General features: G+C 46.1%; 1 long non-coding RNA gene across 3 annotated transcripts; it reads right to left on the bottom strand.

Moving 5' to 3' along the window:
* Positions 1-16,626: 16,626 nt before the first annotated feature.
* Positions 16,627-51,317, bottom strand: LOC140617815 (uncharacterized). Of its 3 annotated transcripts, none has more exons than XR_012017956.1 (3): positions 51,137-51,317; positions 18,018-18,153; positions 16,627-16,959 (listed from the first exon to the last, which is right to left on the bottom strand). It is a non-coding gene; the product is annotated as an uncharacterized lncRNA (long non-coding RNA). The 3 variants fall into 3 exon arrangements; XR_012017958.1 differs by lacking the exon at positions 51,137-51,317 and adding an exon at positions 39,038-39,146; XR_012017957.1 differs by lacking the exon at positions 51,137-51,317 and adding an exon at positions 27,825-27,902.
* Positions 51,318-72,089: the final 20,772 nt, after the last annotated feature.

Below are 72,089 nucleotides of genomic sequence, written 5' to 3'. Positions count from 1 at the left end.
AACTGAGATGCAGTCCCAAGTGGAAGCCTTCAAAACAAGAAAGGTTATGGACCACAGAGGCAGACATAGGGAACTCAGCCACTTATTAAAACAATAATATTCATATCATAGGAGACTCAGATGATGAAGAGAGAGAAAAGGTGGGCCTTGCTCAGCCATTAGAAAAGACAAATGGCCACCATTTGATTCAACGTGGATGGAACAGGAAGGTATCATGCTGAGTGAAGTAAGTCAATCGGAGAAGGTAAACATTGTATGTTCTCATTCACTTGGGGAATATAAATAAGAGTGAAAGGGAATATAAGGGAAGGGAGAAGAAATGTGTGGAAAATATCAGAAATGGAGACAGAACATGAAGACTCCTAACTCTGAGAAATGAACTAGGGGTGATGGAAGGGGAGGAGGATGGGGGTGGGGGTGAATGGGTGACGTGTACTGAGGGGGGCACTTGACGGGATGAGCACTGGGTGTTATTCTGTATGTGGGCAAATTGAACACCAATAAAAAGTAAATTTATTATTAGAAAGAAAGAAAGAAAAAGTGGCATCTGGGTGGCTCAGTCAGTTAAGCTTCTGCCTTAGGCTCAGATCATGATCCAGGTCCCAAGGCAGGCTCCATGAAGCAGGGAACGTGCTTCTCCCTCTCCATCTGCCCCTCTCACTAATTGTTTTTCTCTCCTCTCTCTCTCAAATAAATAAATAACATCCTGAAAAAGAAACAAACAGAAGGAAGAGAAATCTCCCATGTATTAGAATTTCAAAGAAGTTGTCCAGACATTCCACCCTCAAGTTGATTAGCATAGCTTCCCACTCTTATGTGTGGAATACACATAGTAACTTCCTTCTACAAAATATAATATGAAAATCTTAATATAAAAATAAAAATAATAATAATAATAATAATAATAAAATCACTTTACTATGGAGAAAGCTGACAAACACTACCTCAGCAAGATGATCAGATCAATACCAAGACTGATAAATCATGTTGATAATATCTATCCTTTATATGATATAATAAAAATGGCAGTATATCTCTGTATATAATCCACAATAACAGTTCAATGATGAGATAAACAACAGACATGTCCCAACTGAGGTAAATTTTACAAAATACTCTACTTCTCAAAGTGTTCCAGTTCAACAACAACAAGGAAAGGCTGAAAGACTGTCACAATCCAGAGGAGCCTAAGAAAACACGAGTACAAATGCAATGTGATATGAAGGATAGTAACTTAGCAAAATCTAAGGAAATCTGAATAACGTATGGTCTTTGGTTAATGCGACTATTTTAATATTGATTCATTAGCTAATATTTGTACCGGATTAATATAACACCACAATCATATCCCTGCCCCACACCATTCACCACCACACCACCGGCCTCCAGCAAGGACCCAGTGCAGCTGCCCCCCTGTGGGACATGCTCAGCCTCCCCAGGGTTCTCTGGATACCCTGCTCCCATCAGAAGCCCGATTGTCCCATAGAGAACCCAGGGCTTGCAGGGAGGAGGGAAGGCAATGATCCCTGAAATGGTGGGTGCAGGTGAGTGGTGCAGAGGACACATTGGGCCCTGCCTCCGCCCACTGTCCCTCCTGAAGGTCGACACACCCTGCACAGGACACCAGCCCTTAACCCAAAGGGACCTGGGCTGACCTGGCCCCGTGCTCTGTGGGGGCTGAGGTGATTTGAGCCCCACCCAGGCCCAACACAAAGACTAATGGGATCCAGGCCCCCATGGTCCTGGCTAGCCCTGGATTCTGGCACAGGATGAGTGAGCCCTCTCACAGCTGGACGTGGCCTCTTGGGCCCTGTATGTGCCACACAGATCCAGGTCACTGACCTAGGGCAGGCTAGGGGATCCCGGGACAACCCATGGTGGGGAGAGGATGGATAGGCCGGTTGGCCCCACCTGACCCCACACCAGGAGGCAGGCTCCAGGTATTGGGTATTGGGGCCCCAGAGGGCCCAAGGCCAGGGTTCAGCTGCCCTGTGGGTCCCAGTACAGGAGCCCATGAGCTGCAGGTCCAGGTCATCTCTGCTGTCCTCAAAACAGTCACTCAGGCTGAAAACTCAGGACACACGCCCCCACCCAGAGTCCACACATGCTCCCACAATGTGGACCCTAGCACCCACCCCCCCCACACTGTGTGATTCTTGCCCTCCCCTAAAGGACAGAAAGGTCTCCCTCCCCAGGGGAAGGCTCACATTAGGCTCTGAGCCTGTTTGCTGTAAAAAATCAATAAAGTTTTGTGGTGCGAAAATGCATAGCCAGGCCATTTCTGTGTCTCCCAGAACTCTGCATGGGGCGTGGAGAGATACCCAGAGAGGAGGAGGGGGCACCATCCAGGCCCCAAACAGCCCCTGCAGGGGCGCCACCAGGTACACAGAGCTGACGTCCCCACGTGCCTTCCAGGGGCGGCCAGATGCCGGGGTCAGGACCCACAGACTTTCCTGGGACTCAGGCTCTGCCCACTGGGCCAGGAGGGGCTGGGACAGAGTGACAGCCAGGGAGCTTCAGGTCACCAGGGTCTGTGCACAGCGACCTGGGAGGTCTGTGCTCCCTCTGTCCTGATGAACGAGGATGGCCGAGTTCTGGGGCACTTATTCCCCTCCCCACATCCCCGTGCCTGTGTGCCTGGGGCACAGAGGGCCTGTGGGGCGGTCAGCGTGGCCCTGGAAGGGATGCCAGGACACCAGGCCCTAGTGTTGTGCCCAAGATTGTAAATCAGGGAAACCACCAAGGAGCCAACACCGATGGAAACTCCCGAGGGTTTCTTTACAAGCTGGAGCTTGGGTGAAATTGCACCCAACACAGCGGAGCAGGGACATGGATCCCGAGACTAAGAGGCATAGCAGCTTTATAGGGGCCAGTGGCACATGGGATTCGCAGAAAGTTGCACGATCATGCCGGTCCACAAGCTGGTGGCTGATTGAATTACACCTTACCCTATAGTATCCAATTGAGCTGGCCTATTACTTTGGTCAGAATCGTCGCACAGTTTTGGGGGACACAAAGCAGGGTTACATTGTTATAAGCCGATTTCCAATTAGGGTGTGCCCAGCGGCCTGACTAGGGTGGGGCAGCACCTTAAGCAATAAGCAGGTCATGTGGGGGTCATAGGGGAGGTGGCGGGTGTAGCACAAAATGGAATCAGTTCTGCCCTGCTTGTCCAGGAGTAGGGGATTTTTGTTAACTTTCCTGGGTCCCACACTTGCAGCTCATGCACCTCGGCTACCCTGACCAGGTGGACTCAGCCTGCACACCTTGTGGTGCTGGATCTCTCACACCAGCGTGTGGAGGGCACCCTCCTTGCCCTAGTGAGCAGGGGCTGGATGAGCATGGGGCTCGCCACAAGGCCAGGCAGCACAGGGGACCGAAAACCCCAGCCCTCACCCCAACTTGACTCCCACACACAGGCAGCAACAGGGCTCTCCGCCATGGGCAGCTCCTCAGGATCTCCCCCAGGCAGCGCTGAGGTCTGGCTCCCTGATAGAGAGGCATCAGGGAGAAGAGAAGCAGCCTGCGCTCAGCGGGACCCCCTGCTGGACATGGGAATGTGGCCGAGTCAGAACTTCAAGCTCAGCTGACCCTCCAGAGGAAAGTCACTGCAGGAGCGAGCCCCGAGTAAGCAAGGAGAACCCAGCTATCTGCCCAGCTACAGCACCAGAAATGATGTTGGCCAACCATTTCGGCATTTGGGTGACCCAGCCAGAGGATCAGATACCTGCACGTGATATCTGCATGTGATAGACACACACACAACCCAAAACCAACAAAAGTCGGAATCCCCCAATGTTGTCAAACAGCAGTCAGATGGTTACATACACAACGCTGTGGTCCCCAATAGGATACATGGAAGACGCTATAAACCATGACTGCAGAGGTAGTGGAGGCACGGAGATGTGCCTGCTGGGTTTCAAAAAGGAGCACAGAGAGGTTGGAAGCATCCTACGGAGGGGGTGCCCCTCCTAGGATAGGACACCAGGTCCCTGTGAAGGCTACGGATGGTGAAATCTGTCCTCCTCTCTTTCACCTTCTGGTTTTCCTCCTCTTTTGTTCTTCCTAATTCTAGTTTAGCCTCCACCCTGCATCCAAGACAATGACCAAAGAGGCTTCGTTATGACATCACGTCCTAAAGGAGGCCGAGCTCTGGCTACCGGGTTCAGAAATGGTCATTGCCTAGGTGTATGCTAATCCCCCGAAGTCGTGGCTTCACGGCTCTTCTCTCCCTGCAGAACGAGGGGAACCACAGGTCTTACAATGAAAGATGCCCACTTACACTGAGGCAGGACTATCCCTTGTGGAGGACGTCATCTGGGCTAAGTAGGATTAGTGGGGCGATCAAGAATAGTTCGCAGGTGAGACATAAGCAAACACTTACCTTTGAAGTCATGCTTTATTTGTTCATCCATTTATTATTTGTTAAATATTTTCATTTCATGTCCTCTCTATACCCAACATGGAGTTCAAACTCACAACCCTGAGATCAAGATCCCCCAACCAGGCCAGCCAGGCACCCCAGTGCCATGTTTCATAACTCTTTGCTTCCTTGCCTATCTCTGCATCGAACTGGAACATTAAGTCCTGGACGGGAAGCTTTAGTTACCTCCGAATCCTAGAATGTTCTCACTGTATCCCAATCCTAGATTGACATTTACCATTGAATAGCACTTTAAATAAATAGTCAGTAAAATAACTACTACAGTAAAGGAAATTATCAACTATTCACGTGTGTGGGCCCTGCTCCCTGGGCTCCCAGGGAAGCTATGGTTTCTTTCACATTGATCAGGTCCAAATGACTCCACCACACCTCAAAGCGTGGGCTCAGTTTCTGCCCTGACACATGCAAGACCCCTGCTTCAATTAACATGTATCAATCAATCAAAGAGAGCCTGACCGGCTCAGTGTGGTTCATAAGAACATGGGACTCTTGTTCTTGGGGTAGCAAGTTCAAGCCCCATGTTGGCTGTAGAGATTACAGAAAAATAAAATCTTAAAAAAATCAATCAGTTGATCTTGGAGAGACAGAGCCCCGGATCCCACAAGGGCAGAGAGCCAACCTACGAATCTACTCACAATATTATAAGCAGCAGTGCACAAAAATTGTACTTTCAGAAGTCTCCTAGAGTTGGGGACACACCAGCCTTAAGGTGTTCAAGTGGAGAAGTGGGGGGCAGTCCCTGGAGCGACAGGGTGGGCTCAGGATCCCAGGGGTCCCAAGGACAGTGGTGCCAACTGTTCCCAGGCACAGGAGCAGGAACCTGGCTGAGAGCAGTGGGGCTCGGGCCAGCTGTCTGCCCTGTGTGGCCATAAGCTGCAAACCCCTGTGCAGTTATGGGGCCCAGTTCCTGGGACAGAGCAGCAAAGGCCAGGAGTGTGTGGACACCCTCCCGGGCAGGAAGAGAAGAGGTCTCCACAAGGGCAGCCCCTAAAATTTGGAGTTTTAAACTTCAGTCACTTGTCTGTGGGGAGGCTGAGAAAATTGAGGCCGTTCCACTTTAAGTTCACAGTTAGCACAAGTACTGCCATTCCAGGACCCTGTGTATAAGAGCTAAAATTTACATTACTTCAGTTACAGGAAAAAAAGAAAAAAAACTTACAGCTTAAGGTCCCAGAAAGCCCCATATTAGAATGAGAACAAAGCTCAATGCCCTTGAAGGCCTCATATCAAAATGTAAACAGAGCTTGAGGAATTGCTCCAGCCCTTCTGGAGGACCCTGAGACCAGCCCTTAAAACTAAGCTAAAACCCACCTCGGGGTCCAAGTCCCTGCTCTGCTGTGTGGGATATACTTGGACCCAACCTTGAGTTTGTAAATCAACCTTCGTGTGTTTGCATCGGTGTCTGCTTGGACAATCTTGGGCACAACACCCCCAAGTGTTGGGCACTTGCAATCTTGGGCACAACACCCCCGAGTCCCCTCCCCACCTGGGCTGATACCCTGTCCCCTCCCACCCAGGCTGACCCTCAGTCACCTCCCGCCCACAGCGGCTCACCACAGCCCCTCACAGAGGTCCCACAGCCACGGTCGGCACTCTGGCCATCCCCGGCCTCCCAGGAGAAGAAAGGAGATTTCAGCAGGACACACTCCTATGGTGGTCCCAGGGCTCCCTGCCCAGGATGGCAGCTGGTGACTGGCCGGTGTCTGTGTCCCTGACGCCGGCTCCTCCTCCCCGGTTTTCCCGCAGGAAATGAAGGAGGAGGCCTCGACTCCTCCGGGGACATCACACAGATAGACCTGGACATCAACAAGATGTTTAGCAGGCAAATTAAGTTTTGGGACTGCTAGAGGGTGGGGAGAGGCTGTTGAGTCAGGGGGCTTCTAGGCCCCGGGGGAGGCCCAAGGGCTTCTGGGTAGGGAACACGGGGCTTAAGAGGCCGGGGAAGCAACAGCAACCAGCAACACACCACTGTATGGTTGGGTGCAGGGGATGACACCCATGCCCCAATCCCCGGGGCTTGGGGGTTGAGGGGGTCACTAGGTCGGTGCCTCTAGGGGTTTCCATGGGAGCTGAACCACACAGGGGCGAGGGACGGCCCCTTGAAAAGCAGGGGGCTGCGGTGGGGCCCGTGGAGGGCAGTAACCGGACCTGCGGGCCAGGCGGCATGGCCGTGGCTGGAGCAGGACACACATCGTTCCCATGAGGGTCGGACGGGTCAGGGTGACACCCACACTCGGTGTTTTATATATATCTAAATTCTATGCATTTAATTTGAGACAATTTGCAATTTGTAAGCATACATAGTATGATGACCCCCAGATAATGCCCCCGGTCCAGCCAGTGTCCTGCACTGACCACACGGTGCCCCAGGGGCAGGTGTCACAGCAAACCCCAGACTGGGATCACCTTTATCTCTAGACGTATCCATGTGCGTCTGAGAGAAAGTAGATGCCCTGTGTCGGCAGGCCCCCCATGTCATCCCCTCTTTCCCCACCCCCACAGCATCCCCCTTCATCATCATCCCCAATGGCATCCCACCTATATCATCCCCCTCACACTGACACAGCCCCACACAATCCCCACCCACACTATTCCCCCCACCATCCCCCCTGCACCATCCCCCACACTCCACCACCATCATGCCCTTGCCCCCACAACATCCACCCCCACAGCATCTGTCCCCAGCAAGGACCCTGGGCAGCTGCCCCCTGTGGGACATACTCAGCCTCACCGGGGTTCTCTGGATACCCTGCTCCCATCAGAAGACCGGGTTTCCCATAGAGTACCCAGGGGTTGCAGGAAGGAGGGAAGGCAGAGAGCCCCAGACAGGGTGGGTGCAGGTGAGTGGTGCAGAGGACCCACTGTGCCCTGCCTCCACCCACTGTCCCTCCTGGAGGGCAGCACACCCTGCATAGGACACGCCCCTAACCCAGAGGGACATGGGGTGGCCTGGCCCCAGGCTCTGTGGGGTTGGGGTGATTTGAGCCCCCCCAGGCCCAACACAAAGACTAATGGGATCCAGCCCCCCATGGCCCTGGCCAGCCCTGGATTCTGGCCCCAGGCTGAGAGAGCCCTCCCACAGCTGGATGTGGCCTCTTGGGCCCTGGGTGTGCCCCACAGATCCAGGTCGCTGACCTAGGGCAGCCCTAGGAATCCCGGGACACCCAATGTTGGGGAGAGAAGGGGTAGGCTGGTGGGCCCCACCCACACCCACACTAGGAGACAGGCTCCACCAGGTTCTGGGGCCCCAGGGCCCCGAGACCGGGGTCCAGCTACACTGCGGGGAACAGTGCAGGAGTCCATGAGCTCAGGTCCAGCTCAGCTCTGTTGCCCTCAGAACCGTCTCTCTTGCTGAAACCTCAAGACATGTCCCCACCCGGAGTCCAAACATGCTCCCAGGTGGGGGACTCCAGCACCCGTCCCCACTCCACATGTGATTCTTGCCCTCCCCTAAAGGACAGAAAGGTCTCCCTCCCCAGGGGAAAGCACGTGCCCTCGGCTCTGAGCCCCATTGCTGTAGATCGTCAATAAAGTGTTGTGGTGCGAAAATGCACAGCCAGCCCATTTATGTGTATCCCAGAACTCTGAGCAGAGGGCGTGGAGAGACCCCGAGAGAGGAGGAGGGGCTACATCCATGCCCCAAACAGCCCCTACAGTGGCGCTGCCAGTCACACCCAGCTGACATCCTCACATGCCTTCCAGGGGCTGCCAGACACCAGGGTCAGGCACCATAGACTTTACTGGGACTCAGCCTGTGCCCAGCAGGCCAGGAGGGGCTGGGACAGAGTGACAGCCAGGGAGCCTCAGGGTACCAGTGTCTGTGGAAGAGACCTGGGTGGTCTGTGCTCTCTCTGTCCAGGGGGCCAGGGCTGGCTGGGTTCCGGGGCACTTCCTCCCCTCCCCGTATCCCCGTGCCTGTGTGCCTGGGGCACAGAGGGCCTGCGGGGCGGTAGCGTGGCCCTGGAAGGGATGTCAGGACAACAGGCCCTTGTGTTGTGCCCAAGATTGCTAATCCGATAAACCACCAAGGAGCCCACACCGATGCAAACTCCCGAGGGTTTCTTTACAAGCTGGAGCTTGGGTCCAAGTGCACCGGACACAGAGGTGTAGGGATTTGGACCCCGAGACTAAGAGATGTAGCAGCTTTATAGGAGCCAGTGGCACATGGGAATGCTGAAAGATGTGTAGTCATGTTTGTCCACACGCAGGTGGCTGGTTGAATTACACTTTACCCTATAGTATCGACTTGAACTGGCCTATTACTTTGGTCAGAATTGGGCGCAGCTTTGTGTGGCACAATGCAGGGTTACAATGTGATGACCCGATTTCAGATTAGGGTGTGCCCAGCGGCTTGAGTCGGGTGGGGCAGCACCTTAAGCCATAAGCAGGTAACGTGGGGTCATAGGGGAGATGGCTGGTGGAGCACAAAATGGAATCAGTCCTGCTCTGCTTGTCCAGGGGTAAGGGATTTTTGTTAAATTTACTGGGTCCCACACTGCAGCTCACGCACGTGGGCCACCCTCGCAAGGTGTACTCGGCGTGCACACCTTGTGGTGCTAGATCTCTCACACCAGCATGTGGAGGGCACCCTCCTCGCCTTAGTGAATAGGGGCTGGGTGAGCATGGGGCTCAGCCTGAAGGCCAGGCAGCACAGGGGACCAAAGAACCCCAGCCCCGTCCCCACCCAGACTCCCAAACACAGGCAGTCCCAGGGCTCCCCAGCCATGGGCAGCTGGCTCCTCAGGAGCTCCCACCAGGATGGCCCCGAGGTCTAGCTCCCTGCTGGAGAGGCATCAGGGAGAAGATAAGCAGCCAGCACATGGCAGGACCCACTTCCGCACATGGGAATATGGCCAAGCCGGACCTTCCAGCTCAGCCTACCCTGCAGCGGAAAATCACTGCACACGCGAGCCGTTGGTCTGCCATGAGAGCCTAGCTAGCTGCCCAGCGCCAGCACCAGAAATGATGTTGTGCCAACCATTTCGGCATTTGGGTGAGCCAGCCAGAGAATCCAATAGCTGCACGTGATAGCTACATGTGGTAGACACACACACACCACAAAACCAACAAAAGTTGGAATCCACCCAATGTTGTCTAACAGCAGCCGGATGGTTACATACACGACGCTGTGGTCCCCAATATGATACATGAAAGACGCAATAAACCATGACTGCAGAGGTGCTAGAGGCACAGAGATGTGCCTGCTGGGTTCCAACAAGGAGCACAGAGGGGCAGGAAGCATCCTACGGAGGGGAGGCCCCTCCTTGGAAAGGACATCATGTCCCTGTGAAGGCTACGGACAGTGAAATCTGTCCTCCACTCTTTCAGCTTCTGGTTTACCTCCTACATGCCATTTTCCTCAATCATAAGACCAAAAATTTATTTTATGTTTTTAAATTTCTTTTATTGGAGTCCAATTTGTATGAATTCTTGCTTCAGCAAGGGTGTCATTCAGGAGGAGAGGAGAGATAATGATTTTCTCAGACAGGCAAAATATAAAGGAGTTCATGACCATTTAACCAGTCCAGTAAGGAATTTTAAGAGGGACTCTTCTAGTGGGGGAAAAAAAGAGACCAAAAACAACAACTCTAGAAAGGCCCAGAGTACGTCACCAGAAACACCAACTCTTCCGGTAACACAAAATCACAAAGTTCATATCTTTGAATAATCACTCTGAATGCTGATAGACTAAGTAATCCATTCAAAAGATATAGGGTATCAGAGTGGCTTAAAAAACAGGATCTGGGATGCCTGGGTGGCTCAAGGTGTTGAGCATCTGCCTTTGACTCAGGGTGTGATCCTGGAGTCTGGGATCGAGTCCCATATGGGGCTCCTGGTGGGGAGTCTGCTTCTCTTTCTCCCTAATTTTTGGCCTCTCTCTCTCTCTCTCTCATAAATAAAATCGTTATTAAAAAAACAAGATCCATCTGTATGCTGCCTACAAGATGCTCACCTTAGACCTAGACACACCAGCAGATTGATAGTCAGGGGAGGGAAAATCATCTACCACGCTAATGGATATCAGACGAAAGCTGGAGGACCCATACTTATATCAGACAAATGAGATTTGAAACCAAACCCTGGGGGACACCTGGTGGCTCAGTTGTTGAGCATCTGCCTTCGGCTCAGGGTGTGATCCTGGGATCCCAGGATCGAGTCCCACATCGGACTCCCTTAGGGGAGCCTGCCTCTCCCTCTGCCTATGTTTCTGCCTCTGCTTCTCTGTGTATCTCTAATGAAAAAATAAATAAAATATTTAAATCTCAAAAAGGAAGAACAAATACTGTAAGAAGAGATGAAGAAGAACATTATTTCATAATTAAAAAGACACTCTATCAAGATCAAACAACTAAATATTTATGCTGCCAACATGAGAGTACCTAAATATAGAAACCAATTAACAACAAACGTACAGGAAATCACTGGTAATAATACACTGACAGGGGATTTCAACACCCACTTATGGCAATGGACCAATCATCTAGCAGAATCAACAAGTGAACAATAGCCTTGACACACTGGACCACAGGAATTCAACAGATATAGTCAGAATATTCGATCAGAAAGCAGAATACACATTCCTTTCAACTGCACATTGGACATTCTCCAGAACAGATAATATCAAGGCCCACAAAACAGCTCTCAACAGGTACAACAGTAACAAGAAGGTTGATATCACACCCTGTACATTTTTGGACCACAACGCTATGAAACTTGAAGTCGACAGTAAGAAAAAATTTGGACAGACCAAAAATATGTTGAGTTTATGATCATCCTATTAGAGAATGAATGGAGCAACCAGGAAATTAAAGAGGAAATATAAAACAAACGAAAATTAAAACATGTTTCTCCAAACCTCTGGGATGTAGCAAAGGCAGTCCTAAGAGGGAAGTACATAGCAATACAGGCCTACCTCAAGAAACAAGAAGTCTCCAATACACATCGTAACCCTACACCTGAAGGAGCTGAAAAAGAAATAGCAAACATAGCCTAAAGCCTACAGAAGAAGGGAAAAAATAAAAAAGAGAGCAGAAATAAACAATATAGGAAAAACAAAACAGTAGAATGGAAAAACAAAACTGAGAGCTGGTTCTTTAAAATAATTAATAAAATGGATCAAGCCCTAGCAAGCCTTATCAACAAGAAAAGAGAAAAGACCTAAATAAATAAAATCACAAATGAGAGAAGAGAGATCACAATCAACACCAGAAAAATAAGACAATTATAAGGGAATACTATGAAAGATTATATGCAAACAAACTGGGAGACCTGGAAGAAATGGACAAATCCCTAGAAATGAGCAAATGAGCAGAACTGAAATAGGAAGAAATAGAAAGTGTGAACAGACCCATAACTAGCAAAGGAATTGAATCAGCAAGGCACCTGGGTGCCTCAGTGGTTGAGCATGTGCTTTGGCTCAGGTCATGATTCCGGGGTCCTGGGGGATCAAGTCCCACATCAGGCTCCCCACATGGAGCCTCATTTTCCTTCTGCCTATAACTCTGCCCCTCTGTGTCTCACATGAATACATAAATAAAATCTTTAAAAAAGACAACAAAGATGTGAAAGGACCTAAATAAAATCACAAATGAGAAAAGAGAAATAACAACCAACACTAGAGAAATACAAACGATTATAAGAGAACATTATGAAAAATTATATGCCAGCAACCTAGAACCTGGAAGAAATAGATCAATTCCTGGAAATATATAACATAGCAAAAATGAAAAAGGAAGAAATAAGAAACTTGAACAGACAGATAACCAGCAAAGAAATTGAATCTGCAATCAAGAATCTCCCAACAGGAGATGTTTAGATCAATAGAACAGAATGGAAAGCCGAAACAAGATACAAACCTGTAACTCTATGATCCATTAATCGACAACAAGGCAGCAAGGAATATCCAATGGCACAAAGACAGTCTCTTCAACAAACCCTAACCCTGACCGCAGGATAAGAACAAATGGTGTTGGGAAAACCAGGCAGCCAAATGCAGAAGAATGAAACTGGACCACTTTCTTACTCCATATATATAAAAAATAAATTCAAAATGGATGAAAGACCTAACTGTGAGACCTGAAACCATACAAAGAAGAAAAGATAGGCAGCAAAGTCTTTGACATTGGCCATTGGATGTTCTTTCTAGATATGCCTCTGAGGTGAGAGAAACAAAAGCAAAAATCCTATTGGGACTTTAAGAAATTCAAAAGCTTCCACAAAGTGAAGGAAACAACCAAAGCTAAAAGGCAACATACAAAATGAAAGGAGATATTGGTAAACAACACATCCACTAAAGAGTTAGTATGCAAAACACATAAAGCAAATATAAATCTCAAGATCCTAAAAACAAATTATGCAACTGGAGATGGGCAGAAAAATGAATGGACTTTCTCTCTGAAAGACTGCCAGATGGCGACCAGACACAAGGAAAGACACTAAGCATCACCCATCATCAAGGAAATGCAAATCAAAACCACAATGATAGTTCACCTGACAGCCGTCATAATGGCTAATATTAACAACACAAGAAAAAACAAGTTTTAGTGAGGCTATGGAGAAGGGGTCGCTCCCTTACACTCCTGGTGGGCATGCGAACAGATGTAGTCACTGTGGAAAACAGTGTGGAGGGTCCTCTAGTAGTTAAAAATAGGTGATCCCTGGGTGGTGCAGTGGTTTGGTGCCTGTCTTTGGCCCAGGGCATGATCCTGGAGACCGGGGATCGAATCCCACATTGGGCTCCCGGTGCATGGAGCCTGCTTCTCCCTCTGCCTGTGTCTCTGCCTCTCTCTCTGTGACTATCATAAAAAAAATTTAAAAAAAAGTTAAAAATAGAGCTAACCTACGATTCCAAATTTGCAGAGCTAGGTATTTACCCTGAGGACATAAAAGTACTTTAGTAGATTCGAGGGGGACACGCAACCAGTGTTTCTAGCAGCGTTATCAACAACAGCCAAACTGTGGATACAGCCCTACGTCCATCGGCAGATGAACGGGCAGAGACAGTGTGGTAAATATACACACTGCGACATCACTCGGTCATCAGAAGGGATGAAATGAAGCCATTTACAATGATGTGGAAGGAGTGGAAAGAATTTATGCTAAATGAACTCAGAGAAAGATAGATACCAAATACCATACAATTGCATTCACAGGTGAATTTTAAGAAACCAAACAAACTGGCAAAGGGGCTCAGGGGGGATGAGAGAAGCAAGCCAAGATACCCACTCTTAACCACAGAGAATAAACTAATAAATACCAGAGGAGGGTGAGGGGATTGGGAATCAAGGGATGGGGACAGTGGAGGGCACCTGTGACCAGTACCAGGCGTTGTATCCAAGTGTTGAATCACTAAGTGATAAACCTGAAACTATATCATACTGTGTTTACAAACAGGAATTCAAGTAAAACTTTAAAATAATAATTGGTAGTATTGATGAAACATGTGCGCACTAGAGAAAAAATCAGAAAGGCAACTAAAAATCCAAATAAAGAGTATTTAGAGCCACAAATCCCCTCCTTAGCTCAGCTTGGAAGAAGTCTGTAATGTCTATTCTGACCCCATCAGAAGCCTGGATTTTGAGTCTCTGGGGAGGCCACTAATTTGGTGGAGTCAGGCTATCTTTGAACCCAAAACCTAAATAGAGTGCATAAAACTCAACGACCCAAGATACTAGGTGTCCCAGTGCAGGCACATGCCAGGACCCAAACTCTAACCATACACAGACATAACCCTAACCCTACACTTAATCCTAATGTTAAACTAACCCTTAAACAAGACCCATCACTAATCGACAACCAAACACAAACCCCAAGACCAAAACACATTCAGTGAACCTTCCTGCCAACCCTCACCCTAACTCCTAAAACTATTCGAAACCCTTATCCCTGACCCCTGTCTTAAATCTAACCCTAACCTCAACTTAATGTACTCAAATCCTATTCCTAACCTTAACCTGTACCCTAACCCTAACCCTCTAATACTAATCCTATCTCATACCCCAAATGGTACTCTAATTTGTACCCTAAAACTAACTCCTAAACCACTCCCTAAACCTATCTCTTACCCTGAGCTGACCCTAATCCCTAACTAAACACTAACCCTAACCCTAGCCCTAACCCCTATCCTAAACCTAATCCTCGCCCTAACCCTAAACATAGCCATAACTTTTACCCTAACCCCTAACACTTACCCCTAACCCTAACTCACACCCTAACCCCTAACCCTAAATGCAAACCTAAGCCCAACCCTAACTGTAACCATAACCCTAACCCCACCTCCAAACCTCCTGTCCTAATCCCTGAAGCCTAAACCCTAAACCTAACTGTAAATCCTGTCACTAACCCTAACCCCTTTCCCTAATCCCTAACCCCCATCTTAACTCCTAACCACTGACTCTTAACCTTATCCCTCACCCTAACCTGTATTCCTGTATACAGCTTAATCACAAACACCTAACATCTAACCTAAGCCTAACCACCAACTGCCTCCCCTCCCGACCCTACCATTCATTCTACCCATTCACTTACCCTGTGGTTCTGAGTAGTCCCTTCTGATGTGGACGTGACCCCCAACAGCGCCTCCAGAGTCCTCCAGGGGGTCCTGAGGAAGCAGGGCTCCTGTGAGTATGGACATGGCCCCAATTGTTCCTGAGTCATAGTCAGAGGGTCCTGAGGATGCTGGGTCTCCTGTCACTGTGGACTATGCCTCACATCGTCTGGAAGCCTCACAGCAGGTCCTCAGGTGGCCCGGGGCTCCTGTCAGCCTGGACATGGCCCCACGTCCCCCAGAAAACTCACCACACGTCCTGAGGAGCTGTGGGCTCCTGTCAGCATAGACGCAGCCCCATATTTCCCGAAGCCAAAGTGCATGTCCTGAGGAGGACGGGGGTCCTGTTAGTGTTGAGGTGGCCCAACATTTTCCTCAAGCCTCACCAGAAGACCTGTGGATGCTGGGGGCTCCTGTCAGCATAGATGTGGCCCCAAATCTTCTCAAACCTTCACAGTGGGTCCTGAGGAGGCTGGAGACTCTTGTCAGTGTGGATGCGGCACCCACATTTTTCTTAGGCCTCACCACAGGCCCTGACAAGCCTGGGGTCTTCTGTCCGCATGGATGCATCCCATATTTCCCCAAGTCAACACCAGGGATCCTAAGGATTCAGCATCCTGTTGTGTCGATGTGACACAACGTCCTCCCGAAGCATCACCGAGGGTTCTGAGGAGGCCGGGGCTCCTGCCACCATTAATGCGGCCCGCAGCTTCCAGAAGCCTCAACTTATGTCCTGAGGTGGCCCAGGGGCTCCTGTCAGCGTGGATGCGGGCCCACATCTTCCTGAACTGTGGCTCATCAGCGTGGACGTGTCCCCACGTCCTCCTCAGGCCTCCCCAGCACAGGCTGGCTCCTGTTAGTGCAGGCAGAGGAGGCCTACTGCACATTCATGCCCGCTGGGTGGGGCCTGGGCTCGGGCGCCCCCTGCAGGACGCTCAGGCGCTGTAGGAGGCTGTGCAGAAGGCAGCAGGCGCTCCAGGGGCTGCACCTGCCTCCTTCCAGGCTCCTGCTGTGGCCTGTTAGCTTTAGAAACGTCTCACTGAAACGGAGCCCAACACCTGGCTTCCCCAGAAATACTTAAGGACAAGGAATTTGAGCCCACAGGATGCAAAATGAAATGTGGACCAGGGTTTTACCACGTCCCGCAAAACCCACCCAACCCTCTTCCACTGTGGGCGGGATTGCGGGCTGGTGCAGCCACCCTGGAAACAGTGTGGAGGCTCTGCAGGGCGACTCTATTTGTAACATCCTGTGAACAGCAGGTGAACGGCCTGATTTCACTCCGAAGATACAGATGCAGTGAGACTTGGGACACCTGCACCCCAATGTATACAGCAGCCGGGTCCACAGTAGCCACACTGTGGGAGGAGCCTCGGTGACCTGTGGCAGATGATGGATAAAAAGGATGGGAGATAGATGATGGTCATAGAGAGAGGAATGGAACTCAGCTATCAAAGAGAAGGAAATATTGCCATTTGCAATGACGTGGATAGAACTAGAGGGATCATGTTAAATGAAATAAGTCAGTCAGGAAAGAGAATGACCGTGTGGTGTCATTCATAGGTGGAATTAAAAAGCAAAGCATATAACAACTGTGAAGGAAGGAAAAACAAATAAGATGAAAACAGTTGCAGGAAATACAGACTCTTTTTTTTAATTTTTATTTATTTATGATAGTCACAGAGAGAAAGAGAGAGGCAGAGACATAGGCAGAGGGAGAAGCAGGCTCCATGCACCAGGAGCCCGATGTGGGATTCGATCCCGGGTTTCCAGGATCGCGCCCTGGGCCAAAGGCAGGCGCCAAACCGCAGCGCCACCCAGGGATCCCCGAAATACAGACTCTTAATGATAGGAAACAAAATGATGGTCGTTGGAGGCGGGGAGGTTAACAGAGGACCTGCATGAAGGAGGTCACGTGATGTCACGAGCATTGCTGTTATCTCCAACTGGTGAATCCCTGATTCTTCCTCTGAAAGTATAATACACTATCCGTTAATTAATTGGGTTTAAATTAAATTAAGTTAAAAAAATCCATTGTATCAGAGCACATTTCCTTCTGGACTCTCTGTTTTGCTCCTTCAGCTTATGCCCGAACCACCCCCCATGGGACTGGTTTGCCTAAGTAGGCTCCACGCACCGTCCATGGCCCAGCCCAGGGCTAGAACTCATGACCCCTGAGATGAGTACCGGAGGTGAGGTCAGGAGTCAGATGCTTAACCAACGGAGCCAGCTGGGGGCCCGAGAACCACACTGCTTTATCCTTTGTGTCTGTGACATCGTTTGAAATAGGAAAGTGCTGCGTCCCACTCTCTCCTGCTCCTCCAGTACTGATTTGCTGTCCGGGGTCATTTGTGGGGGCAGATTGATGTTATGTTTTTTTGTTTTTTTGTTTTTTTTGCTATTTCTAAGATATGCCACCATGATTTTGATAGGAATGACTTTGAAACTGAGGGTGGCTTCAGAAACTGTGGACATTTTCACAAGATGAGGCTCCCACCCCTCGAACCCAGGACGGCCTCCCAGAACAGAGCCATGTATGGCTCAGTGAACAAGTCTTGTGCTCCTATGGTTCAGTCTCATTATTTATTCTCCTTGATGCTCCTGAGAAGGGAGTCACGTCCTTCCTTTCCTTCCTGAGTGCTCATTGTCGGGACAGAGCAAGGCTACTCTGCTCTGTAGGGTCAGTTTGTGTCCGTGACTTTACTGAACTCACTCCTTAGTTCTAACAGGTTTTGGTGGAGGCTCCCAGGTTTCCTGTTTCCAGTATCGTGTCTTCAGCATATAGGGACAGTGTGACGTCCCCCTTCCAGGTGTGGAACCTTTTCTGTTTACAGCTTAATGTCCTAGAAAGCCCCACAATAGAATCAAAACTGAGCCCAGGCCAAGGGCAGGAAGCCCCTATTAGAATGAGAACAGAGCTCAATGCCCTTGAAGGCCCCATATAAAAATGTACACAGAACTTGAGGAATTGCTCTAGCCCTTCTGGAGGTCCCCGAGACAAGCCCTTAAACCTAAGCAAAAACTCACCTCGGGATCGAAGTCCCTGCTCCGCATTGTCAGTATACTTGGACACAAGCTCGAGCTTGTAAATAAACCCTCGTGTGTTTGCTTCGGTGTGGGCTTCTCCATGGTTTTTCGGATTCGCAATCTTGGGCACAACAGTCTGAGATAAAAAAAAACAAAACCAAAAGCATTTCGGACGCGGGCAAAGTGAAAGCAGGGTTCTGAGAGATGCGCTTGGGGGCTCTTCTGTGGAGGGCTTGCAGACTGGGTGGTGGGATGCTTAGCCCCAGAACCAGAGGACCCAGTGTCCCCTCCCAAATCACGCCAAACAGCGCCAATCTCAGGGAGCACCACTGCGCCACCTGCTGGAGGCCAGAGGCGCTGAAGACCACCCCAACCCTGACACCGCAGGTGCATCTCCCAGGCAGATGTGCACCTGACAATCAGCACCATGGGCCATCCCCAGACCCCACACAGACCATTCTCTGCCACCAAGTTGTCAGACCCAAGAGGCTGCAGAGCTTCAGCGCTGCCTGGAAAGAAGGGTCTAGCTTCCTTTGTATTTTATGCTTTATTTTCATTTATTTTTTTTATTCTATTTTATTAATTGCCTTATTTTATTTTTTATGCATGTACCTTATATATTTCTTATTTTTACTTTCATGGAACATTAATTGTATTTGTTATTTTGGGATTTAGAATCTTTTTACAAGGAGGCCAAAATAATCTAGTGGTTTTTTTGAGGGAGGGCAGTTGTTATTGTTTTTCTTGGTTTTTCTTTTTCTTCCTACTTTCTTTTCTGGAAAATATAATGAGATCGAGAAATTCACCTCCATAAAATAACATGAGGTAGTATTCACAGCCATGAAGTCCATCAAAACAAATATATGATGTCTAAATACAGTTTAGGGATCCCTGGGTGGCGCAGCGGTTTGGCACCTGCCTTTGGCCCAGGGCGCGATCCTGGAGACCCGAGATCGAGTCCCACGTCGGGATCCCGGTGCATGGAGCATGCTTCTCCCTCTGCCTATGTCTCTGCCCCTCTCTCTCTCTCTGTGTGTGTGTGTATGTGACTATCATAAATAAATTATTAAAAAATAAATAAATAAATAAATAAATAAATAAATACAGTTTAAAACAATGATTATAAAGATAGCAGCTGGGCTGGAAAAAGAGCACAGAAGAAAACTAGAGAATCCCTTACTGTAGAAATAAAAGAACTAAATTTTAGTCAGGCGAATGTTAAAAACAGTATAACTGAGATGCAGTCCCAAGTGGAAGCCTTAAAAACAAAGAAAGTTATGGACCACAGAGGCAGATTTAGGGAACTCAGCCACTTATTAAAACAATAACATTCATATCATAGGAGACTCAGAAGATGAAGAGAGAGAAAAGGTGGGCCTTACTCATCCAATAGAAACCACAAATACCCACCATTGCTTCAATGTGGATGTAACTGGAAGGTATTATGCTGAGTGAAGTAAGTCAATCAGAGAAGGACAAACATTGTATGTTCTCATTCACTTGGAGAATATAAATAATAGTGAAAGGGAATATAGGGGAAGGGAGAAGAAATGTATGGGAAATATCAGAAAGGCAGACAGAACATAAAGACTCCTAACTCTAGGAAGCTAACTAGGGGTGATGGAAGGGGAGGAGGTCAGGGATCTGTATGAATGGGTGACGGGCACTGAGGGGGGCACTTGACGGGATGAGCACTGAGTGTTATTCTGTATGTTGTCAAATTGAACACCAATAAAAAGTGAATATATTATTTAAAAAAAAAGAAAGAGGGAAAGAAAGAAATAGTGGCACCTTGGTGGCTCAGTCAGTTAAGCTTCTACCTTAAGTCAGATCATGATCCAGGTCCCAATGTAGGCTCCCTGTTCAGCAGGGAACCTGCTTCTCCCTCTCCCTCTGCCCCTCTCACTCATGGTTTTTCTCTCCTCTCTCTCTCAAATAAATAAAAAACATCTTTGAAAAAGAAACTAAAAAAAACAAAGCCACAAGAAGAGAAATCTCCCACGTAGAAGAATTTCAAACAATTTGTGCAGACATTCCACCCTCAAGTTGATGAGCATAGCTTCCCACTCTTACGTGTGGAATACACATAGTAACTTCCTTCTACAAAATATATTATGAAAAACTTAAAATAATAATGATAATAATAAGAAGAAGAAGAAGAAGAAGAAGAAGGAGGAGGAGGAGGAGGAGGAGAAGAATCACTTAACTACGGAGAAAGATGACAAACACTACCTCAGCAAGATGATCAGATCGATACCAAGACTGATAAATCATGTTGAAAGTATCTATCCTTTATATGATATAATGAAAATGGCAGTATATCTTTGTATATAATCCACAAAAACAGTTCAATCATGAGATAAACGAAAGACATGTCTCAACTGAGGGAAATTTTCAAAATACTCTACTTCTCAAAGTATTCCAGTGCAACAACAAGGAAAGGCTGAAAGACTGTCACAATCCAGAGGAGCCTAAGAAAACAGGAGGACAAATGGAATGTGATATGAGGGATGGTAACTTAGCAAAAACTAAGGAAATCTGAATAAAGTATGGTCCTTGGTTAATGCAACTATTTTAATATTGATTCATTAGCTAATATTTGTACCATACTGATATAAGATATCAATAATTGGAGAAATTGAGTGCAAGTGCATGCGAATGCTCTGTACTATCTTCTCAATTTCCCTATAAATCTTTCTTTTTTTTCCTAATAAATAAGATTTATTTTGAAAATTGACTTAAATGAATCAGGCTCCAAGTGTGAAGACATTTTAAGAATAGTTAAATTAACTTTTGCCTTATTCTTAAAGACTTCCTTCGATGGGAACAAAGTAATAATTTTATATCAGAAGGAAAGAAAAACACTTATGAACACGTATAATGTCTCCTCAACCTGAAAAGCAGGAACGGATAATAAATAGCAAAAATCAGATAAAAAATACTTCTATTATAATAGACACCAAATTGCAAGGGCATTTAAAATTAGCAATGCATAACATTTATTTCCTTGACATTTGTCTTCCAAAGAGTTCACAGTGTTTCAGTGTCAGTTGAAACAGGGGAAGAATCTCAGGGAAGAATCCTTCACAGAATAATAGGACCACTGGTAATAATATATCTCAGTTCTTTCCAAATCCATAAAGATGCAATTCCTGAGGAGTGACTGAGCTGTGAAGAAAAAGATGAGAAACCCTCATCCCTCTGAATTACTTGTGTCAGAATATTTTAACCATAGTACTATGGATAGTAGTAAATTATCCTTATTAACAGGAAATACGTCTCAGATTGGAATCTGAGCAATCAGAAGGGCAGAGAAAAAACACTTTGAATCGCTCTTCATCTTATAAAGAGAAGGGACAGCTTTTTTATGTACGAAGTCAGTTGTCAAGATAGCCTTAGGGAATAAGATTCTGCAGCATCGAATCCCGCTGCACAGCTGGGACGCCCACGCCCCAGGTCTTCCTGATCCCAAATCCCTGGGCCTGTCCCCCACACAGGCTGCCAGGCTGAGGTCATTTGCAATTGCTCTCTTAGGAGCTCCGGGGAAGGGGGAAGGAGCTAGATAGGATGGGAAGGGATGCAAGGAGGCCAAGAAAATGAAGGCCTTTCCACTTTAAGTTCAGCGTTCGAACACGTCCAGCCATCCCAGGCCCCCGTGAAGAAGAGATGAAATTTACATTACTTCATTTACAGGAAAAAAACAAAAGTTTACAGCTTAATGCCCTGGAAAGCCCCACAATAGAATAAGAACTGAGCCCACGCCAAGGGCTGAAAGCGCCTATTAGAATGAGAACAGACCTCAATGCCCTTGAAGGCCCCATATCAAAATGTAAACACAACTTGAGGAATTGCTCCAGCCCTTTTGGAGGTCCCCAAGACAAGCCCTTAAAAGCAAAACACCACCTTGGGGTCCAAGTCCCTGCTCTGCTGTGTCGGGTGTACTTGGACGCAAGCTCGAGTTTGGAAATTAACCCCTGTGTGTTTGCATCAGTGTCAGCTCCGTAGTGGTTTCTCGGATTCACAATCTTGGGCACAACACCCCCATGTCCCCTCCCACCTGGGCTGAACCACTATCCCCTCCCATCCAGGCTGACACTCAGTCACCTCCCCGCCCACAACAGCTGGGCACAGGCCCTCACACAGGTGTCACAGGCACGGTGGACCCTTTCATCATGCCTGGCCTCCCAGAGGAAAGAAAGAGGTTTCGGCAGGACACACTCCCATGGTGGCCCCAGGGCTCCCTGCCCAGCACAGCAGCTCGTGACAGGTTGGGGTCTGTGTCCCTGACGCCTACTCCTCCTCCCCGGGTTTCCTACAGGAAATGAAGGAGGAGGCCCTGGTCTCCTCCAGGGACATCTTGGAGGTAGACTTGGATGTCACCAGGATGTTCGGCAGCCACACCATATTTTGGGATGGCTAGGGGGTCGGGTGAGGCTGCTGGGCCAGGGGTCTTCGGGACACCAAGGGAGGCCCGGGGCCTTCTGGGTAGGGAAAACGGGGCTACTGAGGCCGGGGGAGCAATAGCAGCCAACAACACACTGCTCCATGGTAGGATGCTGGGGCTGACACCCGTGACCACACTCCCGGTGCCTCGGGGATGAGGAGGCCACTAGGATGGGGCCTCCAGGGGTAGCCATGGGAGCTGAAGACCAAAGAGGAGAGGGACGGCTCCCTGAGAAGCAGGGGATGGGGTGGGGGATGTGGGGGCAGGAACTGGACCTGGGGGCCAGGCTGCATAGCCACGGCTGGAGCAGGACCACATCGATCCCATGAGGGTCGGACGGGTCAGAGTGACACCCACTCTCGGTGCTTTATATTATTCTAAATTTTATGCATTTAATTTGAGACAATTTGCAATTTGAAAGCATATATAGTAAAATGACCCCCAGAAAATGCCCCCGGTCCAGCCAGGGCCCTGCAATGACCACACGGAGCCCCAGGGGCAGGTGTCACTGCAAACCCCAGACTAGTCGCCTTTAACTGTAGATGTCTCCTTAGCATCATAGAGGAAGGAGATTTCCTGTGTCCGCAGGCCCCCCACGACATCCCCCACATTTCCCACTCTCACACCATCCTCCTACATCATCATCCCCAATGGTATCCCACCTACACATCCCCCTCACACCCACACAGCCCCACACAATCCGCACTCACACTATACCCCAACACCATCACCCCTACACAATCCCCCACACTCCACCACCATCATACCCCTGCCCCCACACCATCCACCACCACACCATTGGCCCCCAGCAATGACCCAATGCAGGTGCCCCCTGTGGGACATGCTCAGCCTCCCCGGGGTTCTCTGGATACCCTAATCCCATCAGAAGCTCGGGTGTCCCATAGAGTACTCAGGGGTTGCAGGGAGGAGGGAAGACAGGAAGCCCCCGACAGGGTGGGTGCAGTTGAGTGATGCAGAGGACCCACTGTGCCCTGCCTCCACCCACTGTCCCTCATTTAGGGCAGTAAACACTGCACAGGATACCAGTCCCTAACCCATGGGGATCTGGGCTGGCCTGGCCCTGGGCTCTGTGAGGGCTGGGGTGATTTGAGCCCCCAACACAGGCCCAACACAAAGACTAATGGGATCCAGCCCACACAGCCCTGGATAGCCCTGGATTCTGGCCCCAGGCTGAGCCAGCCCTCTCACAGCTGGATGGTGGGCCCCACCTGCACCCACACCAGGAGGCTGGCTCCTACAGGTGCTGGGGCCCCAGGGAGCCTGAGGCCAGGGTCCAGCTGCCCTGCGGAGACCCAGCGCAGAAGCCCATGAGCTGCAGGTCCAGGTCAGGTCAGCTCTGCTGTCCTCAGAACCGTCTCTCAGACTGAAACCTCAGGACACACGCCCCCACCCAGAGTCCACATCTGCTCCCAGGTGGGGGACTCCGGCATCCGTCCCCAACCCATGTCATTCTTGCCCTTCCCTAAGGGACAGAAAGGTCTCCATCCCCAGGGGAAGGCGTGCACCCTCGGCTCTGAGCCCGTTTACTGTAGAAAGTCAATAAAGTGTTGTGGTGTGAAAATGCACAGCCAGCCCACTTCTGTGTCTCCCAGAACACTGTTCACGGGGCATGGAGAGACCCCCAGAGAGGAGGAGGGGGTACCACCTAGGCCCCACAAGCCCCTGCAGGGGCGCCGCCAGGAACACCCGGCTGACGTCCCCACGTGCCTTCCACGGGTGGCCAGATGCCGGGGTCAGGACCCAACGGACTTTACTGGGACTCAGGCTGTGCCCCGCGGGCCAGGAGGGCCTGGGACAGAGTGACACCAGGAAGCCTCAGGTCACCAGGGTCTATGCAAAGTGACCCAGAGGTCTGTGCTCCCTCTTTCCAGGAGGCCGTGGCTGGCCGGGTACGGGGCACTTCCTCCCCTCCCCGCATCCCTGTGCCTGTGTGGCTGGGGCAGAGAGGGCCTGCCGGGCGGTCAGCATGGTCCTAGAAGGGATGTTAAGGACAGTACACCTTTGAGTTGTGCCCAAGATTGTGAATCCGAGAATCCACTGAGGAGCCAACACCGATGCAAACTCCCAAGGGTTCCTTACAATCTGGAGCTTGTGTCCTAGTGCACCCGACACAGCGGAGCAGGGATTTGGACCCTGAGACTAAGAGGAGTAGCAGCTTTATAGGGGCCATTGGCCCATGGGATACACAGAAAGTTGCACAGTCGTGTCGGTCCACATGCAGGTGGCCGATTGAATTACACCTTACCCTATAGGATCCACTTGACCTGGCCTATTTCTTTGGTCAGAATCGGCGTGCAGTTTTGGTGGGCACAAAGCAGGGTTACATTGTTATGAGCCGATTTACGATTACGGTGTGCCCAGCGGCTTGACTGGGTTGGGGCAATGCCTTAAGACATAAGCAGGTCATGTGGGGGTCATAGGGGAGGTGGCGGTTGTAGCACAAAATGGAATCAGTCCTGCTCTGCTTGTCCAGGGGTAGGCGATTCTTGATAAATTTCCTGGGCCCCATACTTGCAGATCATGCACCTGGGCCACCCTCACCAGGTGGACTCACTGTGCATACCTTGTGGTGATGGATCTCTCACACCAGTGTGTAGAGGGCACCCTCCTCGCCCTAGTGAGTAGGGGCTGGGTGAGCATGGGGCTTGGCCCGAAGGCCAGGCAGCAGAGGACCGAGGAACACCAGCCCCATGACCACCCCTACTCCCACACACAGGCTGCCGCATGGCTCCCTGTAATGGGCACCCGGCACCTCTGGAGATCCACCTAGTGTGGCCCCGAGGTCCGGCTCCCTGCTGGAGAGGCATCGGGGAGAAGAGAAGCAGGCGGCGCTTGGGGAGACCCACTGCCGGACATTGGATTGTGGCCGAGCCAGACCTTCCACCTCAGCTGACCCTCCAGCTGAAATTCACCTCAGGAGCGAGCCCTGGGTCAGCCAGGAGAGCCCAGCTAGCCACCCAGCATCAGCACCAGAAATGATGTTGTACCAACCATTTCGGCATTTGGGTGACCCAGCCGGAAGATCTGATAGCTGCATGTGACAGCTTCATGTGATAGACACACACACACCCCACAACCAACAAAAGTCAGAATCCCCCCAATGTTGTCAAACAGCAGCTGGATGGTTACATACACGACGCCGTGGTCCCCAATAGGATACCTGGAAGATGCTATAAACCATGACTGCAGAGGTGCTGGAGGCACGGAGATGTGCCTGCTGTGTTCCAAAAAGGAGTGCAGAGGTGCAGGAAGCATCCTACAGAGGGGGGGGGCCCTCCTAGGAAAGGACACCAGGACCCTGTGAAGCCCACGGATGGTGAAATCATTCCTCTTCTCTTTCAGCTTCTGCTTTTCCTACTAAATGCCATTTTCCACAATCATAATAGCAAAAATTTATTTTATGTTTTCATATTTCTTTTTATTGGAGTCCAATTTGTATGAATTCTTGCTTCAGCAAGGGTGTCATTCAGGATAGAAAGAGAGAGAAAGATTTTCCCAGACAGGCAAAGTATAAAGGAGTTCATGACCACTAAACCAGTCCAGTAAGGAATTTTCAGAGGGACCATTCTAGTGGGGGAAAAAAGAGACCAAAATCAACAAAGACTAGAAAGGACCAGAGAACGTCATCAGAAACACCAACTCTACTGGTAACACAAAGGCACAAAGTTCATATTTTGAATAAGCACTCTGAATGCTGATACTAAATGCTCCAATCAAAAGATATAGGGTATCAGAGTGCCTTAAAAAACAAGATCCACGATGCCTGGGTGGCTCAGGGTTTGAGCCTCTGCCTTTGAATCAGGATGTGATCCTAGAGTCTGGGATCGAGTCCCATATTGGGCTCCTGGTGGGAAGCCTGCTTCTCTCTGGGCCTAATTTTCTGCCTCTCTCTCTCTCTCTCTCTCTCTCTCTCATGCTCTCAAAAATAAACTAGTCATTAAAAAAACAAGGTCCATAGGTATGCTGCCTACTAGATGCTCACCTTAGACCTATAGACACCAGCAGATTGAAAGTCAGGGATGGAAAATCATCTATCACGCTAATGGTTATGAAAAGAAAGTTGGAGGACCAATGCTTATGTTAGAAAAACTAGATTTGAAACCAAACCCTGGGGGACACCTGGTGGCTCAGTGGTTGAGCATCTGCCTTTGGCTCAGGGTGTGTTCCTGGGATCCCAGGATCGAGTCCCACATCGGCATCCCTTTGGGGAGCCTTTCTCTCCCTCTGCCTATGTTTCTGCCTCTGCTTCTCTGTGTATCTCTCATGAATAAATAAATTAAATATTCAATCTCAAAAAAGAAAGAACAAATACTATAAGAAGTGATGAAGAAGGGCATTATTTCATAGTTAAAAAGACTCTCTATCAGGATCAAACAACTAAATATTTATGCTGCCAACATGGGAGTACCTAAATATGGAAAACAATTACCAACAAATGTACAGGAACTCACTGATAATAATACAATGACGGGATTTTAACACCCACCCACTTATGGCAATGGACCGATTGTCTATGCAGGAAATCAACAGGGGAACAATAGCCTTGACACACTGGACCACAGGGACCCAACAGATAGTCTGAACATTTCTTCCTAAAGCAGAATACACATTACTTTCTTTTTTTTTTTAAAGATTTTATTTATTTATTCATGATAGTCACACACAGAGAGATAGAGGCAGAGACATAGGCAGAGGGAGAAGCAGGCTCCAAGCAGGGAGCCCGATGTGGGATTTGATCCCGGGTCTCCAGGATTGCGCCCTGGGCCAAAGGCAGGCGCCAAACCGCTGCGCCACCCAGTGATCCCAGAATACACATTCCTTTCAAGTGCACATGGGACATTCTCCAGAACAGATCATATCATAGGCCACAAATCAGCCCTCAACAGGTACAACAGGTTCAAGAAGTTTGATATCACACCCTGTATATTTTTTTTAAATTTTTATTTATTTATGATAGTCACACAGGGAGAGAGAGAGGCAGAGACATAGGCAGAGGGAGAAGCAGGCTCCATGCACCGGGAGCCTGACGTGGGATACGATCCTGGGTCTCCAGGATCGCGCCCTGGGCCAAAGGCAGGCGCCAAACCGCTGCGCCACCCAGGGATCCCCACCCTGTATATTTTTGACCACGATGCTATGAAACTTGAAGTCGGCAGTAAGAAAAAATTTGGACAGACCAAAAATACGTGGAGATTATGAACATCCTACTAGAGAATGAATGGAGCAACCTGGAAATTAAAGAGGAAATTTAAAACAAATGAAAATGAAAACATGTTTCCCCAAACCTCTGGGATGTAGCAAAGGCAGTCCAAAGAGGGAAGTACATAGCAATACAGGCTTACCTCAGGAAACAAGAAGTCGGGGATCCCTGGATGGCGCAGCGGTTTGGTGCCTGCCTTTGGCCCAGGGCACGATCCTGGAGACCCGGGAACGAATCCCACATCGGGCTCTTGGTGCATGTAGCCTCCTTCTCCCTCTGCCTATGTCTCTGCCTCTCTCTCTCTCTGAGACTATCATAAATAAATAAAAATTAAATAAAATGTTTAAAAAAAAGGAAACAAGAAGTCTCTAATACACAACCTAACCCTACACCTAAAGGAGCTGGAAAAGGCATAGCAAACAAAGCCTAAAGCCTACAGAAGAAGGGAAAAAATTAAGATGAGAGCAGAAATAAACAATACAGAAATAAAAAAACAGTAGAATGGAATAACGAAACTAAGAACCGGTTCTTCAAAATAATTAATAAAATGGATCAAGCCCTATCCAGGCTTATGAATGAGAAAAGACCTAAATAAATAAAATCACAAATGAGAGAAGAGTGATCACAATCAACACCAGAAAAATAAGACAATTATAAGGGAATACTATGAAAGAATATATGTTAACAAACTGGGAGACCTGGAAGAAATGGACAAATCCCTAGAAATGTGCAAATGAGCAAAACTGAAATAGGAGAAATAGAAAATGTGAACATACCCATAACTAGCAAAGGAATTGAATCAGCAAGGCCCCTGGGTGCCTCAGTTGTTGAGCATGTGCTTTGGCTCAGGTCATGATCCTGGGGTCCTGGGGAATCAAGTCCCACATCAGACTCCCCGCATGGAGCCTCATGTTCCCTGTGCCTATACCTCTGCATCTCTGTGTCTCGCATGAATACATAAATAAAATCTTTAAAAAAGAAAAAAGATAAAAAGATGAGAAAGGACCCAAATAAAATCAGAAATGAGAAAAGAGAAATAAAAACCAACACTAGAGAAATATAAAAGATTATAAGAGAATATGATGAAAAATTATATGCCAGCAACCTAGAACCTGGAAGAAATAGGTCAATTCCTGGAAATATATAACATAGCAAAAATTAAAAATGAAGAAATAAGAAATTTGAACAGACAGTTGACCAGCAAAGAAATTGAATCAGCAATCAGGGTTCTACCAATAGGAGATGCTTAGATCAATAGAACAGAATGGAAAGTCAAAACAAGATACAAACATGTATCTATGACCCATAATGGACAACAAGGCAGGAAGGAATATCCAATGGCAGAAAGACAGTCTCTTCAACAAACCCTAACCCTGACCGCAGGATAAGAACAAATGGTGTTGGGAAAACCAGGCAGCCACATGCAGAAGAATGAAACTGGACCACTTTCTTACACCATATATATAAAAAATAAATTCAAAATGGATGAAAGACCTAAATGTGAGACCAAAAAGCATATAAAGAAGAAAAGATAGGCAGCAATGACTTTGACATTGGCCATTGGATCTTCTTTCTAGATATGCCTCTGAGGTGAGGGAAACAAAAGCAAATATCCTATTGTGACTTCATCAAATTGAAAAGCTTCTGCAAAGTGAAGGAAAGAACCAAAGCTAAAAGGCAACATACAGGAGCAGGGGCAAGATGGCGGAAGAGTAGGGTCCCCAAGTCACCTGTCCCCTCCAAATTACCTAGATAACCTTCAAATCATTCTGAAAATCTTCGAATTCTGCCTGAGATTTAAAGACAGACCAGCTGGAATGCTACAGTGAGAAAAGTTCGCGCTTCTATCAAGGTAGGATGACAGGGGGGAAAAAGAAATAAAGAAACAAAAGGCATCCAAGGGGAGGGGCCCCACGAGGAGCCGGGCTAAGGCCAGGCGGTGTGCCCCCTGGTCAGGAGAGCTTTGTCCCAGAGAAGCAGGATCGGCACCAATCTTCCTGGGCAGAATGGCGCCCACAGGGATTCAGAGCAGGACCCCAGGAGGGCGGGGATACCCTCATGCTCCCTGGGACACTAAGAGACACCTGCACTCCCAGGAGAGTGCACCAAGCTCCCTAAGTGCTGCAGGGCACGTGCACTGACTTGGGAGCAGCTCAGAGGGGTTCGGGCAGGGCTCTGCGTGGAGCAGGTTGCATGCCCCGGGAGCAGCTTGGTGGCAGTGCCTCAAGCAGAGGAAGTGGCTCCGTGCAGAGGGGGCTGTGCGGCTCCGGAAGCAACTCGGAGGTGCTCAGGCGGCGGCTCCCTGAGGGGGCTGCCCGACCAGGAGCAGCTCAGAGGGGCTGGGTGGCAGCTGTGGGGAGAGAAAGCTGTGCAGACAGGAGCGTGAATCCAACAGCGCAGGCCCCAGAGCACAGGGCACAAGGACACAGCCCAGGATTAGGCCTCCCCGGGGACAGGCAGAGGCCCGGATGGCCCAGGACAGCAAGGACGCTCCTGCCCAGAGCTGAGCAGATCAGCGGTCCCGACCCAGAGCCTCCAGGCAGTGAAGATGGACTGCTCAGGAGTTACTGTGGGGGTTGAATACAGGTATCCAGAGCTGGCCGCTGCCACTGGGGTTGTTCCTCCTGAGGCCTCACGGGGTAAACTACGCCCACTGAGCCCTGCACCAGGCAGTGGACAGAGCAGCTCCCCCAAGTGCTAACATCTGAAAATCAGCACAACAGGCCCCACCCCAGAAGTCCATCTAGACGGACAAGTTCCAGGGGAAGTCAAGGGACTTAAAGTATACAGAATAAGAAGATACTCCCCCATGTTTTTTTTTATTTGATTGCTTCGCCCTCCCTTTTCCCCCTTCTTTCCTTTTCTTTCTCTTTTTATTCTCTTTTTTCTTCTATCTTCCTTTATTCTTTTTTCTTTTTCTTTTCTTTCCTTCTTTCTCTCCTCTCTTTTTCTCCTTTTCCCAATAAAATTTGTTTTTGGCCACTGCACTGAGCAAAATGACTAGAAGGAGAAGCTCACCTCAAAAGAAAGAATCAGAAACAGTCCTCTCTCCCACAGAGTTACAAAATCTGGATTAGAATTCAATGTCAGAAAGCCAATTCAGAAGCACTATTATACAGCTACTGGTGGCTCTAGAAAAAAGCATAAAGGACTCAAGAGACTTCATGACTGCAGAATTTAAATCCAATCAGGCAGAAAGTAAAAATCAATTGAATGAGATGCAATCCAAACTAGAAGTCCTAACGATGAGAGTTAACAAGGTAGAAGAACAAGGGAATGAAATAGAAGACAAGTTGATGGCAAAGAGGGAAACTGAGGAAAAAAGAGACAGACAATTAAAAGACCAGAAAGACAGATTAAGGGAAATAAACGACAGTCTGAGGAAGAAAACCTACGTGTAATTGGGGTTCCCGAGGGCGCCAAAATGGACAGAGGGCCAGGATAAGTATTTAAACAAATACTAGCTGAAAAATTTCCTAATCTGGGAAGGGAAACAGGCATTCAGATCCAGAAAATAGAGAGATCCCCCCCCCCTAAAATCAATAAAAACCGTCCAACACCTTGACATTTAATAGTGAAGCTTCCAAATTCCAAAGATAAAGAGAAGATCCTTAAAGCAGAAAGAGACAAGAAATCCCTGACCTTTATGGGGAGGAGCATTAGGGTAACAGCAGACGTCTCCACAGCGACCTGGCAGCCCAGAAAGGGCTGGCAGGATATATTCAGGGTCCTCAATGAGAAGAACATGCAACCAAGAATACTTTATCCAGCAAGCTCTCATTCAAAATGGAAGGAGAGATAAGGAGCTTCCAAGACAGGCAGGAACTGAAAGAATATGTGACCTCCAAACCAGCTCTGCAAGAAATTTTAAGGGGGACTCTTAAAATTCCCCTTTAAGAAGAAGTTCAGTGGAACAATCCACAAAAACAAGAACTGAATAGATATCATGATGACACTAAACTCATATCTATCGATAGTAACTCTGAACATGAACAGGCTTAATGACTGCGTCAAAAGGCCCAGGGTTTCAGACTGGATAAAAAAGCAGGACCCATCTATTTGCTGTCTACGAGAGACTCATTTTAGACAGAAGGACACCTACAATCTGAAAATTAAATGTTGGAGAACCATTTACCATTCAAATGGTCCTCAAAAGAAAGCAGGGGTAGCCATCCGTATATCAGATAAATTAAATTTACCTCAAGGACTGTAGTGAGAGATGAAGAGGAACACTAAATGATACTTAAGGGATCTATCCAACAAGAGGACTTAACAATCCTCAATATATGCCCCGAATATGGGAGCTGCCAAATACTTAAACCAATTAATAACCAAAGTAAAGAAATACTTAGATAATAATTGTCTTATACTTGGTGACTTCAATCTAGCTCTTTCTACCCTCGATAGGTCTTCTAAGCACATCTCCAAAGAAACGAGAGCTTTAAATGATACACTGGACCAGATGGATTTCACAGAAATCTACAGAACTTTACATCCAAACTCAACTGAATGCACATTCTTCTCAAGTGCACATGGAGCTTTCTCCAGAATAGACCACATACTGGGTCACAAATCGGGTCTGAACCGATACCAAATGATTGGGATCGTCCCCTGCATATTCTCAGACCATAATGCCTTGGAATTAGAAATAAATCATAATAATAAGTTTGGAAGGAGCTCAAACACGTGAGGTGAAGGATCATCCTGCTAAAAGATGAAAGGGTCAACCAGGAAATTAAGGAAGGATTAAAAAGATTCATGGAAACTAATGAGAATGAACATACAACCATTAAAATATTTGGCTTGCAGCAAAAGCAGTCCTAAGGGGGAAATACATCACAATATAAGCATCTATTCCAAAAGGCGAAACTACTCAAATACAAAAGCTAACCTTACACATAAAGAGGCTAGAGGAAAAAAAAGCAGATAGATCCTACACCCAACAGAAGAATAGAGTTAATTAACATTCGAGCAGAACTCAAGGAAATTGAGACCAGAAGAACTGTGGAACAGATCAACGGAAGGAGGAGTTGGTTCGTTGAATGAATTAATAAGATAGATAGACCATTAGCCAACCTTATTAAAAAGAAGAGAGAGAAGGGATCCCTGGGTGGCGCAGTGGTTTGGCGCCTGCCTTTGGCCCAGGGCGCGATCCTGGAGACCCGGGATCGAGTCCCACGTCAGGCTCCCGGTGCATGGAGCCTGCTTCTCCCTTTGCCTGTGTCTCTGCCTCTCTCTCTCTCACTGTGTGCCTATCATGAATAAATAAAAAAAATTTAAAAAAAAAAAGAAGAGAGAGAATATTCAAATTAATAAAATCATGAATGAGAAAGGAGATGTCACTACCAACACCAAGGAAATACAAAGGATTTTAAAAACATATTATGACCAGCCATACACCAATAAATTAGGCAATCTAGAAGAAATGGATGCATTCCTGGAGCCAGAAACTGCCAGAACAGGAACAGGAAGAAATACAAAACCTGAACAGGCCAAAAACCAGGTAGGAAATTGAAGCAGTCTTTCAAAACCTCCCAGGACACAAACGTCCAGGGCCAGATGGCTTCCCAGGGGAATTCTATCAAACGTTTAAAGAAGAAACCATACCTATCCTATTAAAGATGTTTGGAAAGTTAGAAAGAGATAGAGTACTTCCAAATTCATTCCATGAGGCCAGCATCACCTTAATTCCAAAACCAGACAAAGACCCCACCAAAAAGGAGAATTACAGACCAATAGCCATGATGAACATGGATGCAAAAATTCTCAACAAGATACTAGCCAATAGGATCCAAAAGTACATTAAGAAAATTATTCACCATGACCAAGTAGGATTTATCCTCGGAACACAGGCTGGTTCAACACTCTTCAAACAATCAATGTGATTCATCATATCAGCAAGAGACAAACCAAGAACCATATGATCCTCTCATTAGATGCAGAGAAAGCATTTGACAAAATAGAGCATCCATTCCTGATCAAAACACTTCAGAGCATAGGGAGAGAAGGAACATTTCTCGTCATCTTAAAAGCGATCTAGGAAAAGCCCACAGCAAATATCATTCTCAGTGGGGCCGCACTGGAGGCCTTTCCCCAAAGATCAGGAACAAGACAGGGATGTCCACTCTCCCACTGCTATTCAACATAGTACTGGAAGTCCCAGCCTCAGCAGACAGCAAAAAGACATTAAAGGCATTCAAATTGGCAAAGAAGTAGTCAAACACTCCCTCTTCTCAGATGACATAATACTTTACCTAGAAAACCCAAAAGCCTCCACCCCAAGATTGCTAGAACACATACAGCAATTTGGTAGCGTTGCAGGATACAAAATCAATGCCCAGAAATCAATGGCATTTCTATACACTGACAATGAGACTGAAGAAAGAGAAATTAAGGAGTCAATTTCATTTACAATTGCACCAAAAAGCTTAAGATACCTAGAAATAAACCTAACCAAGGAGGTAAAGGATATACCCTAAAAACAATAGAACACTTCTGAAAGAAATTGAGGAAGACAAAAGAGATGGAAAAATATTCCATGCTCATGGATTGGCAGAATTATCATTGTGAAAATGTCAATGGTACCCAGGCAATGAACACGTTTAATGCAAACCCTATCAAAATACCATGGACTTTCTTCAGAGAGTTAGAACAAACTATTTTAATATTTGTGTGGAACCAGAAAAGACCCCGAATAGCCAGGGGAATTTAAAAAAGACAACCTTATATGGGGACATCAGAATGCCAGATTTCAGGGTGTACTACAAAGCTGTGGTCATCAAGACAGTGTGGTACTGGCACAAAAACAGACAAATAGATCAATGGAACAGAATAGAGAACCCAGAAGTGGACCTTGAACTTTATGGTCAACTAATATTCGATAAAGGAGGAAAGACTATCCATTGGAAGAAAGACAGTCTCTTCAATAAATTGGGCTGGGAAAATGGACATCCACATGCAGAAGAATGAAACTAGACCACTCTCTTTCACCATACACAAAGATAATCTGAAAATGGATGAAAGATCTAAATGTGAGACAAGAGTCCATCAAAATCCTAGAGGAGAACACAGGCAACACCCTTTTTGAACTTGGCCACAGTAACTTCTTGCAAGATACATCCACGAAGGCAAAAGAAACAAAAGCAAAAATGAACTGTTGTGATTTCATCAAGATAAGAAGCTTTTGCACAGCAAAGGATACAGTCAACAAAACTAAAAGACAACCTACAGAATGGGAGAAGATATTTGCAAATGATGTATCAGATAAAGGGCTAGTTTCAAAGACCTATAAAGAACTTCTTAAAATCAACACTAAAGAGACAAAGAATCCAATCATGAAATGGGCAAAAGACATGAAGAGAAATCTCACAGAGGGAGACACTGACATGGCCAACATGCACATGAGAAAATGCTCTGCATCACTTGCCTCAGGGAAATAGAAATCAAAACTACAATGAGATACCACCTCACACCAGTGAGAATGGGGAAAATTAACAAGGCCGGAAACCACAAATGTTGGAGAGGATGCGGAGAAAAGGGAACCCTCTTACACTGTTGGTGGGAATGTGAACTGGTGCAGCCACTCCGGAAAACTGTGTGGAGGTTCCTCAAAGAGTTAAAAATAGACCTGCCCTATGACCCAGAAATTGCACTCTTCCCTATTTACCCAAAATATTCAGATGCAATGAAACGCCGGGACACCTGCATCCCGATGTTTTTACCACGAATGTCCACAATAGCGACACTGTGGATGGAGCCATGGTGTCCATTGAAAGATGAATGGATAAAGAAGATGTGGTTTATGTATACAATGGAATATTCCTCAGCCATTAGAAACGACAAATACCCACCATTTGCTTCAACGTGGATGGAACTGGAGGGTATTATGCTGAGTGAAGTAAGTCAATCGGAGAAGGACAAATGTATGTTGTCATTCAATGCGTTAATATAAATAATAGTGAAAAGGAATATAAGGGAATGGAGAAGAAATGTGTGGGAAATATGAGAAATGGAGACAGAACATAAAGACTCCTAACTCTGAGAAAGTAACTAGGGATGCTGGGAGGGGAGGAGGGCAGGGGGTGCGGGTGAATTGGTGACGGGCACTGAGGGGGGCACTTGCCGGGATGAGCATGGGTGTTATTCTGTTTGTTGGTCAATTGAACACCAATAAAAAATAAATTTACTAAAAAAAAAAGTTCAAACAGCTAAACATTTATGCTGCCAACATAGGAGTACCTAAATATAGAAACCAATTAACAACAAACATACAGGAAATCACTGATAATAATACAATGACAGGGGATTTTAACACCCACTTATGGCAATGGACTGATCGTCTATGCAGAAAATCAACAGGGGAACAATAGCCTTGACACACTGGATGACAGGGACTCAACAGATATAGTCTGAACATTTCTTCCTAAAGCAGAATACACATTCCTTTCAAGTTCACATGGGACATTCTCCAGAAAAGATCATATCATGGGCCCTCAACAGGTACAACAGGTACAAGAAGGTTGATATCACCCCTTGTACATTTTCGGACCACCACGCTATGAAACTGGAAGTCGACAGTAAGAAAAAAAATTGGACAGACCAATAATACATGGAGATTATGAACATCCTACTAGAGAATGAATGGAGCAACCAGGAAATTAACAAGGAAATCTAAAACAAATGAAAATGAAAACATGTTTCTCCAAACCTCTGGGATGTAGCAAAGGCAGTCCTAAGAGGGAAGTACATAGCAATACAGGCCTAAAGAAACAAGAAGTCTCCAATACACAACCTAACCCTACACCTAAAGGAGCTGGTAAAGGAATAGGAAACGAAGCCTAAATCCTACAGAAGGGAAAAAATAAAGATGAGAGAAGAAATAAACAATGCAGAAAAAACAAAACATTAGAATGGAATAACGAAACTAAGAGCTGGTTCTTCAAAAATTAATTAATAAAATGGATCAAGCCCTAGCCAGCCTTATCAACGAGAAAAGAGAAAACCTAAATAAATAAAATCACAAATGAGAGAAGAGAGATCACAATCAACACCAGAAAAATAAGATGATTATAAGTGAATACTATGAAAGATTATACACTAACAAACTGGGAGACCTGGAAGAAATGGACAAAACCCTAGAAATGTGCAAACGAGCAAAACTGAAATAGGAAGAAATAGAAAATATGAACAGACCCATAACTAACAAAGAAATTGAATCAGTAAGGCACCTGGGTGCCTCAGTGGTTGAGCATCTGCCTTGGCTCAGGTCATGTTCCCGGGGTCCTAGGGGATCACGTCCTACATCAGACTCCCTGCATGAAGCCTCATTTTCCCTCTGCCTATAACTCTGCTTCTCTGTGTCTCTCATGAATACATAAATAAAGGTGAAGCCACTGTGCAAAACAGTCTGGAGGGTCCTCGAGAAATTAAAAATAGGGGATCCCTGGGTGGCGCAGTGGTTTGGTGCCTGCCTTTGGACCAGGGCGTGATCCCTGAGACCCGGGATCGAATCCCACTTCGGGCTCCCAGTGCATGTAGCCTGCTTCTTTCTCTCCCTGTGTCTCTGCCTTTGTCTCTGTGACTATCATAAAAAAAATTTTAAAAAAGACGTTAAAAATAGAGCTACCCTACGATTCCAAAATTGCACAGCTAGGTATTTACCCCGAGGATACAAAAGTAGTTTAGTAGATTTTAAGAGGAACATGCAGCCCAGTGTTGGTAGCAGCGTTATCAACAACAGCGAAACTGTGTATAGAGCCGAGATGTCCATCGACAGATGAATGGGCAGAGACGATGTGGTAAATATACACACTGCGACATCACTCGGTCATCAGAAGGGATGAAAGGAAGCCATTTACAATGACGTGGGAGAAGTGGAAGGGACTTATGCTAAATGAACTCAGTCAGTCAGAGAATACAGATTCCAAATACCATACAATTGCATTCACATGTGAATTTTAAGAAACCAAACAAACTGGCAAAGGGGCAAAGGGTGAGATGAGACATGCAAACCAAGAAACACACTCTTAACCACAGAGAATAAACTAATAAATACCAGAGGAAGGTGGGGGGTGTGAAATCAGGGGATGGGGATAGTGGAGGGCACCTCTGACCAGTACCAGGCGTTGTATTCAAGGGTTGAATCACTATGTGGTAAACCTGAAACTATATCATACTGTGTTTACAAACAGGAATTCAAGTAAAACTTTAAAATAATAATTGGTAGTATAGAGAAAACATGTGCACACAAGAGATAAAATCAGAAAGGCAACTGAAAATCCAAACAAAGAGTCTTTAGAGCCACAAATCCCCTCCTTCGCTCAGCTCACAAGAATCCTGCCATGCCTATTCTCACCCCAGAGAAGACTGGATTTTGATTCTCTGGGGAGGCCACTGACTTGGTGGAATCAGGCTATCTTTGAAACCAAAACCTAAATAGAGTGCATAAAACTAAACTGCCCAAGATGCTAGGAGTCCCAGTGCAGGCACATGCCAAGACACAAACTCTAACCATACACAGACATAACCCTTACCCTACACTTAAGCCTAATGTTAACCTAACACTTAAACAAGAACTATCACTAATCAAAAACCAAACACAAACCCCAAGACCAAACCACATTCACTGAACCTACCTGCCAAGCCACACCCTAACTCCTAAACCTATTCTGAGGTTTCCTTAACTCTGACCCTTACCTTAAATCTAACCGTAACCCTAACCTCTAACCCTAACTTAATGTACTCAAATCCTATTCCTAACCTTAATTTGTACCCTAACCCTAACCCTCTAATACTAACCCTATCTCATACCCCAAACTGTACACTACCCATACCCTAAAACTAATCCCTAACCCACTGCCTAACCCTATCTCTTACCCTTTTCCAAAACCATACCCTGACCCTACCCTGACCCTGACCTGACCCTATCCCTAACCCCTAACCAAACACTAACCCTAGCACTAAACCCTATCCTAAGCCTAACCCTCACCCTAACCCTAAACCTAGGCCTAACTTTAACTCTAACCCTTAACGCTAACCCCTAACCCTAACTGCAAACCTAATCACAACCCTAACACCAACCATAACCCTAACCCCAACTCCTAACATCCTGCCCTAATCCCTAAGCCTAAACACTAACCCTAACTCTAAATCTGTCCCTAACACTAACCCTAACCCCTTTCCCTAATCCCTAACCCCCAGCCTAACTCCTAACCATTGACCCTTACCCTTATCCCTCACGCTATCCTCTAATCTGTAACCATAAGCATAATCACTAAACCCTAACATCTAACCTAACTTAACCACCAACTGCCTCCCCTCCCCTGACCCTACCATTCATTCTACCCATTCACTTACCCTGTGGTTCTGAGGAGTCCCTTCTGATGTGGACGTGGCCCCCAACGGCACCTCCAGAGTCCTCCAGGGGGTCCTGAGGAAGCCAGGATCCTGTGAGTGTGGATGTGGCCTCACGTGTTCTTGGATCATAGTCAGCAGGTCCTGAGGACACAGGTCTCCTGTCACTGTGGACTATGCCTCACATCCTCTGGAAGCCTCACAGCAGGTCCTCAGGAGGCCGAGGGCTCCTGTCAGCCTGGACATGGCCCCATGGCCCCCAGAAAACTCACTGCGCGTCCTGAGGGGGCTGTGGGCTCCTGTCAGCATAGACGCAGCCCCATATGTCCTGAAGCCAAAGTGCTGATCCTAAAGAGGCTGGAGACTCCTGTCAGTTTGGATTCGGCACCCACATTTTTCTTACGCTTCACCACAGGCCCTGGTAAGGCTGGGCTCTTCTGTCTGCATGGAAGCATCCCCATATTTCCCGAAGTCTACACTGGGGGTCCTGAGGACTTCAGCGTCCTGTTGTGTGGGCGTGGCCCCCAGTCCTCCCATAGCCTCACTGTGGATTCTGAGGAGGCCAGGGCTCCTGACACCATGGAAGCGGCCCCCACCTTCCAGAAGACTCAAATTATGTCCTGAGTGGCCCGGGAGCTCCTGCCAGAGTGGACGCAGCACCACAGCTTCCTGAAGCCTCCCTGCAGGTCCTGAAGCGGCCCAGGTGTTCCTGTCAGGGTGGATGTGGGCCCACATCTATCCTGGGAATATGAGCAATCAGATGGGCAGAGAAAAAAACACTTTGACTCGCTCTTTGTCTTATAAAGAGAAAGGACAGCTTTTCTATGTACAAAGTCAGTTGTCAAGATAGCCTTAGGGAATAAGAGTTGCAGCATCAAATCCCGCTGCATAGCTGGGATGCCCGAGCCCCAGGTCTTCCTGATCCCAAATCTCTGGGCCTGTCCCCTTACACAAGCTGCCAGGCTGAGATCATTAGCAATTGCTCTCTTAGGAGCTCTGGGGAAGGGGGAAGGAGCTAGATAGGATGGGAAGGGACACAAGGAGGCCGAGAAAATGAAGGCCTTTCCACTGTAAGTTCAGCATTCCACAAGTCCAGCCATCCCAGGCCCCTGTGAAGAAGAGCTGAAATTTACATTACTTCAGTTACAGGAAAATAACAAAAGTTTACAGCTTAATACCCTGGAAAGCCCCACAATAGAATAAAAACTGAGCCCAGGCCAAGTGCAGGAAGCCCCTATTAGAATGAGAATAGATCTCAATGCCTTTGAAGGCCCCATATCAAAATGTAAACAGAACTTGAGGGGGATCCCTGGGTTGGCACAGCGGTTTGGCACCTGCCTTTGGCCCAGGGCGCGATCCTGGAGACCCAGGATCGAATCCCACGTCGGGATCCCGGTGCATGGAGCCTGCTTCTCCCTCTGCCTGTGTCTCTGCCTCTCTCTCTCTCTCTCTCTGTGACTATCATAAAAAAAATAAAATATTTAAAAAAAAAAGAAGTTTAAAAAAAAAAAAAAGAACTTGAGGAATTGCTCCAGCCCTTCGGGAGTACCCCGAGACCAACTCTTAAAACTAAGCTAAAACCCACCTCAGGGTCCAAGTCCCTGCTCCGCTCTGTCGGGTATACTTGGACACAAGCTCAAGCTTGTAAATAAACTCTCATGTGTTTGCCTTGGTGTCAGCTTCTCGGTGGTTTCTCGGATTAGCAATCTTGGGCATAACAGTCTGAGATAAAAAAACAAAACCAAAAGAAGCTCGGACACAGGTAGAGTGAACGCAGGGTTCTGAGAGAAGCCGCGGAGACCTGGGGGCTTGGCCGCTCTTCTGTGGAGGCCCCAGCAGACTGGGGTGGGGGATGCTCTGCCCCAGAGCCAGAGGACCCAGAGACCCCACCCGCATCCGCCTATCAGGGCCAGGTCTCAGGAACAGGGCAGCACAGCCCACTGAGCCCAGAGGCGCTGACCCCCACCCCGCCTCTGACCCGTGCAGGTGCATCTCCCAGGCAGATGTGCACCTGACAATCAGCGCCATGGCCCATCCCCAGACCCCACACAGAGCATTCGTTGCCACCAAGTTGTTGGACCACAGTGGCTGCAGAGCTAAAGCTCTGCCTGGAAAGTAGGGTCTAGATTCCTTTGTACTTTGTGCTCTTTTTTCATTTATTTTCTTTGATTCTTTTTTATTAATTGCCTTATTTTAATTTCTATGTATGTACCTTATATATTTCTTATTTTTGCTTTCATAGTACTTTAATTGTGATTCTTTTTTAAATTTTTTTCAATTTATTTATGATAGTCACAAACAGAAAGAAAGAGAGAGAGAGAGAGAGAGAGAGAGAGAGGCAGAGACACAGGCAGAGGGAGAAGCAGGCTCCATGCACTGGGACCCCGACGTGGGATTTGATCCAGAGTCTACAGGATTGTGCCCTGGGCCAAAGGCAGGCACTAAACCGCTGTGTCACCCAGGGATCACTTTAATTGTTTCTATTTTGGGATTTAGAATCTTTTAACAAGCAGGCCAAAATAATCTGGGTTTTATTTTGTTTTGTTTTGTTTTTTTGGGGGGAGGGCAGTTGTTATTGTTTTTCTTGTTTTTTCTTTTTCTTCCTTCTTTCTTTTCTGGAAAAAATAATGAGATGGAGAAAATCACCTCCATAAAATAACATGAGGTCTACTCACAGCCAGGAAGATCATCAATACACATATATGATGTCTAAATACAGTTTAAAACAATGATTATAAAGACAACAGCTGGGCTAGAAAAAGAGCACAGAAGAAAACTAGAGAAACCTTTACTGTAGAAATAAAAGAACTAAAATCTAGTCAGGCCAATGTTAAAAATGGTATAACTGAGATGCAGTCCCAAGTGGAAGCCTTCAAAACAAGAATGGTTATGGACCACAGAGACAGACGTAGGGAAGTCATCCACTTATTAACAATAACATTCATACCATAGGAGACTCAGAAGATGAAGAGAGAGAAAAGGTGGGCCTTTCTCAGACATTAGAAACAACAAATACCCACCATTTGCTTCAACGTGGATGGAACTGGAATGTATTATGCTGAGTGAAGTAAGTCAATCGGAGAAGGACAAATATTGTATGTTCTCATTCATTTGGGGAATATAGATGATAGTGAAGGGAATATAAGGGAAGTGAGAAGAAATGTGTGGGAAATATCAGAAAGGGAGACAGAACATAAAGACTCCTAACTCTGGGAAATGAACTAGGGGTGATGGAAGGGGAGGAGGGTGGGGGTGGGGGTGAATGTGTGACGTGTACTGACGGGCTGAGCACTGGGTGTTATTCTGTATGTGGGCAAATTGAATACCAATAAAAGTAAATTTATTACTAAAAAAAGAAAAAGAAAGAAAAAGTGGCATCTGGGTGGCTCAGTCACATAAGCTATTGTCTTAGGCTCAGATCATGATCCAATTCCCAAGGCAGGCTCCCTGTTTGCAGGGAACCTGCTTCTCCCTCTCCATCTGCCCCTCTCGCTCTTGGTTTTTCTCTCCTCTCTCTTTCAAATAAATAAATGACATCTTTAAAAAGAAACAAAAAAACAAACCCAGAAGGAAGAGAAATCTCCCATGTAGAAGAATTTCAAAGAAGTTGTACAGACATTCCACCCTCAAGTTGATTAGCATAGCCTCCCACTCATATGTATGGAATACACATAGTAACTTCCTTCTACAAAATAGAATATGAAAATGTGTATATAAAAATGATAATATAATAATAATAATAATAATCACTTTACTACGGAGAAAGCTGACAAACACTACCTCAGCAAGATGATCAGATTGATACCAAGACTGATAAATCATGTTGATAATATCTATCCTTTATATGATATAATTAAAATGGCAGTATATCTCTTTATATAATCCACAAAAAGAGTTTAATCATGAGATAACAGACATTTCCTAACTGAGGTAAATTTTACAAAATACTCTACTTCTCAAAGTGTTCCAGTTCAACAACAATAAGGAAAGGCAGAAAGACTGTCACAATCCAGAGGAGCCTAAGAAAACATGAGGACAAATGGAATGGGATATGAGGGATGGTAACTTAGCAAAAACTAAGGAAATCTGAATAAAGTATGGTCTTTGGTTAATGAGAATATTTTAATATTGATTCAAGGCTAATATTTGTACCTTCCTAATATACCACCAACATCATATCCCTACCCCACAACATCCACCCCCACACCATCGGCCCCCAGCAAGGACCCAGGGCAGCTGCCCCCTGTGGGACATGCTCAGCCTCCCTGGCGTTTTCTGGATACCCTGCTCCCATCAGAAGCCTGATTGTCCCATAGAGAACCCAGAGGTTGCAGGGAGGAGGGAAGGCAGAGATCCCCGAAAGGCTGGGTGTAGGTGAGTGGTGCAGAGGATACATTGGGCCCTGCCTCCGCCCACTGTCTGTCCTGGAGGGTGGCACACCCTGCACAGGACACCAGCCCCTAACCCAGAGGGACCTGGGCTGACATGGCTCTGTGCTCTGTGGGGACTAGGTTGAATTGAGCCCCTCCCAGGCCCAACACAAAGACTAATGGGATCCAGGTCCCCATGGTCCTGGCCAGCCCTGGATTCTGGCCCCAGGCTGAGCGAGCCCTCTCACAGGTGGATGTGGCCTCCTGGGCCCTGGGCATGTCCCACAGATCCAGGTCGCTAACCTAGGGCAGACTGGGGGATCCCGGGACACCCCAGGGTAGGGAAAGGATGGATAGGCCGGTTGGCCCCACCCAACCCCACACCAGGAGGCAGGCTCTTCCAGGTATTGGGGCCCCAGAGGGCCCAAGGCAGGTGTCCAGCTGCCCTGCGGGGCCCCAGTACAGGAGCCCATGAGCTGCAGGTCCAGGTCATCTCTGCTGTCCTCAGAACAGTCACTCAGGCTGAAATCTCAGGACAAACGCCCCCACCCGGAGTCCACACATGTTCCCACAATGTGGACTCTAGCACCCGCCTCTCCACACCGTGTGATTATTGCCCTCCCCTAAAGGACAGAAAGGTCTCCCTCCCCAGGGGAAGGTGCGCATTACGCTCTGAGCCCCTTTGCTGTAAAAAGTCAATAAAGTGTTGTGAAAAAATGCACAGCCAGCCCGTTTCTGTGTATCCCAGAACTCTGTGCATGGGGCGTGAAGAGACTCCCAGAGAGGAGGAGGGGGCACCATCCAGGCCCTGCAGGGGCGCCACCAGGTACACAGAGCTGACGTCCCCACGTGCCTTCCAGGGGCAGCCAGACGTCAGGGTCAGGACCCCACAGACTTTACTTAGACTCAGGCTGTGTCCCCCAGGCCAGGTGGGGCTGGGACAGAGTGACAGCCAGGGAGCTTCAGGTCACCAGGGTCTGTGCACAGCGACCTGGTTGGTCTGTGCTCCCTCTGTCCTGGGGGCCAAGGATGGCCGAGTTCCGGGGCACTTCCTCCCGTCCTCGCATCCCCGTGCCTGTGTGCCTGGGGCACAAAGGGCCTGTGGGGCGGTCAGCGTGGCCCTGGAAGGGATGTCAGGACACCAGGCCCTGGTGTTGTGCCCAAGATTGTAAATCAGGGAAACCACCAAGGAGCCCACACTGATGGAAACTCCCGAGGGTTTCTTTACAAGCTGGAGCTTGGGTGTAATTTCACCAAACACAGCGGAGCAGGGACGTGGATCCCGAGATTAAGAAGCATAACAGCTTTATAGGGGCCAGTGGCCCATGGGATATGCAGAAAGTTGCACAGTCATGATGGTCCACACGCAGGTGGCCAATTGAATTACACCTTACCAAATAGTATCCACTTGAGCTGGCCTATTACTTTGGTCAGAATCGTCGCACAGTTTTGGGGGGCACAAAGCAGGGTTACATTGTTATGAGCCGATTTCCGATTAGGGTGTACCTAGCGGCCTGACTAGGGTGGGGCAGCGCCTTAAGCAATAAGCAGCTCATGTGGGGGTCATAGGGGAGGAGGTGGGTGTAGCACAAAATGGAATCAGTCCTGCTCTGCTTGTTCAGGGGTAGGGGATTTTTGTTAACTTTCCTGGGTCCCACACTTGCAGCTCACGAACCTGGGCCACCCTCACCAGGTGGACTCACTGTGCACAGCTTGTGGTGCTGGATCTCTCACACCAGTGTGTAGAGGGCACCCTCCTCACCCTAGTGAGTAAGGGCTGGGTGAGCATGGGGCTCGCCAGAAGGCCAGGCAGCACAGGGGACCGAGAACCCCAGCCCAGACCCCAACTCGACTCCCATACACAGGCAGCAACAGGGCTCCCCGCCATGGGCAGCCAGCTCCTCAGGATCTCCCCCCAGGGCGGCGCTGAGGTCTGGCTCCCTGCTGGAGAGGCATCTGGGAGAAGAGAAACAGCAGGTGCTCAGCGGGACCCCCTGAGGACATGGGAATTTGGCCGAGTTGGACCTTCCAGCTCAGCTGACCCTCCAGTGGGAAGTCACTGCAGGAGCGAGCCCCGAGTCGGCAAGGAGAGCCCAGCTATCTGCCCAGCGCCAGCACCAGAAATGATGTTGTGCCAACCATTTCGGCATTTGGGTGACCCAGCCAGAGGATCAGATACCTGCACGTGATAGCTACATGTGATAGACACACACACACCCCAAAACCAACAGAAGTCGGAATCCCCCCCAATGTTGTCTAACAGGAGCCAGATGGTTACATACACGACGCTGTTGTCACCAGTAGGATACATGGAAGATGCAATAAACCATGACTGCAGAGGTGCTGGAGATACAGAGATGTGCTTGCTGGTTTCCAACAAGGAGCACAGAGGTGCAGGAAGAATCCTACGGAGGGGAGGCCCCTTCATGGAAAGGACACCATGTCCCTGTGATGGCTACGGATGGTGAAATCTGTCCTCCTCTCTCTTAGCTTCTGGTTTTCCTCCTAAATGCCATTTTCCTTAATCATAAGACCAAAAATTTATTTTATGTTTTTAAATTCCTTTTTATTGGAGTCCAATTTGTATGAATTCTTGCTTCAGCAAGGGTGTCATTCAGGAGAGAAGGAGAGAGAAAGATTTTCTGGACAGTCAACATATCAAGGATTTCATGACCACTTAACCAGTCCAGTAAGGGATTAAGAGGGACTCTTCTAGTGGGGGAAAAAAAGAGACCAAAAGCAATAAAGACTAGAAAGGACCAGAGAACATCACCAGAAACACCAACTCTTCTGGTAACACAAAGGAACAAAGTTCATATCTGTGAATAATCACTCTTAATGCTGATAGACTAAATTTTCCAATCAAAAGATATAGGGTATCAGAGTGGCTTAAAACACAGGATCTGGAATACCTGGGTCGTTCAAGGGGTTGAGCATCTGCCTTTGACTCAGGCTGTGATCCTGGAGTCTGGGATCATGTCCCATATTGGGCTCCTGGTGGGGAGTCTGCTTCTCTCTCTCCCTAATTTTCGGCCTCTCTCTCTCTCTCTCTCTGATAAATAAAATCATTATTAAAAAAACAAGATCCATCTGTATGCTGCCTACAAGATGCTCACCTTAGACCTATAGACACCAGCAGATTGATAGTCAGGGGAGGGAAAATCATCTATCACGCTAATGGATATCAAAAGAAAGCTGGAGGACCCATACTTATATCAGACAAACGAGATTTGAAACCAAACCCTGGGGGACACCTGGTGGCTCAGTGGTTGAGCATCTGCCTTCAGGCTAGGGTGTGATCCTGGGATCCCAGGATCGAGTCCCACATCACCCTCCCTTTGGGGAGCCTGCCTCTCCCTCTGCCTATGTTTCTGCCTCTGCTTCTCTGTGTATCTCTCAAAAATAAATAAATAATATATTTAAATCTCAAAAAGAAACAACAAATATTGTAAGAAGAGATGAAGAAGAACATTATTTCATAATTAAAAAGACTATCAAGATCAAACAGCTAACTATTTATGCTGCCAACATGAGTACCTAAATATAGAAACTGATTAACAACCAACGTACAGGAAATCACTGATAATAATACACTGACAGAGGATTCCAACACCCACTTATGGCAATGGACCGATCGTCTATGCAGAAAATCAACAAGGGAACAATAGCCTTGACACACTGGGCAACAGGGACTCAACAGATATAGTTAGCATATTAGTTCCAAAAGGAGAATAAACATTCTGTTCAATTGCATATGGGACATTCTCCAGAACAGATCCTATCAGGGCCCACAAATCAGCCCTCAACAGGTACAACAGGTACAAGAATGTTGATTTCACACCCTGTTCATTTTCAGACCAAGGCGCTATGAAACTGGAAGTCGACACTAAGAAAAAAATTGGACAGACCAAAAATACGTGGCGTTTATGATCATCCTACTAGAGAATGAATGGAGCAACCAGAAAATTAAAGAGGAAATTTAAAACAAATGAAAATGAAAACATGTTTCTCCAAACCTCTGGGATGTAGCAAAGGCAGTCCTAAGAGGGAAGTACATAGCAATACAGGCCTACCTCAAGAAACAAGAAGTCTCCAATACACAATCTAACCCTACACCTGAAGGAGCTGAAAAAGGAATAGTAAACAAAGACTAAAGCCTACAAAAGAAGGGGAAAAAATTAAGATCAGAGCAGAAATAAACAATACAGAAACAACAAAACAGTAGAATGGAATAACAGAACTAAGAGCTAGTTCTTTAAAATAAGTAATAAAATGGATCAAGCCCTAGCCAGCCTTATGACGAGAAAAGAGAAAAGACCTAAATAAATAAAATCACAAATGAGAGAAGAGAGATCACAATCAACATCAGAAAAATAAGACAATTATAAGGGGATACTATGAAAGATTATACGCTAACAAACTGGGAGACCTGGAAGAAATGGACAAATCCCTAGAAATGTGCAAGTGAGCAAAACTGAAATAGGAAGAAATAGAAAATGTGAACAGACCCATTACTAGCAAAGGAATTGAATCAGCAAGGCACCTGGGTGCCTCAGTGGTTGAGCATGTGTTTGGCTCAGGTCATGATCCCGGGGTCCTAGGGGTTCAAGTCCCACATCAGGCTCCCCGCATGGAGCCTCATTTTCCCTCTGCCTATACCTTTGTATCTTTGTGTCTCTCATGAATACATAAATAAAATATTTAAAAAAGAAAAAAGATAAAAAGTTGAGAAAGGACCCAAATAAAATCAGATGAGAAAAGAGAAATAAAAAACAACACTAGAGAAATACAAACGATTATAAGAGAATATGATGAAAAATTATATGCCAGCAACCTAGAACCTGGAAGAAATAGATCAATTCCTAGAAATATATAACATAGCAAAAATTAAAAATGAAGAAATAAAAAATTTGAACAGACAGATAACCAGCAAAGAAATTGAATCAGCAATCAGGGTTCTCCCAACAGGAGACGCTTAGATCAATAGAACAGAATGGAAAGCCAAAACAAGATACAAACCTGTATCTATGACCCATAAAGGATAACAAGGCAGGAAGGAATATCCAATGGCAGAAAGACAGTCTCTTCAACAAACCCTAACCCTGACCCCAGGATAAGAATAAATGGTGTTGGGAAAACCAGGCAGCCACATGCAGAAGAATCAAACTGGACCACTTTCTTACACCATATATATAAAAAATAAATTCAAAATGGATGAAAGACCTAAATGTGAGACCTGAAACCAATCAAAGAAGAAAAGATAGGCAGCAACGTCTTTGACATTGGCCACTGATTTTTCTTTCTAGATATGCCACTGAGGTGAGGGAACAAAAGCAAAAATGCTACTGGGACTTCATCAAAATGAAAAGCTTCTGCAAAGTGAAGGAAACAACCAAAGCTAAAAGGCAACATACAAAATGAAAGGAGATATTGGTAAACAACACATCCAATAAAGAGTTAGTATGCAAAACACATAAAGGAAATATAAATCTCAAGATCCTAAAAACAAATTATGCAACTAGAGATGGGCAGAAAAATGAATGGACTTTGTCTCTGACAAGACAGCCAGATGGCCACCAGACTCACAGAAAGACACAAAGCGTCACCCATCATCAGGGAAATGCAAACCAAAACCACAATGATATGTCACCTGAGAGCTGTCATAATGGCTAAAATTAACAACACAAGAAACAACTGGTGTTGGTGAGGTGTGGAGAAAGGGTAGCCTCCTTACATTCCTGGTGGGCATGCAAACACATTTAGCCACTGTGGAAAACAGTGTGGAGGGTCCTAGAGAAGTTAAAAAAATTGGATCCCTGGGTGGTGCAGTGGTTTGGTACCTGTCTTTGGCCCAGGGTGCGAACCTGGAGACCCGGGATTGAATCCCACTTTGGGCTCCAGGGCATGGAGCCTGCTTCTCCCTCTGCCTGTGTCTCTGCCTCTCTCTCTGTGACTATCATAAAAAAAATTTTTTAAAAGAAGTTAAAAATAGAGCTACCCTACGATTCCAAAATTTCACAGGTAGGTATTTATCCCGAGGATAGAGAAGTACTTTAGTAGATTCGAGGAAGGACACGCAGCCCACTGTTTGTAGCAGCGTTATCAACAACAGCCAGACTATGGATACAGCCCAGATGTCCATCGACTGATGAATGGGCAGAAAGATGTGGTAAATATACACACGCAACATCACTCGGTCATCAGAAGGGATGAAATGAATCCATTTACAGTGACGTGGAAGGAGTGGAAAGGATTTATGCTAAATGAACTCAGTCAGAGAAAGACAGATACCAAATACCATACAATTGCATTCACTTGTGAATTTTGAGAAACCAAACAAACTGGCAAAGGGGCGGAGGAGGCATGAGAGAAGCAAACCAAGATACAGACTCTTAACCACAGAGAATAAACTAATAAATACCAGGGGAAGGTGGGGAGGATGGTGAATCAGGGGATGGGGATAGTGGAGGGCACCTGTGACCAGTACCAGGCGTTGTATCCAGGGGTCTAACCACTATGTGGTAAACCTGAAACTATATCATACTGTGTTTACAAACAGGAATTCAAGTAAAACTTTAAAATAATAATTGGTAGTATAGAGAAAACATGTGCACACAAGAGATAAAATCAGAAAGGCAACTGAAAATCCAAATAAAGAGTCTTTAGAGCCACAAACCCCCTCCTTAGCTCAGCTCGGGAGAAACCTGCCATGTCTATTTTCACCCCAGCAGAAGCCAGGATTTTGATTCTCTGGGGAGGCCACTGACTTGGTGGAGTCAGGCTATCTTTGAACCCAAAACCTAAATAGAGTGCATAAAACTAAACTGCCCAAGATGCTAGGAGTCCCAGTGCAGGCACATTCCAAGACCCAAACTCTAACCATACACAGACATAAGTCTAACCCTACGCTTAATCTTAATGTTAACCTAACCCTTAAACAAGACCCATCACTAATCGAAAACCAAACACAAACCCCAAGACCAAAACACATTCACGGAACCTTCATGCCAACCCTCACCCTATATCCTAAACCTATTCTAAACCCTTAACCCTGACCCCTACCTTAAATCTAACCCTAACCTCTAACCCTAACCTTAACTTAATGTACTCAAATCCTATCCTAACCTTAACCTGTACCCTAACCCTAACCCTCTAATACCAATCCTATCTCATACCCCAAACTTTACTCTAACCTGTACCCTAAAACTAACTCCTAAACCACTCCCTATACCTATCTCTTACCCTTTTCCAAAACCGTACCCTGACCCTGACCTGACCCTAAACCCTAAATAAATACTAATCCTATCCCTAGCCCTAACCCCTATTCTATACCTAACCCTTGCCCTAACCCTAAACCTAGCCCTAAATTTTACCCTAACCCCTAACCCTTACCCCTAACCCTAACTCACACCCTAACACCTCACCCTAACTGCAAACCTAAACCCAACCCTAACTGTAACCATAACCCTAAACCCACCTCCAAACCTCCTGCCCTAAACCCTAAAGCATAACCCTAACCCTAACTCTAAATACTGTCACTAACCCTAACCTCATTCCCTAATCCCTAACCCCCCTCCTAACTCCTAACCACTGACCCTTACCCTTATCCCTCACCCTAACCTCTAATCCGTAACCATAAGGTTAATCACAAACACCTAACATCTAACCTAAGCCTAACCACCAACTGCCTCACCTCCCCTGACCCTACCATCCATTCTACCCATTCACTTACCCTGTGGTTCTGAGGAGTCCCTTCTGATATGGACGAAGCCCCCAATGTCTTGTGCTCTTTTTGTTCAGTCTCCTTATTTATTCTCTGTGATGCACCTGAGAAGGGAGTCACATCCATCATTTCCTTCCTGAATGCTCACTGTCAGGACACAGCAAGCCCACAATAGAATAAAAACTGAGCCCAGTCCAAGGGCAGGAAGCCCCTATTAGAACAGATCTCAATGCCCTTGAAGGCCCCATATCAAAATGTAAACAGAACTTGAGGAATTACTCCACCCTTCAGGAGTTCCCCGAGACCAACTCTTAAAAATAAACTAAAACCCACCACGGGGTCCAAGTCCCCGCTCCACTGTGTTGGGTATACTTGGACACAAGCTCGAGCTTGTAAATAAACCCTCATGTGTTTGCATTGGTGATGGCTTCTCGGTGATTTGTGATTTCTCAGATTCACAGATTCACAATCTTGGGCACAACAGCCTGAGATAAAAAAAGAAAACCAAAAGAAGCTCGGGTGCAGGTAGAGTGAACGCAGGGTTCTGAGAGAAGCTGCGGAGACCTGGGGGCTTCGGGGTTCTTCTGTGGAGGCCCCAGCAGACTGGGGGGTGGGATGCTCAGCCCCAGAGCCAGAGGACCCAGCGTCCCCACCTGCATCCCGCCCGTCAGGGCCAGGAATCAGGGAGCAAAACAGTGCCTCCCGCTGGAGCCCAGATTCGCTGACGCCCACCCCGACTCTGACCCCCACAGGTGCAACTCCCAGGCAGATGTGCACCTGACAATCAGCGCCAAGGCCCATCCCCAGACCCCACACAGACCATTCGCTGTCACCAAGTTGCCAGACCACAGAGGCTGCAAAGCTTCAGCTCTGCCTGGAAAGTAGGGTCTAGATTCCTTTGTACTTTGTGCTCTATTTTTAATTATTTTCTTTGATTCTTTTTTATTAATTGCCTTATTTTAATTTAATGTATGTACCTTATATATTTCTTATTTTTACTTTTATGGTAGTTTAATTGTGTTTCATATTTTGGGATTTAGAATCTTTTAACAAGCAGGCCAAAATAATCTGGTGGTTTTTTTTTGGAGGGCAGTTGTTATTGTTTTTCTTGATTTTTCTTTTTCTTCCTTCTTTTTTTCTGGAAAAAATAATGAGATAGAGAAATTCTCCTCCATAAAATAACATGAGGTAGTACTCACAGCCAGAAAGTTCATCAATACACATATATTATGTCTAACTACGGTTTAAAACAATGATTATAAAGATAGCAGCTGGGCTGGAAAAAGAGCACAGAAGCAAACTAGAGAATCCCTTACTGTAGAAATAAAAGAGCTAAAATCAAGTCAGTCCAACGTTTAAAATGCTATAACTGAGATGCAGTCCCAACTGGAAGCCTTCAAAACAAGAAAGGTTATGGACCACAGAGGCAGACGTAGGGAAGTCAGCCACTTATTAAAACAATAACATTCATATCATAGGAGACTCAGAAGATGAAGAGAGAGAAAAGGTGGGCCTTACTCAGCCATTAGAAACAACAAATACCCACCATTTGCTTCAAGGTGGATGGAACTAGAAGGTATTATGCTGAGTGAAGTAGGACAATCGGAGAAGGACAAACATTGTATGTTCTCATTCATTTGGGGAATATAGGTAATACTTAAAGGGAATATAAGGGAAGGGAGTAGAAATGTGTGGGAAATATCAGAAAGGGAGGCAGAACAAAAGACTCCTAACTCTTGGAAATGAACTAGTGGTGATTGAGGGGAGGAGGGCAGGGTTGAGGGTGAATGGGTGACGGGCACTGAGGGGTCACTAGATGGGATGAGCACTGGGTGTTATACTGATTTGGCAAACTGAACACCAATAAAAAATAAATTTATTATTTAAAAAAAAAGAAAGAAAGAAAGAGTGGCACCGGGGTGGCTCAGTCAGTTAAGCTTCTACCTTAAGTCAGATCATGATCCAGGTCGCAAGGAAGGCTCCGTTTTCAGCAGGGTACCTGCTTCTCCCTCTCCCTCTGCTTCTCTCACTCATGCTTTTTCTCTCTTCTCTCTCTCAAATAAATAAACATCTTTGAAAAAGAAACAAAAAAAAAAGAAACCCACAAGGAAGAGAAATCTCCCTTGTAGAAGAATTTCAAACAATTTGTGCAGACATTCCACTCTCATGTTGATGAGCATAGCTTCCCACTCTTACGTGTGGAATACACATAGTAACTTCCTTCTACAAAATATATTATGAAAGACAAAATAACATGATGATGATAACAATAATTAATAATAATGAAAAGAATCACTTAACTATGGAGAAAGATGACAAACACTACCTCAGCAAGATGATCAGATCAATACCAAAAATGATAAATCATGTTGATAGTATCTATCCTTTATATGATATAATAAAAATGACAGTATATCTCTGCATAAAATCCACAAAAACAATTCAATCATGAGATAAACAACAGACATGTCCCAACTGAAGGAAATTTTACAAAATACTCTACTTCTCAAAGTGTTCCAGTGCAACAACAAGGAAAGGCTGAAAGACTGTCACAATCCAGAGGAGCCTAAGAAAACAGGAGGACAAATGGAATGTCATATGAGGGGTGGTAACTTAGCAAAAACTAAGGAAATCTGAATAAAGTATGGTCTTTGGTTAATGCGACTATTTTAATATTGATTCATTAGCTAACATTTGTACTGTACTAATATAAGATATCAATAATTGGAGAAATTGAGTGCAAGTGCATGTGAATGCTCTGTACTATCTTCTCAATTTCCCTATATATCTTTGTTTTTTTCCTAATAAATAAGATTTATTTTGAAAATTGACTTAAATGAATCAGGCTCCAAGTGTGAAGACATTTTAAGAATAGTTTAATTAACTGTTGCCTTATTCTTAAAGAGTTCCTTTGATGGAAACAAAGTAAAAATTTTAGATCAGAAGGAAATAAAAACACTTATGAACACGTATAATGCCTCCCTAACCTCAAAAGCAGGAACGGATAATAAATAGCAAAAATCAGATAAAAATACTTTTAGTATAATAGACACCATATTGCAAGTGCAATTAAAATTAGCAATGCATAACAATTATTTCCTTGACTTTTGTCTTCAAAAGAGTTCAGTGTTTCAGTGTCAGTTGAAACAGGGGAAGAATCTCAGGGAAGAATCCTTCACATAATAATAGGACCATTGGTAATAATGTCTCTCAGTTCTTTCCAAATCCATAAAGATGCATTTCCTGAGGAGTGACTGAGCTGGGAAGAAAGAGACGAGAAACCCTCATCCCTCTGAATTACTTGTGTCAGAATATTTTAACCATAGTACTATGGATAGTAAATTATCCTTATTAACAGGAAATACATCTCAGATTGGAATCTGAGCAATCAGATGGGCAGAGAAAAAAGGCTTTGACTCACTCCTCATCTTTTAAACATAAAGGACAGCTTTTCTATGTAAAAGTCAGTTGTCAAGATAGCCTTAGGGAATAAGAGTCTGCAGCATCGAATCCCGCTGCACAGCCGGGGTGCACGCAACCCAGGTCTTCCTGATCCCAAATCCCTGGTCCTGTCCAACACACGCTGCCACACTGAGGTCATTTGCAATTGCTCTCTCAGGAGGTCCGGGGAAGGGGAAAGGAGCTAGATAGGATGGGATGGGATGCAAGGAGGCTGAGAAAATGAAGGCCTTTCCGCTTTAAGTTCAGCATTCGAACACGTCCAGCCATCCCAGGCCCCTGTGAAGAAGAGATGAAATTTACATTACTTCAGTTACAGGAAAAAAACAAAAGTTTACAGCTTCATGTCCTAGAAACCCCCACAATAGAATAAGAACTGAGCCCACGCCAAGGGATGGAGGGGCCTATTATAATGGGAACAGAGGTCAATGCCTTTGAAGGCCCCATATCAAAATGTAAACAGAACTTGAGGAATTACTCCAGCCCTTCTGGAGGTTCCCGATACAAGCCCTTAAAACTAAGCAAAAACCCACCTCGTGGTCCAAGTCCCTGCTCCGCTGTGTCGGGTGTACTTGGACGCAGGCTCGAGTTTGGAAATTAACCCTTGTCTGTTTGCATCAGTGTCAGCTCCATAGTGGTTTCTCGGATTTGTAATCTTGGGCACAACATCCCCATGTCCCCTCCCACCTGGGCTGAACCCTTATCCCCTCCCACCCAGGCTGACCCTCAGTCACCTCCTCGCCCACAACAGCTGGGCACAGGCCCTCACACAGGTCCTACGGGCATGGTGGGAACACCCGCCATGCCCGGGCTCCCAGGGGAAGGAAGGAGGTTTCGGCAGGACACACTCCCATTGTGGCCCCAGGGCTCCCTGCCCAGCATGGCAGCTCGTGACAGGTGGGGGTCTGTGTCCCTGACGCCTACTCCTCCTCCCCAGTTTTCCCACAGGAAATGAAGGAGGAGGTCCTGGTCTCCGCCAGGGACATCACCCAGGTAGACTTGGACGTCAACAGGACATTCGGCAGCCACACCGTATTTTGGGATGGCTAGGGGGTCGGGTGAGGCTGCTGGGCCAGGGGGCTTCAGGGCCCCGAGGGAGGCCCGGGGCCTTCTGGGTAGGGAAAACGGGTTTCTGAGGCCGGGGGGAGCAATAGCAGCCAACAACACACTGTTCCATGGTAGGATGCTGGGGATGACTCCAGTGCCCACACTCCCAGTGCCTCGGGGATGAGGAGGCCAGTAGGATGGGGCCTCCAGGGGTTGCCATGGGAGCTGAATGCCAAAGGGGAGAGGGACGGCCGCTTGAGAAGCAGGGGATGGGGTGGGGGTCGTGGGGAGCAGGAACCGGACCTGGGGGCCAGGCAGCATGGCTGCGGCTGGAGCAGGACACACATTGATCCCATGAGGGTCGGACGGGTCAGGGTGACACCCACTCTCGGTGCTTTATATATTTCTAAATTCTTTGCATTTCATTTGAGACAATTTGCAATTTGAAAACATACATAGTATAATGACCCCCAGATAACGCCCCCAGTCCAGCCAGGGCCCTGCACTGACCACACGGTGCCCCAGGGGCAGGTGTCACTGCAAACCCCAGACTAGTCGCCTTTAACTGTAGATGTCTCCTTGTGCATCTTAGAGGAAGGAGATGCCCTTTTTCCACAGGCCCCCCACGACATACCCATCATTCCCCACTCCCACTCCATCTGCCTACATCATCATCCCCAATGGCATCCCACAGACTCCATCCCCGACAAAACCACGCAGCCCCACACAATTCCCACTCACACCATACCCCAACTCCATCACCCCTACACCATTCCCCACTCTCCACCACCATCATACCCCTGCCCCCACACCATCTACCACCACACCATTGACCCCCAGCAAGGACCCAGTGCAGGTGCCCCCTGTGGGACATGCTCAGCCTCCCTGGGGTTCTCTGGATACCCTGATCCCATCAGAAGCCCGGGTGTCCCATAGAGTACCCATGGGTTGCAGGGAGGAGGGAAGACAGGGAGCCCCCAACAGGGTGGGTGCAGGTGAGTGGTGCAGAGAACCCACTGTGCCCTGCCTCCGCCCACTGTCCCTCATTGAGGGCGGCACACCCTGCACAGGACACCAGCCCTTAACTCATGGGGATCTGGACTGGCCTGGCCCTGGGCTCTGTGAGGGCTGGGGTGATTTGAGCCCTCACCCTAGGCCCAACACAAAGACTAATGGGATCCAACCCACATGGCCCTGGCCAGCCCTGAATTCTGGCCCCGGACTGAGGGAGCCCTCTCACAGCTGGATGTTGACTCCTGGGCCCTGGGGTAGGATGGTGGGCCCCGCCCGCACCCACACAAGGAGGCAGGCTCCTCCAGGTGCTGGGGCCCCAGGGATCCCGAGGCCGGGGTCCAGCTGCCCTGCGGGGCCCAGCACATAAGCCCATGAGGTGCAGGTCCAGGTCAGCTCTGCTGTCCTCTGAACTGTCTCTCAGACTGAAATCTCAGGACACACGCCCCCACCCAGAGTCCACATCTGCTCCCAGGTGGGGGACTCCAGCACCCGCCCCCCAACACATGTCATTCTTGCCCTCCCCTAAAGGACAGAAAGGTCTCCCTCCCCAGGGGAAGGTGTGCACCCTCGACTCTGAGCCTGTTTACTGTAGAAAGTCAATAAAGTGTTGTGGTACGAAAATGCACAGCCAGCCCGTTTCTGTGTCTCCCAGAACACTGTTCACGGGGCATGGAAAGACACCAAGAGAGGAGGAGGGGGTATCACCTTGGCCCCACCAGCCCCTGCAGGCGCGCCACCAGGAACACCCAGCTGACGTCCCCACGTGCCTTCCACAGGTGGCCAGATGCCGGGTTCAGGACCTGACAGACTTTACTGGGACTCAGGCTGTGCCCCACGAGCCAGGAGGGCCTGGGACAGAGTGACAGCCAAGAAGCCTCATGTCACCAGGGTCTGTGCAAAGCGACCCGGATGTCTGTGCTCCCTCTGTCCAGGAGGTCGTGGCTGGCCAGGTACGGGGCACTTCCTCCCCTCCCCACATCCCCTTGCCTGTGAGCCTGGGGCAGAGAGGGCCTGCAGGGCAGTCAGCATGGCCCTAGAAGGGATGTCAGGACAGTAGTCCCTTGTGTTGTGCCCAAGATTGTGAAACCGAGAAACCACTGAGGAGCCAACACCGATGCAAACTCCCAAGGCTTTCTTTACAAACTGGAGCTTGTGTCCAAGTGCACCCGACACAGCGGAGCAGGGACTTGGACCCTGAGACTAAGAGGCATATCAGCTTTATAGGGGCCAGTGGACCATGGGATATGCAGAAATTTGCACAGTCATGTCAGTTCACACGCAGGTGGCCGATTGAATTGCACCCTACCATATAGTATCCACTTGAGCTGGTCTATTACTTTGGTCAGAATCGGCGCACAGATTTGGTGGGCACAAAGCGGGGTTCACTGTTATGAGCTGATTTCTGATTAGGGTGTGCCCAGCAATCTGACTAGGGTGGGGCAGCACCTTAAGCCATAATCAGGTGATGAGGGGGTCATAGGGGAGTTGGCGGGTGTAGCACAAAATGGAATCAGTCCTGCTCTGCTTGCTCAGGGGTAGGAGATTTTTGTTAAATTTCCTGGGTCCCACACTTGCAGCTCATGCACCTGGGCCACCTGCACCAGGTGGACTCAGCGTGCACACCTTATGGTGCTGGATCTCTCACACCACCGTGTGGAGGGCACCCTCCTTGCTCGAGTGAGTAGGAGCTCGGTGAGGATGGGACTCAGCCTGAAGGCCAGGCAGCACAGGGTCTGAGGAACCCCATCCCCGTCCCCACCCCGACTCCCACACACAGGCAGCCCCAGGGCTCCCCTCCATGTGCACCCGCCTCCTCAGGAGCACCCCCCAGAGCGGCCCTGAGGTCTGGCTCCCTGCTGGAGAGACATCAGGGAGAAGAGAAGCACATGGTGCTTGGCAGGACCCACTGCAGGACCTAGGAATGTGGTCAAGCCGGAACTTCCATCTCAGCAGATACTCCAGTGGAAAGTCATTGCATGAGCCAGCACAGGGTCGGTAGGAGACCCCAGTAGCCACCCAGCTCCAGCACCAGAAATGATGTGCCCACCATTTTGGCATTTGGGTGACCCAGCCGGAGGATCCGAGAGCTGCACGTGATAGTTGCATGTGATAGACACACACACACCCCAAAACCAACAAAAATCAGAATCCCCCCAATGTCAAACAGCAGCCAGATGATTCCATACACGACGCTGTGGTCCCCAAAAGGATACATGGAAGATGTTATAAACCACGACGACAGAGGTGTCAGAGGTACAGAGATGTGCCTGCTGGGTTCCAACAAGGAGGGCAGAGGAGCAGGAAGCATCCTATGGAGGGGGGGCCCTCCTAGGAAAGGACACCAGGTCCCTGTGAAGGCTACGGAGGGTGAAATCTGTCCTCCTCCCTTTCAGCTTCTGGTTTTCCTCCTAAATGCCATTTTCTTCAATCATAACACCAAAAATTTATTTTATGTTTTTAAATTTCTTTTTATAAGAGTCTAATTTTTATAAATTCTTTCTTCAGCAAGGGTGTCATTCAGGATAGAAGGAGATATAAAGATTTCCCAGACAGGCAAAATATAAAGGAGTTCATGACCACTTAACCAATCCAATAAGGAATTTTAAGAGGGACTCTTCTAGTGGGGGAAAAAAAGAGACCAAAAGCAAAAAACTAGAAAGGACCAGAGAACGTCACTGGAAACACCAACTCTACCGGTAACACAAAGGCAGTAAGTTCATATCTTTCAATAATCACTCTGAATGCTGATAGACTAAATGCTCCAATCAAAAGATAGAGGGTATCAGAGTGCCTTAAAAAACAGGATCTGGGATGCCTGGGTGGCTCAGGTGTTGAGCCTCTGCCTTTGACTCCGGGTGTGATCCTGGAGTCTGGGATTGAGTCCCATAGTGTGCTAGTAGTGGGGAGCATGCTTCTCTCTCTGCCTAATTTTCTGCCTCTCTCTCTCTCTCTCTCTCTCTCTCATGCTCTCAAATATAAAATCGTTATTAAAAGAACAAGATCCATCAGTATGCTGCCTACTAGATGCTCACGTTAGACCTATAGAAACCAGGAGATTGAAAGTCAGGGGATGGAAAATCATCTATCACGCTAATGGTTATGAAAAGAAAGCTGGAGAACCCATACTTATATCAGACTAACTAGATTTGAAACCAAACCCTGGGGGACACCTTGTGGCTCAGTGCTTGAGCATCTGCCTTCGGCTCAGGGTGTGATCCTGGGATCCCAGGATTGAGTCCCATATTGGCATCCCTTTGGGGAGCCTGTCTCTCCTTCTGCCTATGTTTCTGCCTCTGCTTCTCTTTGTATCTCTCAAAAATAAATAAATAAAATATTTAAATCTCAAAAAAGAAAGAATAAATACTGTAAGAAGAGATGAAGAAGGACATTATTTCATAATTAAAAAGACTCTCTATCAGGATCAAAGAACTAAATATTTATGCTGCCAACATGGCAGTACCTAAATATGGAAACCAATTAACAACAAACATACAGGAACACACTGATAATAATACACTGACAGGGGATTTCAACACCCACTTATGGAAATGGACTAATTGTCTATGCACAAAATCAACAGGGGAAAAATAGCCTTGACACACTGGACCACAGGGAATCAACAGATATAGTCTGGACATTTCTTCCTAAAGAAGAATACACATTCCTTTCAAGTGAACATGGGACATTCTCCAGAACAGATCATATCATGGGCCACAAATCAGCCCTCAACAGGTACAACAGGAACAAGAAGGTTGATATCACACCCTGTACCTTTTCAGACCACGACTCTATGAAACTCGAAGTCAACAGTAAGAAAAAATTTGGACAATCCAATAATACGTGAAGATTATGAACATCCTACTAGAGAATGAATGGAGCAAACAGGAAATTAAAGAGGAAATTTAAAACAAATGAAAATGAAAACATGTTTCCCCAAACCACTGGGATGTAGAAAGGCCAGTCCAAAGAGGGAAGTACATAGCAATACAGGCCTACCTCAAGAAAGAAGAAGTCTCTAATACACAACCTATCCCTACACCTAAAGGAGCTGGAAAAGGAATAGCAAACAAAGCCTAAAGCCTACAGAAGAGGGAAAAATAAAGATGAGAGCAGAAATAAACAATACAGAAATTAAAAAAACAGTAGAATGGAATAACGAAACTAAGAGCTGGTTCTTCAAAATAATTAATAAATGGAATCAAGCCTTATCCAGCCTTACAAATGAGAAAAGAGAAAAGACCTAAATAAATAAAATCACAAATGAGAGAAGAGTGATCACAATCAACACCAGAAAAATAAGACAATTATAAGGGAATACTATGAAAGAATATATATTAACAAACTGGGAGACCTGGAATAAATGGACAAATCCCTAGAAATGTGCAAAAGAGAAAAACTGAAATAGGAAAAAATAGAAAATGTGAACAGACCCATAACTAGCAGAGGAATTGAATCAGCAAGGCACCTGGGTGCCTCAGTGGTTGAGCATCTGCTTTGGCACAGGTCATGATCCCGGGGTCCTGGGGAATCAAGTCCCACATCAGGCTCCCCGCATGGAGCCTCATTTTCCCTCTGCCTATACCTCTGCCTCTCTGAGTCTCTCATGAATATATAAATAAAATATTTTAAAAAGAGAAAAGATAAAAAGATGAGAAATTACTGAAATAAAATCACAAATGAGAAAAGAGAAATAACAACCAACACTAGAGAAATACAAACGATAATAAGAGAATATGATGAAAAATTATATGCCAGCAACCTAGAACCTGGAAGAAATAGATCAATTCCTAGAAATATATAACATAGCAAAAATTAAAAATAAATAAATAAGAAACTTGAAAAGACCGATAACCAGCAAAGAAATTGAATCAGCAATCAGGGATCTCCCAACAAGAGATGCTTAGATCAATAGAACAGAATGGAAAGCCAAAACAAGATACAAACATGTATCTATGATCCATTAATGGACAACAAGGCAGGAAGGAATATCCAATGGCACAAAGACAGTCTCTTCAAGAAACCCTAAACCTGACCCCAGGATAAGAACAAATGGTGTTGGGAAAACCAGGCAGCCACATGCAGAAGAATCAAACTGGACCACTTTCTTATACCATATATATAAAAAATAAATTCAAAATCGATGAAAGACCTAAATGTGAGACCTGAAACCATACAAAGAAGAAAAGATAGGCAGCAACATCTATGACATAGGCCATTGGATCTTGTTTCTAGATATGCCTCTGAGGTGAGGGAAACAAAAGCAAAAATGCTATTGGGACTTCATCAAATTGAAAAGCTTCTGCACAGTGAAGGAAACAACCAAACCTAAAAGGCAACATACAGGAAGAAGGGCAAGATGGCGGAAGAGAAGAGTCCCCAAGTCACCTGTCTCCACGAAATTACCTAGATAACCTTCAAATCATCCTGAAAATCTAGGAATTCGACCTGAGATTTATTTTTTTTATATATATATTTTTTATTTATTTATGATAGTCATACAGAGAGAGAGAGGCAGAGACACAGGCAGAGGGAGAAGCAGGCTCCATGCACCGGGAGCCCGACGTGGGATTCGATCCCGGGTCTCCAGGATCGCGCCCTGGGCCAAAGGCAGGCGCCAAACCGCTGCGCCACCCAGGGATCCCCCGACCTGAGATTTAAACATATATCAGCTGGAATGCTACAGAGAGAAAAGTTCGCGCTTCTATCAAGGTAGGAAGACCAAAAAAGGAGTAAAGAAACAAAAGGCATCCTAGGGGGAGAGGCCCCGAGGAGCCGGGCTAAGGCCAGGGCGAATGCCCCCCGGTCAGGAGAGCTCTGTCCCAGAGATGCAGGAGCTGCACCAATCTTCCAGGGTGGAATGGCGCCCGCAGGGATTCAGAGCAGGACTCCAGGAGGGTGGGGATACCCTCGGGGTCCATGGGAAACTAACAGACACCTGCACACCCAAGAGAGTGAACCGAGCTCCCTAAGGGCTGCAGGGCACATGCATTGCCTCAGGAGCAGTTCTGAGGGGCTCAGGTGGCGGCTGTGTGTGGAGGGGGCTGCGGGTCCCTGGGAGCAGCTAGGTGGCGGCACCTAGGGCAGAGGAAGAGGCTCCATGTGAGGGGGCTGCGCAGCTCCTACAGCAGCTCAGAGGGGCTAGGGCGGCAGCTCCGTGGAGAGGTGGCTGCATGGCTGGGAGCGAGAATCCAACAGCACAGGCCCCGGAGCACAGAGCGTCATGACACAGCCCAGGATTCGGCCTCCCCCAGGACAGGCAGAGGCCCGGAGGGCCCAGGACAGGCAGAGGCCCGGAGGGCCCAGGACAGCAATGACGCTCCTGCCAAGAGCTCAGCAGATCAGCAGCCTCACCCTGGAGCCTCCAGGCCCTGCAGATGGACTGTTCTGGAGTTACTGTGGGGGCTGAATACCAGTTTTTAGACCTGGCCACTGCCACTGGGGTTGTTTCTCCTTGGGCTTCATGGGGTAAACTACCCTCATTGAGCGCTTCACCTGGCAGGGGGAGAGGAGCTCTCCCAAGGGCTAACACCTGAAGATCAGCACAACAGACCCCTCCCCCAGAAGACCATCTAGACGGACAAGTTCCAGGGGAAGTCAAGGGACTTAAAGTATACAGAATCAGAAGATACTCCCCCATGTTTTATTTATTTCTGATTGCTTCCCCCACCCTTTTTCTCTCCCGTTCTTTCTTTTTCTTTCTCCTTTTATTCTCTTTTTTTGCTTTTTTTAGTCCTTTTTCCTTTTTTCTTTTTCTCTTCTCTTTCCTTTTTTCTATCCTCTCTTTTTCTCTTATTCCCAATACACTTGTTTCTGGCCACTCTGCTTTGAGCAAAATGACTACAAAGAAAAGCTCACCCCAAAAGAAAGAAACAGTCCTCTCTCCAACAGAGTTACAAATCAGGATTACAATTCAACGTCAGAAAACAAATTCAGAAGCACTATTATACAGCTACTGGTGGCTCTAGAAAAAAACATAAAGGACTCAAGAGACTTCATGACTGCAGAATTTAGATCCAATCAGGCCAAAATTTAAAAGTCAATTGAATGAGATGCAATAGAAACCAGAAGTCCTAAAGATGATGGTTAACGAGGTGGAAGAACGAGTGAGTGACATAAAAGACGAGTTGATGGCAAAGAGGGAAACTGAGGAAAAAAGAGACAGACAATTAAAAGACCAGGAAGACAGATTAACGGAAATAAACGACAGTCTGAGGAAGAAAAACCTATGTGTAAATGCGGTTCCAGATGGCGCCAAAAGGGATAGAGGGCCAGAATATGTATTTGAACAACTCCTAGCTGAAAACTTCCCTAATCTGGGAAGGGAAACAGGCATTCAGATCCAGGAAATAGAGAGATCGCCCCCCCCTAAAATCAATAAAAACCGTCCAACACCTCGACATTTATTAGTGAAGCTTGCAAATTCCAAAGATAAAGAGAAGATCCTTAAAGCAGCAAGAGACAAGAAAATCCTGACCTTTATGGGGAGGAGCATTAGGATAACAGCAGACGTCTCCATAGAAACCTGGCAGGCCAGAAAGGGCTGGCCGGATATATTCAGGGTCCTCCATGAGAAGAACATGCAACCAAGAATACTTTATCCAGCAAGGCTCTCATTCAAAATGGAAGGAGAGATAAAGAGCTTCCAAGACAGGCAGGAACTGAAAGAATATGTGAACTCCAAACCAGCTCTGCAAGAAATTTTAAGGGGGACTCTTAAAATTCCCCTTTAAAAAGAAGTTCAGTGGAACAATCCACAAAACAAGGACTGAATAGATATCATGATGACACTAAACTCATATCTGTTGATAGTAACTCTGAACGTGAACGGCCTTAATAACCCCCTCAAAGGCGCAGGGTTTCAGACTGGATAAAAAAGCAGGACCCAACTATTTCCTCCCTCAAGAGACTCATATTAGACAGAAGGACACCTACAATTTGAAAATAATGGGTTGGAGAACAATTTACCTTTCAAATGGTCCTCAAAAGAAAGCAGGGGTAGCCATCCTTATATCAGAAAAACTAAAATTTACCCCGAAGACTATAGTGAGAGATGAAGATGGACACTAAATCATACTTAAAGGATCTATCCAACAAGAGGACTTAACAATCCTCAATATATACTCCCCAAATATCGGAGCTACCAAATATTTAAACAAATTAATAACGAAAGTGAAGAAATACTGGTGACATCAATCTAGGTCTTTCTACCCTCGATAGGTCTTCTAAGCACAACATCTCCAAAGAAATGAGAGCTTACAATGATACACTGGAGCAGATAGATTTCACAGATATCTACAGAACTTTATATCTAAACTGAACTGAATAAACATTCTTCCCAAGTACACATGGAACTTTCTCCTGAATAGACCACATGCTGGGTCACAAATAGGGTCTGAACCGATACCAAAAGATTCAGATCATCCCCTGCATATTCTCAGACCATAATGCCTTGAAAGTAGAACTAAATCACAACAAGAAGTTTGGAAGGACTTCAAACACATGGAGGTTAAGGACCATCCTGCTAAAAGATGAAAGGGTCAACCAGGAAATTGAGGAAGAATTAAAAAGATTCATGGAAACTAATTGGAATGAAGATACAAACGTTCAAAATCTTTTGCATGCAGCAAAAGCAGTCCTAAGAGGGAAATACATCACAATACAAGCATCCATTCAAAAACTGGAAAGAACTCAAATACAAAAGCTAACCTTACTCATAATGGAGCTAGAGAAAAAAACAGCAGCTAGATCCTACGCTCAAGAGAATAAGAGATTTAATTAAAATTTGAGCAGACCTCAAGGAAATTGAGACCACAAGAAATGTGGAACAGATCAACAAAACCAGGAGTTGGTTCTTTGAAAGAATTAATAACATACATAAACCATTAGCCTGTCTTATTAAAAGAGAGAGAAAACTCAAATTAATAAAATCATGAATGAAAAAAAATAAAATAAAATCATGAATGAGAAAGGAGAGACCACTACCAACACCAAGGAAATACAAACGATTTTAAAAACATATTATGAACAGCTATATGGAAATAAATTAGGCAATCTAGAAGAAATGGAGGCATTCCTGGAAAGCCACAAACTACCAAAACTAGAACAAGAAGAAATAGAAAACCTAAACAGGCCAATACCCAGGGAGGAAATTGAAGCAGTCATCAAAAAACTCCCAAGTCACAAAAGGCCAGGACCAGATGGCTTCCCAGGGGAAATCTATCAAACGTTTAAAGAAGAAACTATACCTATCCTACTAAAGCTGTTTGGAAAGATAGAAAGAGATGGAGTACTTCCAAATTCGTTCTATGAAGCCAGCATCACCTTAATTCCAAAACCAGACAAAGACCCCACCAAAAAGGAGAATACAGACCAATATCCCTGATGAACATGGATGCAAAAATTCTCAACAAGATAAAGCCAATAGGATCCAACAATACATTAAGAATATTATTCACCATGACCAAGTAGGATTTATCCCCGGGACACAAGGCTGGTTCAACACTCATAAAACAATCAATGTGATTCATTATATCAGCAAGAGAAAAACCAAGAACCATATGATCCTCTCATTAGATGCAGAGAAAGCATTTGACAAAATAGAGCATCCATTCCTGATCAAAACACTTCAGAGGGTAGGGATAGAGGGAACAATCCTCGACATCTTAAAAGCCATGTAGGAAAAGCCCACAGCAAATATCATTCTCAATTGGGCAGCACTGGGAGCCTTTCCCCTAAGATCAGGAACAAGACAGGGATGTCCACTCTCACCAGTGCTATTCAACATAGTATTGGAAGTCCTAGCCTCAGCAATCAGACAACAAAAAGACATTAAAGGCATTCAAATTGGCAAAGAAGAAGTCAAACTCTCCCTCTTCGCCAATGACATGATACTCTACCTAGAAAACCCAAAACCCTCCCCGTGAAGATTGCTAGAACTCATACAGCAATTTGGTAGCAAGGCAGGATACAAAATCAATGCCCAGAAATCAATGGCATTTCTAGATACTAACAATGAGACTGAAAAAAGAGAAATTAAGGAGTCAATTTCATTTACAATTGCACCCAAAAGCATAAGATACCTAGGATTAAACCTAACCAAGGAGATAAATGATCTATACCTAAAAAATATAGAAAACTTCTGAAAGAAATTGAGGAAGACACAAAGAGATGGAAAATATTACATGCTCATGGATTGGCAGAATTAATATTGTGAAAATGTCAATGTTACCCAGGCAATGTACACGTTTAATGCAATCCCTATCAAAGTACCATGGACTTTCTTCAGAGAGTTAGAACAAATTATTTTAAGATTTGTGTGGAATCAGAAAAGACCCCGAAAAGCCAGGGGAAGTTTATTTTATTTTATTTTTAATTTTTATTTATTTACGATAGTCACACATGGAGAGAGAGAGAAGCAAAGACACAGGCAAAGAGAGAAGCAGGCTCCATGCACAGAGAGCCCTATGTGGGACTTGAAACCGGGTCTCCAGGATCGCGCCCTGGGCCAAAGGCAGGCGCCAAACCGCTGTGCCACCCAGGGATCCCAAGCCAGGGGAATTTTTAAAAAGAAAACCATATCTGGGGGCATCACATGCCAGATTTCAGGTTGTACTACAAAGCTGTGGTCATCAAGACAGTGTCGTACTGGCACAAAAACACACATAGATCAATGGAACAGAATAGAGATCCCAGAAGTAGACCTTGAACTTTATGGTCAAGAAATATTCAATAAAGGAGGAAAGACTATCCATTGGAAGAAAGACAGTCTCTTCAATAGATGGTGCTGGACAATTGGACATCCACCTTCAGAAGAATGAAACTAGACCACTCTCTTTCACCATAAACAAAGATAAACTCAAAATGGATGAAAGATCTAAATGTGAGGCAAGAGTCCATCAAAATCATAGAGGAGAACACAGGCAACACCCGTTTTAAACTTGGCCACAGCAACTTCTTGCAAGGTACATCCATGAAGGCAAAAGAAACAAAAGCAAAAATGAACTATTGTGACTACATCAAGATAAGAAGCTTTTGCACAGCAAAGGATACAGTCAACAAAACTAAAAGACAACCTACAGCATGGGAGAAGATATATGCAAAAGACGTTTTAGATAAAGGGCTAGTTTCCAAGATCTATAAAGAAATTCTTAAAATCAACACCAAAGATACAAACAATCCAATCATGAAATGGGCAAAGACATGAAGAGAAATCTCACAGAGGAAGACTTTGACATGGCCAACATGCACATGAAAACATGGTCTGCATCACTTGCTCTTAGGGATATACAAATCAAAACCACAATGAGATACCACCTCACACCAGTGAGAATGGGGAAAATTAACAAGGCAGGAAACCACAAATGTTGGAGAGGATGCGGAGAAAAGGGAAGACTCTTACACTGCTGGTGGGAATGTGAACTGGTGCAGTCACTCTGGCAAACTGTGTGGAGATTCCTCAAAGAGTTAAAAATAAAGCTGCCTGACGACTCAGCAATTGCACTGTTGGGGATTTACCCCAAAGATTCAGATGCAATGAAACGCCGGGACACCTGAACGCTGATGTTTATAGCAGAATGTCCACAATAGCCAACTGTGGCAGGAGCCTCGGTGTCCATCAAAAAATGAATGGATAAAGAAGATGTGACTTATGTATATAATGGAATATTACTGAGACATTAGAAACGACAAATACCCAACATTTGCTTCAACGTGAATGGAACTGAAGGGTATTATGCTGAGTGAAGTAAGTCAGTCGGTGAAGGACAAACAGTGTATGTTCTCATTCCTTTGGAGAATATAAAGAATACTGAAAGGGAATATAAGGGAATGGAGAAGAAACGTTTGGGAAATATCAGAAAAGGAGAGAGATCATAAAGACTCCTAACTCTGGGAAAAGAACTAGGGTTGTTGGAAGGGGAGGAGAGAGGGGGGTGGGGGTGAATGGGTGACGGGCACTGAGGGGGACACTTGACAGGATGAGCACTGCGTGTTATTTTGTATGTTGGTCAATTGAACACAAATAAAAAATAAAATTATTTTTAAAAAAAGATCAAACAACTACATATTTATGCTGCCAACATGGGAGTACCGAAATATAGAAACCAATTAACAACAAACGTACAGGAACACACTTATAATAATACAATGACAGGGGATTTTAACACCCACTTATGGCAATGGACTGATCGTCTATGCAGATAATCAACAGGGGAACAATAGCCTTGACACACTGGACCACAGGGACTCAACAGATATAGTCTGAACATTTCTTCCGAAAGCAGAATACACATTCCTTTCAAGTGCACATGGGAAACTCTCCAGAATAGATTATATCATGGACCACAAATCAGCCCTCAACAGGTACAAGAAGGATGGTATCACACCAGTACATTTTCGGACCATGAGGCTATGAAACTCGAATTCGACAGTAAGAAAAAATTTGGACAATCCAAAAATTCATGGAGATTATGATCATCCTACTAGAGAAGGAATAGAGCAACCAGGAAATTAAACAGGAAATTTAAAACAAATGAAAATGAAAACATGTTTCTTCAAACCTCTAGGATGTAGCAAAGACAGTCCTTAGAGGGAAGTAGATAGCAATACAGGCCTACCTCAAGAAACAAGAAGACTCCAATACACAACCCAACACTACACCTAAAGGAGCTGGAAAAGGAATAGGAAACAAAGCCTAAAGCCTACAGAAGAAGGGAAAAATAAAGATGAGAGCAGAAATAAACAATACAGAAACAACAAAACAGTAGAATGGAATAATGAAACTAAGAACTGGTTCTTCAAAATAACTAAGAAAATGGATCAAGCCCTAACCAGCCTTATCAACAAGAAAACAGAAAAGAACTAAATAAATAAAATCACAAAAGAGAGAAGAGTGATCACAATCAACACCAGAAAATAAGACAATTATAAGGGATACTATGAAAGATTATACGCAAACAAACTGGGAGACCAGGAAGAATTGGAGAGATCCCTAGAAATGTGCAAACGAGCAAAACTGAAACAGGAAGAAATAGAAAATGTGAGTAGACCCATTACAAGCAAAGGAATTCAATCAGAAAGGCACCTGGGTGCCTCAGTGGTTGAGCATCTGCTTTGGCTCAGGTCATGATCCCGGGGTCCTGGGGAATCATGTCCCATATCAGGCTCCCTGCATGGAGCCTCATTTTACCCCTGCCTATACCCCTGCCTCTCTGTGTCTTGCATGAATACATAAATAAAATCTTTAAAAAAGAAAAAAGATAAAAAGATGAGAAAGGGGATCCCTGGGTGGCGCAGTGGTTTGACGCCTGCCTTTGGCCCAGGGCGCGATCCTGGAGACCCGGGATCGAATCCCACATCGGGCTCCCGGTGCATGGAGCCTGCTTCTCCCTCTGCCTGTGTCTCTGCCTCTCTCTCTCTCTCTCTCTCTGTGACTACCATAAATAAAAAAAAATCTTTAAAAAAAAAAAAGATGAGAAAGGACCTAAATAAAATCACAAATGAGATAAGAGAAATAACAACCAAAACTAGAGAAATACAAACGTTTATAAGAGAACATTATGAAAAATTATATGCCAGCAACCTAGAACCTGGAAGAAATAGATCAATTCCTGGAAATATATAACATAGCAAAAATGAAAAAGGAAGAAGTAAGAAACTTGAACAGATAGATAACCAGCAACGAAATTGAATCAGGAATCAAGAATCTCCCAACAAGAGATGCTTAGATCAATAGAATAGAATGGAATGCCGAAACAAGATACAAACCTGTAACTCTATGATCCATTAATCGACAACAAGGCAGCAAGGAACATCCAATGGCACAAAGACAGTCTCTTCAACAAACCCTAACCCTGACCCCAGGATAAGAACAAATGGTGTTGGGAAAATCAGGCAGCCACATGCAGAAGAATGAAATTGGACCACTTTCTTACACCATATATATAAAAAATAAATTCAAAATGCATGAAAGACCTAAATGTGAGGCCTAAAACCATACAAAGAAGAAAAGATAGGCAACAACGTCTTTGACATTGGCCATTGGATCTTCTTTCTAGATATGCCTCGGAGTTGAGGGAAACAAAAGCAAAAATACTATTGGGACTTCGTCAAATTCAAAAGCTTCTGCAAAGTGAAAGAAACAACCAACGCTAAAAGGCAACATACAAAATGAAAGGAGATATTTGTAAACAACACATCCAATATACAGTTAGTATGCAAAATACGTAAAGCAAATATATATCTCAGCATCCTAAACACAAATTATCCAACTGCAGATGGGCAGAAGAAATTAATGGACTTTGTCTCTGACAAGACATCCAGATGGCCACCAGACATCGAAAGACACTCAGCGTCACCCATCATCAGGGAAATGCAAATGAAAACCACAATAAGATGTCACCTGACAGCCATCAGAATGGCTAAAATTAACAACAGAAGAAACAACAGGTGTTGTTGAGGCTATAGAGATGAGGAAGCCCCCTTACACTCCTGGTGGGCATGCGAACAGGTGCAGCCACTGTGGAAAACACTGTGGGGGGTCCTCGAGAAGTTAAAAATAGGGGATCCCTGGGTGGTACAGGGGTTTGGCACCTGCCTTTGGCCCATGTCACAATCCTGGAGACCCAGGATCGAATCCCATGTCGGACTAACAGTACACGGAGCCTGCTTCTCCCTCTGCCTGTGTCTCTGCCTCTCTCTCTGTGACTATCATAAAAAAAATTTTAAAAAGAAGTTAAAAATAGAGCTACCCTACGATTCCAAAATTGCAGAGCTAGGTATTTACCCCAAGGATACAAAAGTCGTTTAGTAGATTCCAAGTGGGACAAACAGCCCATTGTTTGTAGCAGCGTTATCAACAACAGCCAAACTGTGGATACAGCCCAGATGTCCATCGACTGATGAATGGGCAGAGACGATGTGGTAAATATACCCACTGCGACATCACTGGGTCATCAGAAGCGATGAAATGAAGCCATTTACAATGACGTGGGAGAAGTGGAAAGGACTTATGCTTAATGAACTCAGTCAGACAAAGATACCAAATACCATACAATTGCATTCACATGTAAATTTTAAGAAACCAGACAAACTGGCAAAGGGGCAGAGGGGAGATGAGAGAAGCAAACAAAAAAACACACTCTTAACCACAGAGAATAAACTAATAAATACCAGAGGAAGGTGATGGGGATGGGGAATCAGGGATTGGGGATAGTGGAGGGCACCTGTGGCCAGTACCAGGCGTTGTATCCAAGGGTTGAATCACTATGTGGTAAACCTGAAACTATATCATTCTGTGTATACAAACAGGAATTCAAGTAAAACTAAAATAATAATAGGTAGTATTGATGAAACATGTATGCACTAGAGATAAAATCAGAAAGGCAACTGAAAAATCCAAATAAAGTCTTTAGAGCCACAAATCCCCTCCTTAGCTCAGCTCCGG

The sequence above is a fragment of the Canis lupus genome, chromosome 26 (assembly GCF_048164855.1).
Source record: "Canis lupus baileyi chromosome 26, mCanLup2.hap1, whole genome shotgun sequence".
NCBI classification, from domain to species: domain Eukaryota; kingdom Metazoa; phylum Chordata; class Mammalia; order Carnivora; family Canidae; genus Canis; species Canis lupus.
This window is presented reverse-complemented; position numbering and strand designations above follow the sequence as displayed.